This window comes from Miscanthus floridulus, chromosome 7, assembly GCF_019320115.1.
Source record: "Miscanthus floridulus cultivar M001 chromosome 7, ASM1932011v1, whole genome shotgun sequence".
Lineage (NCBI taxonomy): Eukaryota > Viridiplantae > Streptophyta > Magnoliopsida > Poales > Poaceae > Miscanthus > Miscanthus floridulus.
The window spans coordinates 56,499,167-56,571,255 of record NC_089586.1 but is presented as its reverse complement, the minus strand read 5'-3'; the positions used below and the strand labels follow the sequence as shown (position 1 = coordinate 56,571,255).

Sequence of the window (72,089 nt, the reverse complement as noted above, 5' to 3'; positions counted from 1 at the left end):
TTCACTCACAAGGATTCCAAAACATGTACATTTGCTATTTTACGATTTTTTTGCAATTTACTACGAATTTCCAAAGTTTTAGGTGATTAAATGCAATAAAGGAAAAGAAAGAGAAAAACACATTTGCATCAGGAACCCTGGACTTTCCTCTAATTAACTAAGCCCAGATCTGAAAAATATACTCTCTGGTGCTTTTGCATCTGGACCCAGAGAAGAGTTTCTATCTACACTTTACTCCCTTTTCTTCTTCCTCGATGGGAAACAGAGTAGGGGATGGCTCTGGAACGGCGATTTCGGTCAACACAGGTGGCGCCGGTGGCGAGCTATAGGGCCGCGGCAAGCCCTGGCCTGTTCGCACCTGCACAGGGCTTCAACTCGGATTAGGGCGGCCTATGGTGGCTCGACCATGAGCAGCAGCGGCTCCAAGCCACCGGGTCCGACGACGGTGGAGAAAACGGCGGCGGTGGCTGGAGACGGTGAGGTTGGCTAGGAAGGTGCAGCGCGATAACCAACTCAACCTAAGGAGGGAGGAGGAAGGACCAGTGGTGGAGGAGGGGCTCTGCTCGGTCTTCTATGGAGGACGAGTGGAGGAGACAGTGACACGAGCGAGAAAGAAGAGACCTAGAGGGAGAGAGTGAGAGCAAAGGGCGTCAGGTTCTCCAAATCATGAGCCTGAGTGATTGAGGGCAGCAAGGTGTCGAGCGAAGCGCAAACGGAAGGGCTACGCGGCACACGACATCTACGGTTAGTCGGTCACGACATGTTTCAGCCAGTTCAAAATTGCCATGAAACCGACTGAAACTCACATCTTCAACCTTCCTTAACTTCTAAACCGAGTAATGAAAAACTAAACCAAAAGCAAGGTATTGGAGAGCTACATGAGTACTATAATATTGCTTACTGGTGCTTGGTCAAATTCCAAATGGTTTGCGACATATAAATCCCCAAAGTATAGTACTTGCAAACTGCAAACTGAAAAAGTTCAGTCCCAGACTTAGCCGATTTTTGGACCCTGAAAATAGCACTGGATTCGATCTTGTGGTCCCTAATTGGTTAGGATAGAGGCTGAACTAAGTCTTGGTACTTAAACAAAAGTTGTTCTACTTAAACTAAACTACAAATTTGCTTAAAGGATCTAGGATTGATTCGGCTTGGTTTGAAAGATACAAAGCTCCAAAGTGGGGGTACACGAAACTGAAATTCAGGTCCAAAAAGTTCAGTCAAGCGTAGAGCAGAATCAGTGTTGTTGCTATTTTTTAAACTAATTTTAAAGGTCCAAACGTACTCCGAAAGTGATGAGACTTCTTTTGTTGTTTCCTTCACAAAGGGTACTTCAACTCATATTAAGGAATTAAATTGAGTTACCATACAATTTTGCAAGAGAAAATGTCGCAAACATGTCAACTCACTGCTGTTGATCGGGGACAATTATTTCATGTCCTGAAAAACAGCGGTTGATTCAAACTTGTGACCTCTGTTTGACTCATTTACAAGCTGATCTAGGGTATGATCCAATACCAAACTTTGTAGCACTCCACTTAGACTTTGAGTTTGCTTAAAGGTCAAACTTCATAACTTATTTCCAAACTGTTATTTAACCTTGGTCAAAGCGGTATCACGATAAACCTTGGAATTAGGGTTTTCGACCGATTGAGGCATTTTCTTGATGTTTGCTCAACATGAACCTTTCATGACTTTTGTTGTAGAGTTCAATTAGAGTTATTTGGACAAGGTAGCAAGGTTTGGTCGACATCCCATGTTTCTGTTCACTTAATAAAGCGATTCAAGCAAGGATATAATTCATCATTTCATGTGACTTCTTGATTCCAAACTTCATGAAACTTTTCCAAAGTTCACTATGGATCTATGTTGATGTAATGTACATGAAATAAGCATGTTTAACATTACTCATGCCTAATCTTAACAAGGGTCCACATGTAAGCAAAGGGGTGTTGTCCAAGTTCGAGTTGGGACTCAATTTCATAGATTTGACCTCAACACTTCCATCACCACTTTCAAGATTATGAACTAGAGATCATGATCATTGCTTGACATATCCTATTTGAGTCCAAACTCGCTGCTTAACTCATGACTAACACCTGGGTCATTACAGCCCTCCCCCTATGAGAATCTCGTACCGAGATTTGGTGCGAAAGACTTTTAAGGGAAGAGAAGCATGTCATCTATTTTCCAACATCAGTGGTAGCATTAAGATACTTAACTTCAGAGCATCTGAGAGGCTAATTTGTTCAAGATAACTTTCTGATACTTGCTCTTTATAGTAAATTTTGTCTAAAGAATTTCCTTCATGACTTCCATGAAGCATTATTACTTTGGGAGGAATCCAAGATAGCACAGTACTTCATTCTCGGTATGCGGAGAGTGCTATGGAGCATAAACTAACTACTCATAATTATTTGTTTCTCTAGTGGATATAGCATGTATATGAACAATCATGTTCCACAAAACCCTTCTTGTCAGGAAAAAAGCCTACCAGTGGAAGGTGTTTGCACCGCTGGTGACTGTCCAACTACTCAAATACCAACTGATGGAAAACTACATAATGTTCCATATGTGTAGTTCTCTTTCTCTGATAACAACACTATATTATCTTAGTCTGTTGAGTGAGCAGTGAATGTGATAGCTGACTCTATCAGCTTAGCATTTTTAACAATCATTATTTAAGAGGATCCTCGTATCCAAGCAGCAACAGTTATCTGGGTTGTTGTAGATGCCACCTCTTGGGTAAAAACACACAGAAAGTATCAAAGGACAAGCTGATGTTAAATATTGCTACTGAAAAGGAGAATAGTGATGCTCGGAGGATAGCAGTGGTTGAAGATTTATTCACAAAATTCAAAAAGCAGTCCTCTACCAAAGTAGCTTGAGTACAACTTTCCTTTGCGATACAATTTCAATCCAACAAAGCTTACTTGTTGAACTATGTTTGACATTTAAGCTTCCTTTCTAATGTCAATCAACAACTCAAAATCATAATCTGAAATCTGTTGTTTGACACTTTTCAAATTGTTTTCGATTCGCAATGGCACAAATCGACTTGTAGAACACCTTGACTGCTCAAATATTGTTGATATGAGAGGGCAAAAGCAAGGCACAAAGGGGTGCAAGGAGTCTTCTCTAGGGCATCTAAAGGATTATCTAACAGCAAAACATTGACCATGTTGCTAATCATGGCATCAATTACAAACACAACCTTCTAATATGAGGGTTGATGGCAGTCAATAGAGAAATCATAGATTCTGTACACTTTGATTTTCAGTTCATATCTCACAAACTACTAGTTCATTCTACACAAATTTTGGTAGGCATGTATACCCACTAGTCCTCTATGAACTAACCAAAATTCAGCTCAAACGGACACTGTTTGACTATCCAAACAAATCATCTACCAAAACTGCTCTATTCTGAATTTTTAGTGACCCGAACTGACAAAACATCTCTCAAATCCGATGCTTTACTCAACCAATCCTCAAACCAACTTTAGATATCAAAGTACCCTAAGTGAGTAATGAGCTCACCAAGTTCGGTGCGAATTCAACCATGTTTGAGCCACTAATCACCAGCTTAAAGGTAATTGGTTTAGTGCCATGAAATCTGAACAGATTTCCCGTTCTTCTTTTTTTTTGCTTCACACATTGTGGAGTGTGTTCTGCACTCTCTAACTCTCTTATAGAAGCAGCAGTAGCTTTCTCACTGAGGATGGAGGCTAAGGTTTTTTTCCTTACATGCCTATTAGGAAACAACCTCAACCGTTGATTTAGACACCAACTCGCCGATGCACAAGCAATAGACTTGTGGGCTATTTTTGCGAGGCACAATGCATACTCCACGTGGAGGGGAAGTCCAACAAAGATAAGGGACCATTTCTAACAACCCTTCTGTGCTTCATCCAATAGAGTCCTGAACAAATCCTTTGATAGCACCATATACATAATGATGCTAACCAAAACTAGGGACGTGCTTTCTCTAGCTCTTTACTTAGCTGATACAGCATCTTACACTATCTATGTGATTATCCAAGATGGAATTGACTTGATGGTATAGGGTCTAGAGAAGAAAGCAATACTTGCATCGCTGACTAGCTTTGCTATTTCTTTGCTTAACATGTTCGATGAGACATAGCCTTTGGGGCTACCAAAGAGTCATTACCTAGCTAGAGATTAACTTTCCTACTGGTAACTAATTAGTTGTCTCAACACTTAAAAGTTCCAAATCTTCACTCTTAATAACAATAATTGTGGTCGATGCATAAACAGATGGTCACCATCAAAGTCAGTAGACAAGGGGTCACACCAGAGATGGTTGATTTTGATTGTATGATCATCATGCCCATAAAGGTTGAGAACTTTGGGCAGAAAGAGCATAAGCATGGGTGACCAAATTGAGGAACATATCACATCCATCAATCCTTGCCTCATTGATATCTTGTTCAACGTTAAGTGTTGTGTATCTTTCTGATCCAATGGGGATGACATAAGTTGCTCACTAGATGACCAACATCAATACAAGGACAGTCAAGCAGAGTCACTTGTCTACCACCTCTTGCTGTCTGTTAATGTTTATGTTGATGATCTTTTCTTCAAAGGTTATCCTCTTGACAACTTTAGAAGGAAGTCCTACTACATCCGGTTTGATATAGGGATCTTTTGATTGGATATGGAGAGATAACCAAGGAAAAATCCCACAAGAAATATCACATCGATGTGGTTCCATAATGGATCATGACTAGAAACCTCAATACCAGAGCGTGCCGAGCAGCACAACCTTGTGTGCGCACCCACAGGAGGCTCTCGATTTTGTCGCGGCACCATAGAATGCTAATTGTAACACCATTACTGAACATACACCTAATGTGAAATTTCAAGTGGCATAGATTGGGTTGTAAGATCAAACACTATGTGAAGGAGGGATAGCAAACAAAGATAGCCACAAGGTTAGGAGTCAACAAGGGGTGGTCCAAGGTAAAGACATGGTACAAGAGAAACATAAATTAACTAACGAAGACAACTGAGCATGAGACTCTTGCTTAAATTTCCACGCACGCCTTGTTTTTACCAAGGAGATTGTGACAGAACTGCCCAATTCATACAAGCTCAAGTATGGTTGTCCCTGTTTAACATGTTGACACGCACATACTTTCACTTGTATAAACCCGGTAGTCTGTTGAGTGTCACGAAGGACCTCGGTAAATCAACATCACAACCAAGATCGCACGATTAAGCAAATACACATCATATAGATAGAGTTGTAGCAGAATAATGTTTACAATGAGTTCATAAATAATAATATAAGTTTGGGTTTCAAAACTGATTAGTGAAAATAGCATAGATTTCAAATGATTACAATAATATAAGTTCCAAATACATTGCTAGCATAAGTGACATCCTCCAACAATAGTATATAGATGAGGAATAAATATAGAGTCGCCGAGCCCACTGGCGGTTAGCCACCATCTTCAGCAGGCTGAGAACTTCACCTGCAATATGGTGGGATAAACCCTGAGTACTCAAATGTACTCAGCTAGACTTGCCCATCATAAACCACAATAAAGTGACACCAAGGATCATGCAAGGCTTTATAAGTGGAGTTAGCTTGACAACATTTTGTATAAAAGCCACTAGTTGAGATATACCTTTTATAATTCAGTCCTCAAGTTAATTATAGCTATTCATATATAGATTAGCAACTATCATGTGCCAAACATGTGATATATAATTAGGTAGCATAACAATATTAACCATAGCCATTATTACATCATCCTCAGAACCATTCCACTTGCATTTACTCACTACGATAGAAGGAAGCTCAGTCAAGTTTCTCATTATCTAGGAGAGATGGCGATTTGAATCGATCAAAACCAGCTGGGCAGTTATTCCTAACATAAACCTATACATACCGGTGCCAAGGAAGTCTTAGGTCACCTTTGGTACAACTTAGGTACACATTTTGTGGGTTTGATCAACGTCGCACAATCAGGGACAACTAGCTGCTAGGACGTTCAGGCCCGGCCTGCCCTTAGGCTCACGTCTGGCTCCCCACACATCCTTACTACCATCCAAAGTACGCACTCAAATAGAATGAGGACTGGCCTAAGTTGAGCTACTCGGCTTCATGGTCGGAATAAGTTATCTGGCCAGCTAAGTGAGAGGCATGCGTTCAAAATGACCGAGGACCAACAACGATGCAGTCCTTAATTGGTGCAGACAAAATCACATGAGTCAACCTACACATAGACTTCGTTCGGCCTCGAATTACAACATCCCATGGTTCTTTTACACGATAGCAAATATAGCCAACCGTGGTTTAGTGTCCACCTATCTCTCGCAGGTGACAGGAAATCACTCGACCTCTACCGAGCTAAGCATGGCTAAGCATATATTCGATCCTGGACCTACACAGGGTTCAAGGTATATATCTGGACAAGGAAATTATATGCATCAAGAGTTTTCAATCAACTCCTATAACCTAATGCATCAAACATAAAAGGACTCAAGTGATATTTATAAAACATAGGAGGCTTAGAATGCTCCAGGGCTTGCCTGGGATCCAACACAAGTCAGCTCAGTTAGCTCGCACCATCTTGGTGACATCTCCGGTCCTAGCACTTGCTTAGTCCTTCCATCTTTGGGATAGGTCCACCATACACCATCTTCAGGTTAGGCTCCAACATCACATGCTTCACGTCCACGCATGGTGCATCTAGCATACTAAAATGAGATGCAATATGCAAGTGCATAAAGGCGAAGAATGGTAACATGTGATGCATCACATATAAGCATTTTAAGACAAGCACAAGGTTACACCATATGACATGATCACCTAGAGAGCAAGTTATTTACATCAAGTCTAACATAGGATGGCAAGCACATCTAGCATGGCATGCTAGTCAACTCAAGTTCAGTTACATCAAACATTTATTAATCAAGAACTAACTAAACATGTTTAGCCAAACAAGAGTAAGCTAAAGCAATTAACTTAGCACATGCCTAGAATCTAGATAGCAGCACAGAAGTCAGTTGTTTCAACCATAACTAGAGTTATAGGCATCAAAAAAGGTGATCCTAGACTTTCTGCAAAGCTTAGGAAATTATCTACAACTTTTTTATTGACACTTAGAGCTGATTTAAAGGTTAACAAGGATGAAAATACTAACAAGTATATCTACACAAACTAGGACAGAAATCTGACAGTAACTTCATAAATGTATATCTAAAGTTCTAGACGTCCAGTAAACATGATTCTTAACTTTTTGGAAAGCTTACTATGTTCTCTATAATTTTCTTATTATCATCTTAAGATGGTTCTACAGCTATCAAGGGCAATCAACACCAAGAAGGCATCTCTGTCTAGATTAGGATAGAACCTGTCATTCCACTTTGAATAGCTATAACCGGAGTTCTAGGCCAGCAAAAGTAGTGCTCTTAGACATTTTGGAAAGATTAACAAAAACACTACACTATTATATTATCATCAAGATGTGATTCCATGTGTACATAAGCCAAATAATACAATCATTCAAATCTGTCTAGAGGACATGCAAAACTTGACAACAAACTTCTAAACTCTATCACTCTTAAACTATCAGGCTTAAAATCATGACATTTTAACACAAGCAAGATAAAGAAGTTACCTACAAATTTTGTATTCACCACATTCATAGAAAACAACGTTTGATACATGAAGTTATCATCACAACAGAAACTGCACATGCAGCCATTTTAGAATATAACAATTTGATGTTTCACTTGTTTTGCTAACAAAGAGCATACACACATGATATATTCAAAGAACTTCAACCACCACTAATATACTTAACAACACTTAATTGAAACACCAAGCACTCAAAGCATCACCAAATACATTTACAAGCTTTATCTACAAATATGCTTCTATTAACCCATTCTCCTAATAAACATATATATTATTTTAGTGATATATAAGAACAATTAGTTTGGGGCTGAGAATTTTATGAGTGGTAGATGTTATCAAAATATGGCTACTGCACAAATTTCACATACTCAGGTTTTATAATTTAATTACTATAAAAAAGACAAATCTTAATTATCAATAAACATGCAAGAACAAGATAGATCTAAAGATCCATATTTTCTATAAAGACATGGCCATATTAAGTGTTCTTAGGTCACAACATCCTCATACAAAGGCAAAGGAGCCACATTTCACATTTGTGCATATATATTTTTTTTATAAACCATTTAAAACCATTTATTAAGCATTAAGCAAGTTAAATCAATAACTCCGTCATATTCAATCCAAAATTTATGGAATTTTGACCAGAGCTCACACACGCCATAAGTATACTAGCATAAAATTTTTAGGTCATTTGGAGCAGTATAACAGTAGATATGATGATAGCAAGCAGAGCAAGCTAGAATTAACCATTAATCATGATTAAATCATAACATCATAAAAACAGTGTACAAACAACATGTTTAATATTTTTCTTAGCCAGCACATGCTAAAATAAGACTCCCAAAACTAGAATCACATTTTTAGGACATTCCTACCTCGAGATATACATCTGACAAACTTAAAAGGATTTCTAAAAGCACTTTAAAAGAATAAATAAAAACAGAAAAAACTTCTACTAACACATATCATATTATGATTCTACTACGTAGATCTACTCATAATGATTCCAAAACATCTTCATTTGATATTTTATGATTTTTCTATGATTTACTATGAATTTTCAAAGTTTCAGTCGATTAAATGCAATAAACAGAAAAGATAAAAGAAAAACACATTTGCATCGGGAACCCTGGACTTTCCACTAATTAACAAAGCCCAGATCTGAAAATCCTTCTCTCTGCCGCTTTTGCATCAGGACCTAGAGAAGAGTTTCTATTTATGTTTTACTCCCTCTCCTTCTTCTCGACAGCAACAACGCAGGGGACGGCGGATGGAGGGGTCGATCGGCTAGGGAAAAGCCAACGACAATGAGATCAGGGCCGCGCGTCCATCAAGGGGCCCACAGGTGCTAGTGGGTGATTGAGGACAGCTAGGAGGTGGGGTGTGGTGTCCTGGCCATGAGCACAGGAGCCCACGGTGGATGTGGCTCTACTCCGGCGGAGAGGAGCAGCGGCGGTGAATGGAGCTGACGGGGAGGGGCGGCGGCACAAACTGGGGAAGGCAAAGGTATTGTCGTCCTGAGCAAAGGAAGGATGGAGGCAAGGGAATAGTGGCAGTAGGAGCTCGAGCTGCCGGCATCCATGGCGGTAGCTGCTGCACGAGCACAGAGCAAGGAAGGGGCGAGGAAGGGAACTGAGAGGAGCGCACGGTCAAGAAGAATGGAGAGCAGGTGATCGCTCTAGCGCTTCACTACACCGACGCGAGCAAGTAGGTAGGGGCATATGTCCATCCAAGGTGGGGCATGCTCTCGCACATGGATGACGCGTTGGCATTTCATCGAGCACGTGGTGGGCGACGGTGTGGATACGGTGGGCGCCGATTTTGGGCCATTTATGGGCCGATTTGGTGAACGGGACTTGAACAAAGTTTATTGTACCTATGATGCTCTACAACTTTGCTTAAGGGGCCATAATCATTGGGGCTCCAGATCAGTGGGTAATTAGCCTCCAAAATGATAGTGTTAGTGGCTTATCAAGAATTGATTTTTTCTCGGTTTGGACTCCAATTAGTGGGTCAAAATGTGGTCAAATTGGATCCAACTTCTTCCTAGACCTTATCCATGGAACTAGCTTAAACTTTTATTTTTGGACCAACTCAAGTTACTTAACAAAAACACAAGAACACGACATGCCAATCATCCTTGCAACTAAAATTCTAGACTTTAGTCGATTTTTGGAACCCAAAAAACAGCACTGGATTCAATCTTGGGTCCCTGTTTGGCTAGGTTAGAAGCTAAACTAGATCTTGGGGCTTAAACAAAAGTTGTTTTAATTAAACTAATATACAACTCTTATTTAAGGTCCAACATCAAAACAGACAGAGAACCTACAATTCTACTTTGGTCAAAGCAGCATCATGATAAATCTTAAATTATCCTTTTTGGGTCCATTGAAGCATTTTCTCCTCACTTGCTCAACATGAACCCTTCACAACTTTTGTTCATGAGTTTAGTTAGACTTGTTTGAGCAAGGTTGCAAGGTTTGGTTGATGACATATGTTCTCATTCACTTAATGGAGCAATTCAAGAAATAACTTATCATTTCACGTGACTTCTTGGATCCAAACTTCATGAAACTTTTCCAATGGCGAAGATAGCTAGATGTTAAGGTGATGCACATGAAAGAGCCATGGTTAACACTACTCAAGAATACATTTGAAAAGGGTCAACATATAAGCAAAGGTGTGTTGTCCAAGTTTAAGTTGGGGCTCATTTCATAGACTTGACCTTGACACCTTCGTCACCATTTCCAAGATAAGGAACTAAAGCTCCTGGTTACCACTTAACATGTCATGTTTGAGCTCAAACCCACTGCTTAGCAAGTGGCTAACACCTGAGGTGTTACAAAGATTACCAGGCAAAAGAGTAATATGAGATTTGGTCTTGTTGGGCAGCAACATGAGATTAAGACTGATAAACATTCAGAGACCTGAGATATTTGGAGATAAAATAAGCGAGATTCGAGGGATAGAGCTGATACACTTCTTAGGGATTTAGTTGATAAGGCAATGACATGATCGGCAAGGAAAAGATTCCAAGGTCCAGGTAGCGAGAGATTAGCGTTGCACCGGATCATCTGTAGGATAAAAGGGCTAAGAGGTCCGGCAAGGATTTTTTTTGGGTAGGAGCAAGACATCCACGACATATGCAAGTATTTAAGGGAACTAAGCATGGGCTCATGATTCAAGCAAAGGCATGGATACACAAACATTCAAGGGCTAATAATCACACACACAAGCTCAAGCTCCTAAGTAAGGGAATCTACTTGGAGACAACCATGAGATTAACATAACTTGAGTGTTGTTCCTTGATAAGGATGTTCACACTCATATGCTTACCGAGGACTAAAAGGGTGACAACTATGGTACCACCTAGATCACAACACATTCACACATACATCATGGTCTTAAGCAAGCATTTGAGAAACTCAATCAAATTAGCTTAAGCAACTATTACTAAGCACAAGCTCACACATAACAAGTAGTCTTCTATAGCGACACCACTACACATAATCATGCAAAACATGGTGGCAAGGTATTGTTATCTTTTATTTCCTTTTACTGAGTAGGCATATATCTCTTCAAAACAAGTTTTACTTATATTTAGCAAACTAGTTTTCAGTCATGCACAACATGACAAAGCTAACAAAACTAAAACCATAATTTTTGGACATTCCTAGCTCCAAGTTCACATTTTTCAAGTTTAAAGAGCACATATCAAGGATAAAAGATATTGCATACAAAACATCACCAAACAACAAGTTTTATTATTTCACTCGGTAGAGCACTTTAAAACAACACTATCAAAATTGGTTTCACTCAATTTGGATGTTCTTAGCTCATGTTATGCATTTTACAAATCTAACACCATTTCTTCACACAAGCACGGTGACATCTCATAGCATATCCTAACAAGGCTATTCAAACAACATAGGTCAAGACATATCTCTCTAGTTTCCTACAAGGAAGCTAGCACATCAGCCTGATCACAAGTTGCAACAAGTTACTTATTATTAGAACAAAGGTGAGGGGAGCATATTTATGCACAAGCACAATCATGATGCATGACCATCCTATTCATCCTCACAAAATTGCTAGCCTAAGGTGGCAATCACATTCTATTTTAGTGGCATAACACATACTCTCTTGACATATATCTAGTCGTCAGTTGCATTCAATCTATGCATTCGTGGTTAGCGTACCTATAGAAGAATTTCATTTCAGCCCAACCCCACAATTATATATATACAGAAATGAAAGTCTAGTCTCTAGGTTTCATTTAAATACTTCCATATATATATAGCACGCCGTATGGACGACGAAATAAAAATTGCAACAAAGTAAATCCCCATAATTAGTATCAGTTCACTTAGCCACCTAGTAGTCCTTAATTGGGCTTGACTGGATGTTGTTGCTAGCATAGTTTTGCAAATTAGTTTAGACAAATTTTGCTGTAGCTAAAGTTTTAGTCCAAATCGGCTTTTAAAAACAAAACTTTGTTTTTAAAACTATGTACATGACAGTATTATGCTTAATCTTGCTCTGATGTCAGCTGCAACAGAACTACCCAAGTTATACAAGCTCAAGCACGACTGCCCCCGCTTAACATGTTGGCATGCACACACTTGCACTTATATAAACCCGGTAATCTAGTAAGTGTCACGAAGGACCTTGGTAAATCAACATCACAACCAAGATCGCACGATTAAACAAATACACATCACATACATGGAGTTGCAGCGGAATAATATTACAATTGAGTTCATAAATAATAATATGTTGCCAAGTTTACAAATACGATGGCGAAAACAACATAGCTTTAAAATGATTACAATAACATAAGTTTCAAATACACTGCTAGCATAAGTAATAGCCTCCAACAATAGCATACAGATGAGAAATAAATATAGAGTCGCCGAGCCCACCGGTGGTTAGCCACTATCTTCAGTAGGCCAAGAACTTCACCTACAATATGGTGGGATAAACCCTGAGTACTCGAATATACTCAGTTAGACTTACCCGATAGGAGAGAAATAAAAAAAGACTCTCAAGGATATGCAAGGCTTATTTAGTGGAGCTGGTTGGATAGCATAACTTTGCAAAAAGTGCATTACTATCATAAGTCCTTACTTTCAATATTTTAGTCAATATTTTAGCATCAAGTTTAGTGAAGCTTAGTATGGCTAACTTTGCACCTACTCTATAGCAATCACTTGATTAATAAGCATCACAATAGTAACCATATCCAATTATCATATAATCATCATAACCATCATGTTCCATCCAGAGTTACTATGATGAGGGGGCTCAGTCAAGTTTCTCACTATCTGGGAGAGATGGCGATTCGAATCGATTGCAACCAGCTGGGCAAAAATCCTAACACAAACCCAGACATACCTACGATAAGGTAGTCTTAGGTCACCTTTGGTACAACTCAGGTACACATGTCGTAGGTTCGATCAGCGCCGCACAATCAGGGACAACCAGCTACCAGGACGATCAGGCCTAGCCTACCCTTGGGCTCACGTCTGGCTCCCCACACATCCTTACTACCTCTAGTGTGCGCACTTGGATAGAACGACTCTCGGCCTAAGTTGAGCTACTCGGCTTCGTAGTCAGAATGAGTCAGAGGCTGCGTTCAAAATGACATGAGGGCTCACAACGATGCGGTCCTTAACCGACATAGACGGCACAAAACATGCACACAAGACTTCCATGTCATGCTGCCTCTCCATCACCAGATCCTATCTAGTCTCCATTTATTCATCATCACATGGTTATTTTCCACGATAGCAAAGCCAACCATGACCATGTATCCACCTATATTGCAGGTGCTAGGAAATCACCCACTTCTACCGGTCTAAGCACGGCCAAGCATAGAATGTCCTACTCATACTAGTAAGCGTTCAGGTATTTATATATAGTGGAAAGGTAGGAATTATACACCAACAGTTTCATTCAACTCCTATCACCTAATGCAGCATACAAAAGTTATACTTATGTGCATTTGTAAAAAGAGAGGGTAGGAGACTTAGAATGCTCTGGGGCTTGCTTGGGATCCAACACAAAGTCAGTTTAGTTAGCTTGCACCATCTTGGTGGCATCTCCGACCCCTAGCACTTGCTTAGCTCTTCCATCTTCGGGATAGGTTCACCAACACTGTCTTCAGGTTTGGCTCCAACATCACGTCCTTCCGTCCTTTGCATGGTTCATCTAGCGTACCTAGATGAGATGCATAATGTAGATGTACGAATGCATAGAAAACAACTCACGATGCATTGCAATAGGCATGCAAGGCAAGGACAAGGTAACATCTATTGACTTAAGCACTAGAGAGCAAGTCATTTAACTAATTATTGCACAAACCTATCATAGTAAGGTAGCCAGAAAATAACATCAAGCATTCATGAATGAGGCAATCAAGTTAAGCTACTTTAAGCAATCATCTAGCACAAGCTAATCCTAGCAATCATACAAACAAGATCAAGCATAAGCAATCAATCTTCAAGTACATGCACAAAATCTGGACATCAACATAGCAGTCACTCAATTTAACCATAACTAGAGTTATAAGCATCCAACAAACATGATTCTTAACTTTATGGAAATATTATTAAGTTACCTATAACTTTCTTATTATCATCTTAAGATGATTCTATAGCTATCAAGGTCAAACCATACCAAGAAGGCATCTCTGTCCAGATTTGCACAGAACCTGCCATTCCACTTTGAGCAGCTATAACCGGAGTTCTAAGCCAGCAAAAGTAGTGCCCTTAGATATTTTGGAAAGCTTAACAAAAGCACTACAATTCTTATATTATCACCAATACATGGTTCATGGTTTAAATATGCCAAACAATATAATCATTCAGATCTGTTCAAGCACATGCAAAAGCTGATAGCAAACTTGTAAAATCTATAACTCCTAAACCATCAGGCCTAAAATCATGAAATTTTAGGACAAGCAATATAAGGAAGTTATCTACAACTTTTGTATTGACCACATTCATAGAAAACATCATTTGTATCATGGAAACACCCACTTAACAGAAACTGCACATGCAGCCAGTTCAGCACATATGCGTCAAGGTTCTTCATTTAGTTCTTTAACAAGGTAACATATGCATAAGTTAAACACATAGCTCACAACTACTATGAACATAGTTAATTAGCATTGGTTCTAGGGTAACATGAAACACCCTAAATACTTGAAGCAAGAATTAAAGCTAGGATGAAGAACTTGTATAAGCAACATAATCATTAGTTGTTTTATTAACATGAGAGCATACATATGAGTTATATTCAAAGCTTAACCACTACTTATCATAACTTAGCTTCATATATACCACTCAACAACTACTATTAAAAACATCACATGACTTAATTGCATGCATCTACTAGCAACTTTTCATTATCCAATTATATAATAAAACATATATGTTAATTATCTATGGCAGAACCGACCAATTTGTAAGAGCACAAGTACAATGACAACCACCGCAGCGATCGCATTGTCATGCCTGAGCCCATATAAACCCGGTAGTCCATTGAGTATCATGAAGGATCTCAAATAATCCAACATACAACCAAGATCGTACATGATTCGACATACAAGCCACATATTACATAAGTTCACCATCATTCAACATATATCGGAGTACAAAAAGAGTTATTACAATACCAAGTTCAAATATAGTAGCGGAAGCAAATATAGTTTTAAAACTAACATTACACACCCTTGTTCAAATACATGCCAGTTCATGATCCATTCTGTAACACCTGGAAATTTGCATCCTTTTGAAATAGCTTAAATTGATTTAAATATGCAATTGTGTGTGCATTCAAATGTAGGGAAAATAATAATCTTGTCAAATTAAAATCTAACATAAAGCTAGACACATGATGTTGCATACATGCTGCTGCACTTTATTAATTTGTAATGTGTGGTTTTTGTCTCATCTCTCTGTATTCAAAATTCTTTTGAAAGGCCTTGGAAAGTTCAGCTTTCAGAAATTGTCAAGGGAAAATGACTATGCTTCTCTCTGTTCTCTGGCCTGAAGGCTTGCTTCCCGCTCTGCTGTCGTGGCCTAACCTCCATCATCTTTCTTGTGATGGAAAGGAAGATGTAGCTTTCCTTTGTTAAGGGCGTCCAAATCCTTTTCGATCTCCATCCTTTCCATCTCTAGAACGACCATGACTATAAAAGTGATGCATTGTACACTGCCCTTTCCTGACCCCTTCGCAGCAGTCACAGCGCCCGGAGCTCTCGCGCCGTCGCCATCCTCGCTGCTGCAGCCGCACATTAACCCGCTCGTGCGCAGCTTCGCCGTCGTTCTTGACCCTGTGCTGAGCTTTGTGCCGAGGTGATGAAGCCATCCTAGCCCTTCTTCCTCGCTCGTTTGCTTTCTATCGCTCTCACGCCTTCGCCGAACGTGCAGGAACACGTTCATCCACCCCATCAAGCTGCACATCGTCTACATCTTGTTTCTGTCCGCGTAACAGCCCTAGGTGAGTTCGCGGTCGTCCACTCTATCTCCCGGTATTTTTGCTTTGGTTTACGTCGCTTGGAATCGTCGTATCCATGAGCGTCGGCGAGCTCCTCGCCGCCATCAATGGAGACCACCGTGCTGGAGTACAGTGTAGCGTCCAGCCATCTCTCTCTCTTATACTCTTTCATTTATTTTTAGCCGTCCAGATTGAGATCAACGCTCCAGATTAGAACATACCCTTTCGCTGGTAGTTTTTCTAAAGAGACCCTTACTTTTTAGATAATCAAACCTGCAGTCCCTGCACAGTAATGAAAACCAAATTTTATTTCTTTTAATTTGAAAATAAGTTCGCAGTAATTATAGGATTGCCATCCGTAGCTTATAATTAACATATCTTCTCCGTTTTAAATCCGATTTCGGTGATTCTCGCGTCTGTGTGTTTGTAGTGACGTGTAGAATATTTTTATAGGCTTTTAAACATGTTTTTCCTCTGTTGGTGTATTGTTCTAACCATAGCCCTTGTTTGCTTGTGCATGATTGCATGGATGTATGTGTGTTGCTTTGATGCCGATTATCGAGTATAGACGGTGAGTTTTACTACGTTCATCAAGGCCAATACTTCGACGATCAGCAGGACCAGCCAGAGTTCGTTGATCAAGGCAATTATAGCATGGGATAATCCTTGACACCCACTCACTGTTAATCATCTAAATTCATACTGCATGTGTCTACCTTGATTACCACTAAGGATTTTCTAGCTTTGTGCCTATACCTTGTCACCTATGGGTTTTTGCATTGGGTAGTGATGCTAGTGCTCAATTAAAGACCATGATCTTGTAACTTGACTAATGGTATATGCAATAAACACTAAAAGATGCTTTTTAGCAACAAGGAACAAGGGGGTTAGAGCATAGTTTTTGTGATGCTCTAGATTCCTCTCCTTAAGGACTTATCTATAAGCGAAAATCTAGGACTTACAGTACAACCATGAGTGCTACATGGCTCTGGCTTTAGTCAAGTATGAGGACCTTTTCTAGCTCGTTAGAGGTTATCGAAAGGCATAAAAGGGGCTTGCCACATTGGGTATAGGACAATCTCTGTTCTTATGTGTATAGCCATGAAGGAATTTTGCCATTCGAAAGAGGGGTTCCTACATCTACCTGCCGAGGAATCCTATCGGCCCTAACTTGTTAGACGAACCTTTGAAAGACTTCATAGTGAACCCTGCCGATCTTCCTTGGTAGTGGGTCAAGTGGCTGATCTCCTCGGGCAAAAGGTTAAAGCATGGCTCATAGTGAAAGTATACAAACTCTATAGAGTGTTAAAAACTATTATAACAGCCGTGCTTATGGACACGAGCGGCCTTGGACCCTTATGGAATAGATGATCATTAATGATAAGTATGTTTATGCTATTCATTATTCATGTCTACTTGAGCATGTGTTTGTTTGGGTTATGTTAAACTTGTTGCTACTCTATTGCATAAAACTATGATTCAATAAAAGCTAAATGCAGTTAAACCAGTGTCTACCTTTTGAGCCTCATGAACCCCGTGTTATTCTTGTTGAGTATGAGATCTACTTACGCTTGTTTATATTTACTACTTGGATAAAAATCTTGGATGGGTAACAGGTGGCAATGGTAATGAGGATTTCTAGACTTGTGATCAATCAGTCGACCGTCCCTGTGGCTATGGAGGCGCCATGAAGTTATCTTTAATTATTCCATTGCTAGACTTTGATATCCTTCTGTAATGGATTAAATATTCATGATGTAATAAAGCACTGTGCTTGGTATTCTCCTTTAATTTGTCTCTATATGTGTGTAATTGATTCCTAGGCACACATATGGTTTTATATCCAATTTTGTCTTTAAAATTGGGTATGACAAATTGGTACCAAAGCCTATGTTGACTGTAGGATGCAAGCCTAGTTAGTAATGGTTGTTTTAGCATCTTTTACTTCACTTGTTTCATGCTTCTACCTCAGTCTTGTTATTTGCTAAAACTTTATGCTTCTTTTGTTTTACTCTATTATAAATTAATTGTCTCTAATTCTAACTTTATCTTGGTTCATTCCTGTAGATGGTTCGTAGTACTACCCGCATGAGCATGGGAGGAGCTTTCCCCCATAGGCAGCTTGCACCGCATTAAGAGATCAACATCATGCTTGTGAACAACGATGGAACGGTGCACGTCCAGGAAGTGCATGCCGAGGGGGTGCATCTTGATGAGGAAGTTTCAGAAGACCTAGTGGAGGCCTCAGAAGAACCAGAAGAGGATCCAAAAGAACCAAAAGAAGATCAATCCATGCAAGGATCCAATGTGCCACCATTATCGATGCCGCTTGCAGTTGTTCCACCCCCAGCCATTCCACCACAAGATGTGCCACCCCAAGTTGTCCAGGAGAAGACGGTCGATCCTTCTCGTGTTGGGTGGAAGAAGAGGACCTGCTTCAGGAATGTGGGCGATGACTACTACCACCACCAGCTCCTAGAACAGTTGCGTCGCATCTATCCCAAAAGTTAGATGAAGACATACTACCGCTGCACTGAGCGTGTGCATCCTCGGGTTGGATCCGAATGGGAGATAGAGTTGTCTGTCACCTTCTTCGATCCGATCGTGGGAGGTCAGAAAATCGATGCTACTTTCACCTCAATTGCAAGGCGTCAATCTCTGGGATATGCTTTGGCGGATGTGGCTCAACAAGCTTACCTAGAGTACAAAGGCCGTGACCCGGATCCTCTCTATGTGAATGACTCGTTTGTGCTACGCGCACAAGTGGGAACCCTCCTGGTGGAATTGAAGGAGAAGAATAAGACTCTCAAGCGCGTTTACACCCAACGTGATGATCTCGCAGAGGAACTTGGCAAGCCTAGAATTTTTTACAAGATCCATGATCCCCGCAAGAAGTGAAGAACCAAGATGTTATCCAAGCTTATAAGAGTTTAGGAGTCCCTCTGGTGTAATAAAGATGCTAGTAGCGCGAGTCATGTTGAGTCGAGTCAAGTTTGTGTCCCGTGTGAACTTTAATGCTTAGTTGATTGTGCTTATGGTTATGTGTGATTTGGAATTTTGTAATGAGTGCTGAGATTACGTGGGTATGTCCATTGATCTCCTAGTTAAAGATTTTAAAGTTTAAGGATATTGAATATTATAGTGGGGTTACTTTATTCTGTCTCTGTTGTTCTGATTTCTGGAGCAGTCTGTGCTCTTTATCATATATCTCAAAATTCGTACATCCAAAAATTATGAAAATTATATGGAGATAACTAGACTTCTGTATCTTTCAAATCCCACTAGAATCATGTTATTATCAGTTATGGTTTCGGAGATATAACTGTTGCAAGTTGAGGTTGCTGCACTGTCTGGAATCCAGAACAGTTTGGTTGGTGCTCTGTTTTTTATTAAATTAATGACAGAATCTGAAAAGGTGTTCTACACGAACGATGTAGGGAATATCTTAGGCTTTCCAACCATGTAAATAACGTCTCAAAATGATGTCTGTAGCTCGAGATATGACTGTTTTACTGAACTGCAGCAGTTGGAACTCGCTCAGAAATTTTAGATTGCATTCTTTATCTTTTATAAGTGATGTATTATTGGACGTCTCTAAAATTTGAACATTTGTTTTGGAAAACAGATGGCCACCAGAGGAGGAGGCAGAGGCAGAGGTAGGGGTTGAGGTGTTCCCCATAATCCACCACCTCCGCCGCCGCCGATGACTATGGAGCAACTCATGGCAATGCAGGCATAATTGATGCAGACTATGATGCAGCATATTCAGAATCAGCCTGTAGGAGGACCGCTGCCTGTCCAAGTTAGAGACAAGCAAGGGGAGTTTATGAAGGGACGCCCTCCGATATTCACTCGTGCTGCTAATCCTTTGGAAGCAGATGACTGGCTACGCGCTGTGGAGAAACAACTGAACATGGCGCAATGTAATGATCTGGAGAAAGTGCTCTATGCTTCTGGCCAGCTTCAGGAAGCCGCTCAAGATTGGTGGGAGTCATAGCTGTATGGACGTCCTGCCAATGCTCCTGCTGTCACCTGGTAGGAATTCAAGAATGAGTTCAGGGGATATCACATTCCAGAAGGACTAATAGCAGCTCAAGCAGGAGGAGTTTCAGGCTCTCAAGCAGGGATCCATGACTGTGAGCGAGTATCAGTGACAAGTTTGCTCAGTTGTCACATTATGCTCCTAATGAGGTGGCTGATGATGCTGATAAGCAGCATCATTTTCTCAAGGGTCTGTATGATGGTCTCCAGCTTCAGCTTATGTCCAACACCTACCCCAACTTTAAGCTCTTGTGAATCGCGCTATTGTAATTGACAATAAGCGCAAGGAGATGGATGCCAAAAGGAACAAAGCTTCAGGGACAGACCTCTGGAAGCAACACCCACCAGCGTTCCAACCCGCAACAAGGCTCTCAGCAGAGGTACCAGGGACCATCTTATCAGTGGAATCACAACCCAAACCAACAACAGCCTCAGTACCAGCAACAGAATGGCAACCAACGCTCTCAGCAGCAGATTGACGGCTAGACTCCATGCCAAGGGAATCCCAACAACACTCCTGTGAAGAATAGTCCATCTAGCAACCCCAATGTGTGCTATCGCTGTGGAGAAGTTGGGCATTATGCTAATCATTGTCCTAGGAAGCAAAATCAGTTGGCTCCACAGAATCAGAACAGCAACCAGAAGGCAACTCCACGACCACCTAACATTGGAAAGGTGAACCATGTGTTTGCTAAGACTGCATAGGAAGCGCCCAAGGTTATGCTGGGTACGTTCAGTGTCAACTCTACCTCAGCTACTGTTCTTTTTGATTCAGGTGCATCACATTCTTTATCTCACAAGCTTTTGTTAGAGTGCATAGCATACCTTTGCGAGCCATGAAAAAACCCATATTAGTAAATTCACCAGGAGGTACCATAGCAGCTTCTTATTGCTGTCCCTCAGCTAGTATTACTCTAAGGGGGGTAGATTTCAACGCGAGCCTTATTGTGTTGAGAACTGCTGGTATTGATGTTATTCTAGGTATGGACTAGATGAAGCAACACCGGGCAGTGATTCAGTGTTAGGAGCAGGCAGTAGTTCTGACAACGCCAAAGGGAGACAAGATCAGTGTTGATGTTGCAGTGCAAAAGCAACAGACAGCTATAGTGAACTAGCTAAATGATAATGTCAACCAACATGATCGCGTTGTGGATGAGTTTCTGGATGTTTTCTCTGACGATTTGCTAGGTATGCCACCTGACCGCGACATTGAGTTTATTATTGAATTATTACCTAGAACTACACCCTATAAGCTAAGCGTCCATATAGAATGGGGGTTAATGAACTAGAAGAACTTAAGAAACAATTGAAGGAGTTATAGAAGAAAGGTTTTATCCATCCTAGCTCTTCTCCTTGGGGAGCACTAGTTATCTTTGTGGACAAGAAGGATGGTACTCAAAGAATGTGTGTTGATTATCGGTCACTTAATGAAGTTACTATTAAGAACACGTACCCATTGCCTAGGATTGATGACTTATTTGACCAGTTGAGAGGTGCTTGTGTGTTCTCAAAGATTGATCTACGTTCTGAATATCCAGCCTGTTCAGGAGGCCATAAACGATCATGGATTATTTACTGCTGGCTGGTTTGGTGTGAGAGAAAAACACTGTTCCCGGCTAGAAATTTACGATCGTTTACGAGCAAGTGAACAGGCTGATCATCAATTGAAGATTCATGCAACTGACATTCCCAAGACAACTTTTACTACGAGGTATGGGTTGTATGAGTACACAGTTATGTCTTTTGGTTTGACCAATGCACCTGCATACTTTATGTACTTGATGAATAAGGTGTTCATGGAATTTCTTGACAAGTTTGTGGTGATATTTATTGATGATATATTGGTATTCTCCAAAAATAAAGAAGAACATGCTGAACATCTAAGGTTAGTCTTGCAGAAGCTTAGAGAACATAAGTTGTATGCTAAGCGGAGCAAATGTGAGTTTTGGTTGAGGGAAGTCTCTTTTCTAGGTCATGTTGTCTCCAATGGAGGAATAGCAGTAGATCCTAGCAAGGTGAAGGATGTGTTGAACTGGAAACCACCAACTGATGTGAGTGAAATCCGTAGTTTTCTTGGATTAGCTGGTTACTATCGAAGATTCATTGAAGGATTTTCCCAGCTTGCAAAGCCTATGACTGCATTATTAGAGAAGAACACCAAGTTTGTGTGGTCTAAAAAGTGTCAAGCTAGCTTTGATGAATTAAAGAAGAGGTTGACTACAGCTCCAGTGTTGATATTGCCAGACTTGAGCAAGAAATTCTCCATCTATTGTGATGCGTCTCGCCAAGGTCTTGGTTGTGTTCTCATGCAAGAAGGAAGAGTGGTGGCATATGCATCTAGGTAGTTGAGGAAGCATGAGCTAAATTATCCTACACATGATTTGGAATTAGCAGCAATGGTTCATGCTTTGAAGATCTAGAGACACTATTTAATTGGACATAAGAGTGACATCTACACAGATCATAAGAGCTTGAAGTATATCTTCACTCAGTCGGATCTAAACTTGAGACAGTAGTCGATGGTTGGAGTTGATCAAGGACTATGATTTGGAAGTGCATTATCATCCTAGGAAGGCAAATGTTGTGGCCGATGTGCTTAGCAGGAAGAGCTATGCCAATGAGGTGCAAGTGGTGCCTATGTCAAGGGAGTTGTGTGCTGAAATTGAGCGTCTCAACTTAGGTTTTGTCACTAATGCAGTAGAGTTGGTGATAGAGCCTATCTTAGAGCAAGAGATACGCAAAGGCCTAGTTGAAGGATGAGAAATTAAAGGAGATAGCTGAGAATGTAGTCATTGGTAAGGCGTCCAGGCTTCGTATGGATGACAATGGTACTTTATGGTTTGGTAAGAGATTATGCGTGCCAGAGAGCAAGACTATTAGAGATGCAATCTTGTGTGAAGCTCATGAGTCCAGCCTATTCTATACATCCTAGGTGTACTAAGATGTATTTGGATCTTAAAGAGAAGTATTGGTGGTATGGATTAAAGAGAGACAGTGGCAGAGTATGTGGCTTTGTGTGACACTTGCCAAAGGGTGAAAGCTGAGCATCAAAGACCTACAGGATTGCTACAACCAATGAAGATTCCTGAGTGGAAGTGGGATGAGGTTGGTATGGATTTCATAGTTGGTCTGCCCCGCACTTGGAGAGGATATGATTCTATATAGGGTAATAGTGGATCGCTTAACCAAGGTTGCTCATTTTTTGTCGGTCAAGACCTATTTATACCAGTGCAAAGTTGGCTGAATTGTATATGGAGAGGATAGTGAGTCTACATGGAGTTCCTAAGAAGATCGTGTCTGATCGAGGTACTCAATTCACATCCCACTATTGGCAGAAAGTACATGAATCCTTAGGGACGAAGTTGAATTTTAGCACAGCATATCATCCACAGACCGACATACAAACTAAATGGACGAACCAAATATTAGAAGATATGTTGAGAGCTTCTACATTACAATATGGTACCAGTTGGGATAAGAGTTTGCCTTACGCTGAATTTTCATACAACAACAGTTACTAGAAGAGTCTCAAGATGGCACCTTTTGAAGCATTATATGGACGAAAGTGTAGAACACCATTATTTTGGAATCAGATAGGTGAGAGTCAAGTGTTTGGTCCAGATGTGCTTAGAGATGCCGAAGAACAAGTGTAGATGATTAGAGATAATCTAAAAGTGGCACAGTCTCTCCAGAAAAGCTATGCAGATACTAGGAGAAGGGATTTGGTTTTTCAAGTAGGAGATTATGTGTATCTCAAAGTATCACCGATGAAAGGCATAAAGAGGTTTAGCATGAAAGGTAAATTAGCACCAAGGTATATTGGTCCATTTAAGGTTCTTGAGAGAAGAGGCGAAGTTGCTTATCAATTGGAACTACCAGAAAGCTTGTTAAGTGTGCACAATGTTTTTCATGTGTCTCAACTCAAGAAGTGTCTGTGTGTGCCTGAGGAGCAATTACCTTTGGAAGAGCTCAGTGTGAAAGAGAACCTCACATATCTAGAGTATCCCATTAAGATATTAGAGACAGTGGAAAAGGTCACTAGAAGCCAGGTCATACGGATGTGCAAGGTACAATGGAATCGGTACTCAAAGACTGAGGCAACATGGGAGCAAGAGGAGGATTTGAGATCAGAATATCCACGACTTTTTGAGCCACCAGTGGAATCTCGGGGACAAGATTCATCTTAAGGGGGATAGGTTTGTAACACCTAGAAATTTGCATCCTTTCGAAATAGCTTAAATTGATTTAAATATGCAATTGTGTGTGCATTCAAATGTAGGGAAAATAATAATCTTGTCAAATTAAAATCTAACATAAAGCTAGACACATGATGTTGCATACATGCTGCTGCACTTTATTAATTTGTAATGTATGGTTTTTGTCTCATCTCTCTGTATTCAAAATTCTTTTGAAAGGCTTTGGAAAGTTCAGCTTTCAGAAATTGTCAAGGGAAAATGACTATGCTTCTCTCTATTCTCTAGCCTAATGGCTTGCTTCCCGCTCTGCTGTCGTGGCCCAACCTCCATCATCTTTCTTGTGATGGAAAGGAAGTCGTAGCTTTCCTTTGTTAAGGGCGTCCAAATCCTTTTCGATCTCCATCCTTTCCATCTCTAGGAATGACCATGACTATAAAAGTGATGCGTTGTACACTGCCATTTCCTGACCCCTTCGCAGCAGTCACATCGCCCGGAGCTCTCACGCCGTCGCCATCCTCGCTGCTGCTGCTGCACATCAACCCGCTCGTGCGCAGCTTCGCCGTCGTTCTTGACCCTGTGCCGAGCTTTGTGCCGAGTTGAAGAAGCCGTCATAGCCCTTCTTCCTCGCTCGTTTGCTTTCTATCGCTCTCACGCCTTCGCCGAACATGTAGGAACACGTTCATCCACCCCATCAAGCTGCACATCGTCTACATCTTGTTTCTGTCCGCGTAATAGCCCTAGGTGAGTTCGCGGTCGTCCACTCTATCTCCTAGTATTTTTGCTTTGGTTTACGTCGCTTGGAATCGTCGTATCCATGAGCGTCGGCGAGCTCCTCGCCGCCATCAATGGAGACCACCGTGCTGAAGTACAGCATAGCAGTGCAGCCATCTCTCTCTCTTATACTCTTTCATTGATTTTCAGCCGTCCAGATTGAGATCGACGCTCCTAGATTAGGAACATACCCTTTCGCTGGTAGTTTTTCTAAAGAGACCCTTACTTTTTAGATAATCAAACCTGCAGTCCCTGCACAGTAATGAAAACCGAATTTTATTTCTTTTAATTCGAAAATAAGTTCACAGTAATTACTAGGATTGCCATCCGTAGCTTATAATTAACCTATCTTCTCCGTTTTAAATCCGATTTCGGTGATTCTCGCGTCTGTGTGTTTGTAGTGACGTGTAGAATATTTTTATAGGCTTTTAAACATGTTTTTCCTCTGTTGGTGTACTGTTCTAACCATAGCTCTTGTTTGCTTGTGCATGATTGCGTGGATGTATGTGTGTTGCTTTGATGATGATTATCGAGTATAGACGGTGAGTTTTACTACGTTCATCAAGGCCAATACTTCGAATGATCAGCTAGGACCAGCAGGAGTTCATTGATCAAGGCAAGTATAGCATGGGATCATCCTTGACACCCACTCACTGTTAATTATTTAAATTCAGTACTGCATGTGTCTACCTTGATTACCACTAAGGATTTCCTAGCTTTGTGCCTATACCTTGTTACCTATGGGTTTTTGCATTGGGTAGTGATGCTAGTGCTCAATTAAAGACCATGATCTTGTAACTTGACTAATGGTATATGCAATAAACACTAAAAGATGTTTTTAGCAACAAGGAACAAGGGGGTTAGAGCATAGTTTTTGTGATGCTCTAGATTTCTCTCCTTAAGGACTTATCTATAAGCGAAAATCTAGGACTTATAGTACAACCATGAGTGCTACATGGCTCTGGCTTTAGTCAAGTATGAGGACATTTTCTAGCTCGTTAGAGGTTATCAAAAGGCGTAAAAGGGGCTTGCCACATTGGGTATAGGACAACCTCTGTTCTTATGTGTATAGCCATGAAGGAATTTTGCCATTCGAAAGAGGGGTTCCTACATCTACCTACCGAGGAATCCTAGCGGCCCTAACTTGTTAGACAAACCTTTGAAAGACTTATAGTGAACCCTGCCGATCTTCCTTGGTAGTGGGTCAAGAGGCAGATCACCTTGGGCAAAAGGGTAAATCACGACTCATGGTGAAAGTATACAAACTCTGCAGAGTGTTAAAAACTGTTATAACAGCCGTGCTCACGGACACGAGCAGCCTTGGACCCTTATGGAATAGATAATCATTAATGATAAGTATGTTTATGCTATTCATTATTCATGTCTACTTGATCATGTGTTTGTTTTGGTTATGTTAAACTTGTTGCTACTCTATTGCATAAAACTATGATTCAATAAAAGCTAAATGCAGTTAAACCATTGTCTACCTTTTGAGCCTCATGAACCCCTGTGTTATTCTTGTTGAGTACGAGATGTACTTACGCTTGTTTATATTTACTACTTGGATAAAAATTCCTGGATGGGTAATAGGTGGCAATGGTTATGAGGATTTCTAGACTTGTGATCAATCAGTCGACCGTCCCTATGTCTATGGAGGCGCCATAAGTTATCTTTAATTATTCTGTCGCTAGACTTTGATATCCTTATGTAATGGATTAAATATTTGTGATGTAATAAAGCACTGTGCTTGGTATTCTCCTTTAATTTGTCTCTATATGTGTGTAATTGATTCCTAGGCACACATATGGTTTTATATACAATTTTGTCTTTAAAATTGGGTATGACACATTCCAACAAAAGCATGGGAGATAAGACAACTTAGAAGAGCCTTGCCCATGGCCTTACTCCTCGTTCATGGCAGGGAGAGAAGTAATTCTTACAATACCCATGATATATCGTGCCATCTACAACAAGTGGAAATAAATCTTGAGTATGAGAAGGTAGTCAGCTTAGACTTACCCGTCATAAACCAAAAATAAAGTGACTCCAAGGATTATGCAAGGCTTTATAAGTGGAGCTATCTTGACAATATTTTGCATAAAAGCCACTAATTGAATAATACATTTTTTTAATTCGAATCCAAGTTAATTATAGCTATTCATCTCTATATTAGCATGTAACCTATGCCAAACATGTGATGTATGATTAGGAAGCAAAACAATAACAACCATAGCCAGTGTAACATTCCCATGTTCATCATAACCATCAAATTTTATAGTTCAATTACTACGATGCTGGAGCTAGTCGAGTTTCTCGCTATCCAGGAGAGATAGTGATTCGAATCGGTTGCAATCAGCTGGACAGTTATTCCTAACACAAACCTAGACTATACCTGCACCAAGGTAGTCTTAGATCACCTTTGGTACAACTCAGGTACACATTTCGTTGGTTCGATCAGCGCCACACTCTTAGGGACACTACCGAATGCCAGGTCGATCAGGACTTCTAACCTACCCTTGGCCTCACACCTGGCTCCCCGTATATCCTTACTACCTCTATTATGCGCACTCTAATAGAACGAGGCCTAGCCTAAGTTGAGCTACTTGACTTCACGGATCGGAATAAGTTATCTGGCCAGCTAAGTGAGAGGCATGCGTTCAATCTCAGCATAAGTGCCAGCAACGGCACTGATCCTTAATCGGCACAGATGGAATCACATGAGTCAACCTACACATAGACTCTACCCAGCCTCCAGTGATAATATCCCATGGTTCTTTTCTACGATAGCAAATATAGCCAACCGGGGTCCGGTATCCACCTATATCTCGCAGGTGACAGGAAATCACCCGACTTCTACCGGTCTAAGCATGGCTAAGCATATATTCGATCCTAGACCTACATAGGGTTCAAGGTATATGTCTGGACAAGGAAATTATATGCATCAAGAGTTTCCAATCAACTCCTATAACCTAATGCATTAAACATAAAAAGACTCAAGTTGATATTTGAAAAACATAGGAGGCTTAGAATGCTCCGGGGCTTGCCTTTCAAAAAAGATGTAGACCTATGATCAGGGCACTCTGGTAGTTCTTCTAGGAGCCTGCTCCTCACTTTTAGGAGCTACCTGCTATTTTGCCTCCTGATTCTCCTCTTCGGCCTCGAACTCCAAGAGGGTGATTCCTTCGGACGATCCTATATGCATGAGCATAAATAAGATACCATGGATGCGTAGGTAATGACATAGATGATATGATATGATATATAATGAAATGCATAATCATAAATATCTTTAACAGCAAGGCATTAGGGTGATATTCAAGGTTAACTTTCTTTTACTGAGTAGGTATGTATCTCTTCTCTAGTACTTAATCAAACACTCACTTAGGTATTTACTAGACTGCAACAGCAGTCACTTGTTTTGACCATAACTAGAGTTTTACACATCCAATTAACCTGATCTAAGACTTTCTAGAAAGCTTATAAAATTATCTACAACTTTCTTATTAACAAGTTTCACAGAAGAGATCATTATCATCACAAAATTGTCACCACAACAGAAACTACACATGCAGCCATCCAGTTGAATTATAAAGCAATAATTAACTAGCTGTCTATAACCAATTAATTTTGAGCACAACTACTCATATAAACAGATCATATGCATCACAAGCACCATAGAAAATATCATGGTTAAGCCCAATTAATTTACTTATACCCCTTTATTAATTTCCTTATATAATAGAGTGATTTAAAGGATAATTATTTTTAGTTCACAATAAATCCTGAGAAAACTATAGTAGCCTACATATAACTCCAATAGTCTACTGTACAAATTTCATACAATTTGGATAAGTATAGCCACCCTTACAAAAATGACAAGTTTCATAGGCTTATTTTAGCAAAAATAGTCTAGCCTAGTGAAAAGCTATCAAACAACATATTTCATATTTTTCTTACTTTCATCCTAGCATAAGAATATTGTGTAAAAAAATTTTATGATCATAAGTTATGTATTTTTACCTCAATTAATTTCACCAGAAACTAGCAATTAATCAATGTTAAATAGTAAAACCAAATTTCAAGTATGCCTAATGTAGGTTTAGTATTTTTCCTAGCTAGAGCATGTCAACACAAGACCAACAAAATTGGAAGCTAGAGCCTGAAAACAACATACTATGGCCACCGTCCGTTTAACCGCTACCGCCGCATCTGGTCTTCGTCGTAGGTCCTAGAAGCTAGAGCCACCGTTCGTTTAACCACTACCGCCTTGTTGGTGACGGAATGCACATCCACGCCGTGCGGACCCGCCATGGCCACGAGCACAAGCTCGCCGCGACCAACCCCAACTAGTCACCCTTAGTTCCCTCTGGTGCCCATTACCAAGTCGCCTTGAGCTCTAGATCCGTAGCCCATGATGGAGGCAGGTTACCAATAACCCCCTCACCGGAATAGCAAGTGCTGCCGTCGTGCACTGGGCGCCGCCCAGCTCCGCGCACATGGCCGGACACCACCGCCGCTCCGCCGTGACTTCGACCTAACCCTAGAGCTCCATTAGGACTCCCTGATGTTGTAGCATTGCTCGCATAGCTGTGTCGTTGCCGAAGACGATGAGTCTACCACTAAGCACCTTCGCTGTGCCACCATGGTCGCCGGCAAGGTAGCTCCGGTGATTCGCCGAGCCAACCAAGCGTACCAATCAATGCGCAAGGGTGTGGGGAGCACGACGTCGGTGACCTCGCCGTCATCGAGCTCTGGCCGGTCAGCGCCATCCTCTGCTCCTGTCTCGCTGACGCATGGGCCCATTGACCCGTGGGGCCCCGCTGTCAGTCGCAATGGGTGCACTGGACTGGGTGCATGTAGTGTATTTTGGGTGTTTGAATTTTTCTTTATTTATATTCACAGATTTTGTAGCAAACTTGCAAAATCATATCTAGAGCTAGGAATGTCCCAATTGAGTGAACCAAATTTTATTGGATTCATCATTAAGTGTACTATTTGATAAAAATATGAAACCTACTGTTTGGGGTAGTTTTCTAGGGGAATTAAATTAAGCTAGTAAAGTGCTTTTAAATTAGTTTTTATCTTGTAAAAATACACTATGGAGGACTAATCTTCTCTTGATAGCTGACTCTAATCTTGATGAGGAGGATATGAATTAGGGATTTTAGGATGGCTCTGCTGGAGAGGGGTACAAGGCTATATATAGGGGGGTAGCGTCAATTCTAGACCCTCAGGATCAAACCGACTTAAAAGGACGACGTAGATGCAATCTAGGAGGTGGTGGAGAACCGACATTCGAAGCGGAGACTGAACGGTGGGGCACTGGGCCGGCCAGCCTACAGGTGGGGTCGACCGGCCCCACATGTCATCCACTTGTGGTCTTCTTCGGTGGAGTCTTTTGGTGTCTTCTAGAGTCTTCCCAAGTAGGTATCCGTCGCAGAAAAAAAACATGATTTACTTTGAGAAATAGGTCCTCCTTGATGATTTTCTAAATAAACCTTGCTGAAAATACATAATCACCAAAACTCATGAAATTTATCAATTTAGAACCCCTATACCTATGTTTGGTGATGGAATTAAGTATATATGCAGGATATGTTGACGGTTTATAATGATGTTAGTAACCGTCAACACCTATCGGTGGGAAGGGAAGGCCTGCACACCACGTCTAGGGTGTACGCTAGACCATTGTTCTAGATGTCTCCCTTACCCAAGCTTGCTGGCTACCGAAGTTTCCCACCAGGTAGGCTTGTGACAGCTATCGACGATGTGTTTCAAGTGTTTCAGGTATTTCAGACTTATGTTTCAAGTGTTTCATCCGAATGCTGCAAATAGATCTAGGATGTTGCATATATTGTAAGCCTATGTTTCAAGGTGTTTCAGACGTATGTTTCAAGTGTTTCATTTAGATGTTGCATATGTTACAATGGCTCTATACGCATATTTCAAGTGTTTCACATGTTTCAGACTCATGTTGCAAGTGTTTCATCTAGATATTGTAAAAGTAGATCTCGATGTTGCATATGTTGTTATGACTATACACGCTTGTTTCAAGCGTATGTTTCAAGTGTTTCATCTATTTCAGACGTATGTTACAAATTTTTTATCTGGATATTTCAAAAGTAGATCTGGGAGAGCATATGCTTCATCTGTCGTAGCCACCCTACTACTGCTGTTGGGGGTGCCACCGTGGGCCACCATGCGGGCTTTTGAGGCCGGCAGACACCTTCGCAGCACGCATTCGCAAGCAGGGTAGGTGACTGAGACCCACGTGGGGCCTAGGGATGGGCGTGGGGCGCGGGATGGGCTGCTGGAGTGCATGATGGGTGCGGGTGCGGCATCCGGACGTGGGGGCACTGACGCTGGATGGGATGTGAACTCGAGTCGTGGGATGCGGTGCGGGATAACGCGCGGGAGCTGCGTCCAGACGCGTCGTCTATTCCGGACGTCCGGGTGCTAGCCCTTCCGTTATAAAAAGGTTACGCAATTTATTTGACACATTTTATCACAATATTGTACAACAATTAAATGCTGCAGATAACCTATGATACTGTATGATGAAATCGTGTAGATAATTTCATTCATCAATCTAAACATGTAAAGCTATTTCATTCATCAATCTAAGCATGTAAAGCTGATGTGACACTCAAGAAATTATAGGGGTCTATTTGGATCCCTTGAATTGAAACAGATATCTAGAAAGTGTTTCTCAATTCATTATTAGATTACTTTCTAATTTCTCCCAATTTCTCATAACCAAACAGTTCCTAAGATGAAACTATACATAGAGACTGGCCTTTCCCCGCCAGAGCACTTAGCATGCTCAAATATCACTGTATTCAATGTCTGTATTGAAGTTGTTAGCTATTGGATGGTCTGCTAAAACTAAGGAATTGTAAGAATTGCTACGGCGAAGAAAACGACCCTAATATACAAGGCACCATTGTGCACGCCAGGCAGCAAGAGTTTGTGTTACGGTTCATCTTCCATCAAAGTTATTGCAATTTGTGCAGCAAAACACGAGTACAACACAAGATAGAGCGCGACTATTAAATTGTAATCTTACGAGGGCTTTACGAGTAGCAGTTGGAAATATGACAAGAATTCAAGAGCATAGAGAATAGTACTGGATACATGTGGATGGACGACGTCAAGCAAATCGGGATCCAAAAAAGATACAAGACGGAATGCATGGCAACAGTTGAAAGAGAGCTGTACCTCGAAACCGCACACACACGAGGTCTAATATTATATAGATATAAGACGCATTTGTTTACTTAACACGGCACTACGCCACTTTCAAAGATACATCCCTGGAACCTGCAACCACCCATGCAAGAATTGCAAGGAAGATGTTTTCTGTAGTTCACTGCGGTTCACAGATACAAGAACATAGCATAAAAAATCATAAAGACAGACACTGGCACCAGATGTAGAAGCTGTTTTTTAACCCTTAAAACAACTTATCGTTACTGTTGTTGGATCCCATGATGGGCCAGTGAACACTTCATTAGAAGAATGTCCCTTCTGGAGGCTGCACTAACTTTCGATTCTGCGAGGCAGCCATCTCTTTCTTGAGCTGGGCTAGGATGTTCTCCATTGTGTAGTCTCGCTGCCAGTTTGCTAGCAAACCAAACTTCTTTGGATCAACCTACATGGATGTACCAATAGGAAATTAGTTGCGTGAATGCATGCTCAGTTGCTCACACAGGAATGACAAAGACAGAGAAGAGCGAGGCAGTAATTACCACTCCCGTCTCGTGATTAACACATGTCATGTTGATTCTTGAGTGGAACCTGACAGATGGTGGCTTCTCAGGATAGTCCTTGTCACAAAACAACTTAAGCTGGTAGATGCGACCCTCATGTACAGTCTTACAAGAGAGACATTGCAGAAAGTGGAAATAAATTAGATAGCCAAGAGAAGTAACTCTATGGAAAAGACTCTGCGCTGTTAGAGAAGAGCGCCAGATGGTTGAATATTCAATGATTTGCTACATGCCCCAAGCAGTTTTCTTGCTATGTGATGTCAAAAATGGGATATCCACAAATTTATTTATTCATATTTCAGGAGGAAGAATCATCATGGTTAATCATATATATACATTAATCTACAACCACTGTTGTCACCATCCTTTTCTCCATGCTATTAAAGGTTGAACAGCCATGTTTGGTTGAAACGATTTAATTAGACATGGTATAGATAAAATTTAAGGTTGCATGCAGGTGTTGCAGCAAAGTACTAGTAGTTGACAGTTGAGCATGTCTATATTATTAAAAGAAAGGCACAGCAAAGCTCAAGAGGATGAGATTGTGCTCTCACATTGTGAGGGCCGATGATGGTACCAGTCCATGACCGCATATAGATGTCATCTGCATCATCCATTCCATAGCTCACTGTCCCATCACCAATGCCCTTCTCTCCACGCTCAAGCTCTTCTAATAGCCTGAAGTTCCGAGGAACTGCATTTTTTATCATTTGTCAGTTATGCAAGCAGGTAATGCAATGAATTATACTAGTAATCTACTAAATCAATCTTATATGTTACAAAAACAGGAACTTAGCCTAGCTCAGTTGGTGAGAGATATGGGCATACACCCCCCACTACCCAAGCTCAAAGTCTTCTTTTTGCACAAATTTGGGTGTCTATATCTTAATATTTGCAATGCACCTAGTTCCTCCTATGTTGGTTTAGTTTACTGTAAGGACCTTTTGATATACAGCAGCAAACAACACTATAGAAAAGCATTGAACTAAAGTAGAACAAAGACATGGGCAAACATAAGGAAGAACAAGATGACTGACACTCAACCTATATGCAGACAAAAAAAAAGGAACAGAACACAAAAGTAGCCAAACAGGGGTTTAGTAGTCTTAGAATAGATAACATGTCGATATCTTGCACGCATCATTCTTTGTGCAAATCAGTCTGCATAGTTCATTTGAATAAGTGGCCTAAAAAATGAAACAAAAAAGAAATATCACAGCTCATTTTTGGATTGTATGGAAACATTTTATTCCTCAAAAGAAAATACAGAGGCCAGGCAAAATCATCTTCTGGTATGTATTGCATAAATAAAGATGGAAAGCAGAACCACCCACCTCTTCTACAAGGAAAAAAAGGAACAAAAGAAGTATAGGTTGCACTAGTTATCTCCTATTCATCCGTTGCTCTCGTTTTACATGTGCATGTGCTTTAAGAAAAGTGAGCTCCATTTTGAATAAAACAACCCTGTAGTAAACAGAAAATAATACCAGGCTGATGAAAGCACCATGGCAGCACAAGGATGACAAATAGATCCACTGTCAACCTTCATGCAAAAACTCAACCAAGCAAAAATTCTATCAGTACTGCCATTTTCATGATCAAGAGAATGCATTGCTTCTTTATTTTCTCACAAACTAAAACGGTCCAATTGCGATGCTACCACAATACCTAACCCCCAATCTCCACCCCTAATCATTTATTCATGCGATATGAACTTTAATTCATTAATTAAAGTATATCAGGTACGGACTTGCACAACTGAGAAAAGAATCAGGAAACCAGAGCATTGGATGCAAAAGGAAACACAATCAGGAAACCAGAGCATTGGATGCAAAAAGGAAACCCTTAGTAGTGCCAATGCACCCGCTTGATTACCCCTCGAAATGCTTAAAGAAATAATTGAATCGAATCAATCCGATGTTCCTAGCAAAATTAACACACAGTTCTGAACCAGTACAAAACATTCATAGGGCTGTTAATCTTTCATGCAAGTAGGACCGGCCGATTCTCTAAAGCATTCATAGGGCTGTTAATCTTTCATGCAAGTAGGACCGGCCGATTCTCTAACAATTAGTCCAACCCAGCACGAATAATAACACATCTAGGTTATCCGCGATGCAGTATCCAATAGAACAATCCGTCCAATCCAACCCAACAATAGCACCACACATGCATTCCTCTCCAGCCATAGTCGAATCGTATCACCCAGGGGGCAGATCGGGGCACGCGGGCCCCGCGCAAGGTAGACCAAAGACCGGATCGGATCGGGAGATCCACGGCAGAAAAAAAAGGTGGGGTAGGTTACTTTACCGACGACGCTCGACCCGGCGCCGGAGCTTCCCAGCGTCATCGCCGGTGGATGGATCCGCCGGGGTACGGGAGGGAGGGAGAGGGTTTGGGGGTTTCGCCCTCGGGCAGGATGAAGAGGAAGGAAAAAGCAGCGGCTGCGCACAAGCAAGGCTGGAGGGAGAGACCGAGAAGGCGACAGGGTTGTTCGCTCTTATTCCTCTTGTTGGGCTTCACGGCACGACTAAATCTTTTATCTTAAAAATATAGTCATGGTAGGGTAAGATAATAATACTATTAAATTAAATATTAATATTAAAGTGATATTTAATTTAAAAAGTAAAGTTCGTGAAATTAATATAGTCACGGAAAGCACGGCGTCGTAGGCTCACAAACTCTACTATATAGACTTTTTCGTGATATGGCTAAGATAATATTTTATATCGGCAGAAAGAATTGTCCGATATCCATTTCTTTCATGCGCCAATAAATCCATAAATAAGTTCTGCTACATCTTCATATAATCCTGTACACACAGGTTCGAGTATAGATGTAAATATTAGTGCCTGTCACATGGATAATACTGCGTGTCTTAAAAAATCTCTCATAAAATTTTAAAACAAAGTATGTTATACTCACCGTATAAATATATGTGGCTTTAGGACTATTCCACACAGACATATATTGTAGAATAAGGTATCCACTTGAGTGTCTGTTTTAATATGTTGAATTATGTGTTGTAATTCTTAATTTCGACACATTTTTCAGGTCAAGACAACCAATGATGATACTTTTCTTAGTGGTGCATAATTTTATGGTGCACCTCTTGACTATCTGAGTAAGGACAAGTTAGCACTGCAAAGGCTCAGAAAAGCTGCTGAGAAGGTCAAGGTTGAGTTTTCCTCCACTATGCATATTAAAACATATGTCTCCGTTTATCATTGACAATGCTTTTTATGCAAAGCAATTCAATATTACCATAATCAGATATAAGTTTGAGTCTCTTGTGAGCAATCTCATAGATGGACTTTTATCTTTTATGTGATCTGTATCAAGGATATTGGCAGGACGATGGACCCATATTGGAATGTCGCACCAAAAAGTGTCTACGTTTTGTCCACGATTTATTTCCCATGAATACATACGGGTACTATGATAACACTAACTACACCAAATGAAATATTAGAGAGAATTTGCATTGCCTCCAGAAGAATTTATTTATTAAGTTCTTTGGACTCTACAGATAGTTTTGAAATATCTGTTGGCATGTCTAACTTCGTATCCTAATTCAAAATTTTGTATTTTAATTAGAATATGGAGAAAGGATTCAAAATAAACAGACTCAATGGCAATTTCAGCAAGAAACAACAAGCGAGGGCGATGGAACATGTGAGCGTGAAACCAAATGAAAGGAGAAAAAAGTTGTCCCTTTTGTAAATGCAAAGAGGAGAAATAATTAAATATAGGCAGATTTGACAAGGTTCTCAGAAAATGCAAAGAGATTACTTTTGTCTTAATTCTCTTTCCTTCTGTATTAATTCTCTTTACTTTTGCTCGTTGTCATGTATGCTGGTGCATGCAAACATGCAATATGTATATGGATAGCACAATAATTTTCTACTTCCTATTTTATCGTGATTCCTCTATCACATGACAAGCAATATTCAATCAAGAATCACACCAAAGGATGCAGCATGCGGGAGATATCATGGGATCGCAGACGTGGGCAGACGAACGAACCAAAACAAATATCGCACCAAAAAATATCCACACTTTATTCTTTTTAGTTGCAGGAGATTAATCAAAATCACGGACGGTCAGCGGCTGATGTTGTCATTACATTTTTTTATATTATTTATATATTCTTTTCTCACTCAAAGAATATATGCCATTTCAGCAATGAATAATTCGCCCCAAGTGAAAAGCAGCGGCTGATCAAATTCATGATCTTCATCTCTTAGCTCTGTGTGTTTATCCCTCGTATATGCTAAACATCTATATCCTCTGTGTTGATCGGCAAATATGACCAGGGAGTAGAAACAAGAAAAACACACAAAAGATCAAAAGCGGCTCATCTCACAATTTTTTGCAGAAATAGAAGCCGGCTAAGATGTTTTTTCACACTTTTGTTAAAATGCAGAATTAACTCCACCATGGTGTTCCTCTTATCGACGTTCAAAAAGATATATGAATCATCCAATTTGCGGTTCAGATGAAGGAAATATGAATTTGGGGTTGAATCATTAGGTTTTCTAAGCTAGATTTTTTTACTTTTCCCAATTGAAGAATGGACTATACCGTTGTATTCGACTCGTCGAGCCAATAAAAAAAACATATACAAATTGTCTAATTTGGAGTTCGGATAGAGAAATTATAGTTTTCGAAAGAGTTTTTTTGCTTTGGACTCGCAAAAAATTGGCTTAACTTCGTGATTTCTTGTTGGAAACTTCTCCGATCTCATCGGAAACTTATAAATTACCTGTGGAATAAAATTTTGACTGGACTAAGATCACTCTCTCTATTTATCTGAGAGGATCGCGACCAATTATCATTAAAAACACATATCTACCTTACATTTTTTATCTCCAAACCCTAGCTTTTCCAACCACTTGTTGTACAACATGTCTCTCAACGAGATTTGCCGATGTTCTAGGTGGTCTTGCTGATTCTAAGACAACCCCGTTGTGTGCCTGCCCAATGGGTCTTCCTGAGAGGCATTTGTGGGTTTTTTGAGCGAATTACGAGCATCAACCAACCTTGCCTTTCGAACCTCTTTCCCCTGCGTATTTAGGCCATGTGTGGCCTTAGGTGATCTAACCCCTACCGGTGTATGACTCGAATTAGCGTCAACACACTTTCTGGCGACTCCATTGGAGACGAAGCAAAACAGATCTACTAAGATATGGCCGACGAAGAGCCTTTAGTCGATCAACTTCCATAGGAGGTTCACAAAGATGCTAGAGGAGAGGGCGAAGGCATGAGTTGCTGCCGATTTGGAGTATGCCCTGACATGCTTTGAGATGGACGTGCAGGGAACTGTCAAGAAGATCAGAGATGTCAACTTCGATCCTCTTCCAAATACGTCTACATCTGATGTAAAAATAGATCAATCTTCCTCTAGATCTAGTATTACGCACGATGAGTTTGCTAAGATGATTCATGTGTTTTTTTTCTCTGTAATTGATAAATTTAACAAACTCATGGATAGCTATACGAAAAGGGAGGAAAAGAAGTCTGAATTTTTTGTTTTTTTTTCGTGATGCTTTTGTTAGTAGATCGGTCTTGGTTGCTAGTCAATCTCAATATGGGATGTCGTTTAGCTTTTGTGAGAGACAACCGCTATGCATTGGCTAAGCAACTCAAATTGGTCTATTTGGCGTCTAGAACCGATGGGGCCAATTTAGGGGGTTTGGTGTAACTTTACCAATGGCTACCTTTGCGCAACCGCCAGTTTCTACCACACGAGCCAGTAGGTACATATATAGTTTATACTAACCAATATGTGATATTAATAATAATAGAAACAAATCAAACCTGTCGTCAGCACATTGGCTGTTTAGAGCATCTCTACTAGTTTTCCAATAATATATTCCCAATATGTATGTAGTGGGGGTAATCCAATATTTTTTCTATGAATATTTGGAGAGTTATTGCAATAATAGCCCAATATATCTCCTCCGATACTCATATAGATGGTGGGTTATAAGAGTGTAGGAGAGAAGATGGCTAAAAAGTGGTAGTTAGAAAGGTCTCTATGCTGTTTGGAGGATATACAACTTTCCTTTTATTTAAGGGAAGAGGAGAGAAATATTTATATCTAAAAAAAAGTACTAGGGAGTTATTAATAAGTGAGAGCCGCTGAAAATGCTCTTAGCACGTAACTCCACCTCCACCTAGCCCATTAGGCGGCCCAACCAGCCAAGCCTTGTTCTAGCCCGCGCCTCCCCATCAGGGACCCCTACGGACGGCTCAACTCTCATCCGCACTAGGCAGCGGGCAAACCGCACAAGCTCCCGCCGCAGCACGCACAGTCTCGTCCCCTTCCACTCGGCTGCTCCCATTCAAAACCCTAGGCGCAAGACGCGACGGCGGCGGCGGCCGGTGGGCAAGCACGACAGCGAGTGGCTTGCGCAGCGCAGGCGCGCGGGCGTGGCGTTGGCGTTTCGCGGCGACTCAGCGTCGCGGAGGGCCGCGGGGCACGGGCACCGCGGGCGCCGGTCGTCGGTTCGTCGTTCCCTTCCGTATCTCCTACCCTCGCACAATCATACAAGCAAAAAGGGGCCAAGGGCAGAGCTCAACACTGAACCGAGCCCTCTAATCGTCCTGTCCTCGATTCCAGGTCGTTCAGGGAAGGTGAGGTTCTATTTTCCCCCGTTTAGTTCGGTGATTGACGAGCGCGTTATGAGGAGCTGATGCGGAGCTCTTGATATGTTCTTGCAGCTAAGGTGTCGCAGCTGCCACCGCGGCCCCGACGGAAGCCCGTTCAAGTGTCATAACACCGACGAAACCGATTGCCCAGGGCTAGAGATAGGAGAGGGTCAGAGAGATGGGGCGGCCTTACGGGTTGAAGGGACGGAAGAAGAAGCGCAAGCTCGAGGAGGCGGCAGCCTCTGATGCTGCCCCGCCCGCTGAAGAGGTGGAGGAGCTGCCACCCCCAGAGGAGGCCGGTGGCGAGGAGAAGGGCAACGAGGAGGAGGAGGAGGAGGAGGCAGCGGCTGGGGGGGAGGGGCATGCTGCGGTGGACGGGCTCCCTATCCTACCCAGGATGGTTGATGGGAAGCGGCAGCCTGGGGCCATCTTCGTGCTGGAGAGGGCCTGCCTCGAGGTCGGCAAAGTTGGCAAGGTACAGTGGTTCGGCTGCAGCAAGAAATTCCCCTTTTTTTCTTGTGCTATTCCTGTTCCAGAACAAATTCAACTCTGGCTCCGTTGGATGCTCATGTCCAGTTCAATCCTGCTCTTAGCTTAGTCGATTTCAATTGGTTTATTGAGATGGTTCTACTGTTATTAGTATAGGAAAAAGGGCAAAGGCATAGTAACTTTCACCTTATTATGAAAGTAAAATGTGCACCTTGCTGTGACAACTCCGCAGAAATGTGGAAATTGATGAAAGGAATCAAGAATGCCTTGTACCAGGAATGTTCAGTATCTTTGTGATTATGCAACAGTAGATAATTTTATCATTGGCTTTGAGTGGATTCTGTAGAGATATTGGTGACATCTTGTGCGTGCATGGCACATATGAGGCTTGTCATTTTCCTTCAGTTTATGGCTATAGCCTATGCAGATCTTTTCCCAGCAAAAGGTTGTTGCTTACACATCTTGAATTCCAGTGTTAAGTAGATGTTCTTTTATATTATAAAAAAGTGTCAACTAGACATCACTATTCATTTGAGAGTAGACTTGGTGTGGTCTATTGTTTAGAGATTCTTCTATCTATCTTGTAATAAGGCATATTTGTACTTTGCTATCCTTGACCTTGACCATTGCTAGTATTTCCATTTTAATCATTTAAAATGTTCAATTTTATTTGCAGAAACAAAAAATCAAGCATAACATCTGCGATGCTATCTTTCTAAACAAATGGTTATCACTCCATGGGTATTAGTTTGACAGTTTCTTTTACCATTCTGTGCAGACTATGCAAATCTTGAACTCAGATGATCACGCAAATTATTTGAGGAAGCAGAATCGCAATCCTGCAGATTATAGGCCTGATATAATTCATCAGGTAATGTAAATTTCTGGTTGCCTGAAAATATTGAAAATACTGGAAGATGAATAAAAAACACTCCTCTTTTTATTTGAATTTGATTCTCAATTATTTGCTTCAAGTAAATGGGAATCGGACATTTATTCTATACCAATTGTCAAGTGCTTTCTTTTTGTATTTCCATTTTCCAATTGATCACCCCTGCATCCTGTGCTATTTCTTAAATAAAACATCAGTGACCTAGTAAAAAGTAGTTGACTGGGCATGCCAACAATAACTTAGCTCATTCCTTTCTCACAGGCATCCTTTCCAACTTGTCATTGATGAGTTTGTTTTCAAAAATGTTTTGCAGGCTCTACTAGCAATATTTGATAGCCCTCTGACTAAGGCTGGAAGGTTACTGGCTGTTTATGTGAGGACTGAAAAGGGAGTATTGTTTGAAATCAAACCTCATGTCCGCATGCCTAGAACGTTTAAACGTTTCTGTGGTTTAATGTGTAAGTTATTACTAAAACTCTTGTACCTTCTGTATCTTATGTGTTTCTGTTATTTTGATAATTGTGCTGATTGCAAGTAACTACATAATATGGCAGCACAATTGTTACAAAAACTGAGCATTACGGCAGTTGGGAAGCGTGAGAAGCTTCTTAATGTTGTTAAAAATCCTGTTACCCGCTATCTACCTGTTGGTGCACGAAAGATTGGTGAGAATCTATATTGTTTAATATGATTTTATATCAGGTAGATATGCTAATTGGTACATTTTTTTTAATACTTAGGCCTTTCATTTAGTGCTGAGAAGTCAGTCAACTTGTTTGACTATGTTGCCAAATCCAGTGATGATGAACCCCTTGTGTTTGTGGTGAGTTACTGTGCTTGTAAGCTGGGCTATTTTGATCCCTTAATGCTTGTACGTAATCCCATACTGTCTGCACATTATCCCCAGGTTGGTGCTATGGCTCATGGAAAGATCGACAAGGAATACACAGATGATTACATACAAAGTAAGTAGCATTTATTTGAAATAATAAAAAAATTATGCTGAAAAATTAGATCAGGGTGACATTTTATTTTCTTGCATTCACCGTGGTTTGGTTGTTACATGTAGCAAATGGCCTTAACTTGGTAGCAACTTGGCCATGATCAGTTTGGATCAAATTATCATCCTGCTTTTGACTAGATTGAGTTGCTGGTATCGACATCCTACTTAGAGAATGAGAAACTAGCAAAATAAATGTCCAAAATTATTTTCCTTTCTTTATTCTGTTTGTTTTCACTTTTCCTTGGTGAACAGATTTTGTGAAGACTACAATGTCTGCATATTATTTGTTTATCTGTTTTCCTTTCAATTCAACCATAGTGACGCTTCCCTGTTTGTGCAGTTTACAACTACCCTCTCAGTGCCGCCTGCTGTTTAAATCGGATATGCAGTGCCCTGGAGCAAAAGTGGAACATCCAATGAGGATCTTTTTGAAACAAGCATGGGAATCATGTTTTTTGTTACATATAATTAGCTAGTAGCATTGCATGATTCTCCATCTTACATATACAGCCTTTTTTTTTTATCTACAACACCTCGAGCTTTGACAGTATTTAAATTTTAAACCAAATGTTTCAGTGTAGCATAGGGATGAAAACGGATCGGATACGAACGGATATCACTCATATTATATTTGTTTTCATATTTCTGTTCGGATTCGGATTCGGACACGGATAGCGTTCGGATACATATACGAATACGGATTGACTCGGTTACGGATACGAATAATGAGTATCGAATACGGTATGAATCGGATTCGGAGAAGGTCGGATACAAATATCTATTCGGATATTGAGTAAAAGCAGCATATATATATCATACGTGCGCAAACCATTACACCACTCTATGAGTCCATAATCCATCTAGATTAAGCCAAAAGACTAAAGAGTAAAGCAACAAATAAGATAAAGATACAGATACATCATACATCAAACATCATACAAGCACCAATCTTCGCGGCATGAGTAGAAATAGCCAAGCTCATGGCTTTATGGGTCTCATGGAGTCATGGTCATGGATTCAAGATCTACAATCCTTATATAGGCCATTTTTCATTTAAGAAAGTTTGAACAAAATGTAGTTCAAATTTGTGACTAGTGTTTGATAAAACTTTCTCAAATGGGAAAATGAGCTATGTAACAATTGTAGATCTTGCTGAGATGATCAAACTTGGTATTCAGAGTTTTTTCATCTGATGTCATTTAGTGTCTCATTTGAGCAAGTTTACCAAGTCAAATTTGGTCAAATGAAAAAACAACACTTTGACTCTAGTATTATGAACTCTAACTGACTTCAAATTGAAAAGTTTTGAATACCAAGTTTGTTCAACTCATCAAGATCTACAATTGTTGTTTTGGTCAACTTTCCATTTGAGATAGTTTGGACGGTTCAAATTTGTGATTTTTAAATTTTGATGTCTACAAACTAGTTTTCGGAACCCTAGATTGTCTCAAATTGAAAAGTTTTGAATACCAAGTTTGTTCATCTCATCAAGATCTACAATCCTTATATAGGCCATTTTTTAATTTGAGAAAGTTTGTATAAAATGTAGTTCAAATTTCACAAGTGTGTGACATAGTTTTAGAAAGTCTATATGAGATTCAAGAATTTGTGACTAGTGTTTGATAAAAATTTCTCAAATGGGAAAATGAGCTATGTAACAGTTGTAGATCTTGCTGAGATGATCAAACTTGGTATTCAGAGTTTTTTCATCTGAGGTCATTTAGTGTCTCATTTGAGCAAGTTTGACCAAGTTAAGTTTGGTCAAACGAAAAAACAACACTTTGACTCTAGTATTATGAACTCTAAATGACTTCAAATTGAAAAGTTTTGAATACCAAGTTTGTTCAACTCATCAAGATCTACAATTATTGTTTTGGTCAACTTTCCATTTGAGATAGTTTGGACGGTTCAAATTTGTGATTTTTAAATTTCGATGCCTACAAACTAGTTTTCGGAACCCTAGATTGTCTCAAATTGAAAAGTTTTGAATACCAAGTTTGTTCAGCTCATCAAGATATACAATCCTTATATAGACCATTTTTTCATTTGAGAAAGTTTGAACAAAATGTAGTTCAAATTTCACAAGTGTGTGACATAGTTTTAGAAAGTCTATATGAGATTCAAGAATTCGTGACTAGTGTTCGATAAAACTTTCTCAAATGGGAAAATGAGCTATGTAACAATTGTAGATCTTGCTAAGATGATCAAACTTGGCATTCAGAGTTTTTTCATCTGAGGTCATTTAGTGTCTCATTTGAGCAAGTTTGACCAAGTCAAATTTGGTCAAATAAAAAAACAACACTTTGACTCTAGTATTATGAACTCTAAATGACTTCAAATTGAAAAGTTTTGAATACCAAGTTTGTTCAACTCATCAAGATCTACAATTGTTGTTTTGGTCAACTTTCCATTTGAGATAGTTTGGATGGTTCAAATTTGTGATTTTTAAATTTCGACGCCTACAAACTAGTTTTCGGAACCCTAGATTGTCTCAAATTGAAAAGTTTTGAATACCAAGTTTGTTCAGCTCATCAAGATCTACAATCCTTATATAGGCCATTTTTTCATTTGAGAAAGTTTGAATAAAATGTAGTTCAAAATTCACAAGTGTGTGACATAATTTTAGAAAGTCTATATGAGATTCAAGAATTTGCGACTAGTGTTTGATAAAAATTTCTCAAATGGGAAAATGAGCTATGTAAAAGTTGTAGATCTTGCTGAGATGATCAAACTTGGTATTCAGAGTTTTTTCATCTGAGGTCATTTAGTGTCTCATTTGAGCAAGTTTGACCAAGTCAAATTTGGTCAAACGAAAAAACAACACTTTGACTCTAGTATTATGAACTCTAAATGACTTCAAATTGAAAAATTTTGAATACCAAGTTTGTTAAACTCATCAATATCTACAATTGTTGTTTTGGTCAACTTTCCATTTGAGATAGTTTGGACGGTTCAAATTTGTGATTTTTAAATTTTGATGCCTACAAACAGTTTTCGGAACCCTAGATTGTCTCAAATTGAAAAGTTTTGAATACCAAGTTTGTTCAGCTCATCAAGATCTACAATCCTTATATAGACCATTTTTCATTTGAGAAAGTTTGAACAAAATGTAGTTCAAATTTCACAAGTGTGTGACATAGTTTTAGAAAGTCTATGAGATTCAAGAATTCGTGACTAGTGTTCGATAAAACTTTCTTAAATGGGAAAATGAGCTATGTAACAATTGTAGATCTTGCTGAGATGATCAAACTTGGTATTCTGAGTTTTTTCATCTGAGGTCATTTAGTGTCTCATTTGAGCAAGTTTGACCAAGTCAAATTTGGTCAAATGAAAAAACAACACTTTGACTCTAGTATTATGAACTCTAAATGACTTCAAATTGAAAAGTTTTGAATACCAAGTTTGTTCAACTCATCAAGATCTACAATTATTGTTTTGGTCAACTTTCCATTTGAGATAGTTTGGACGGTTCAAATTTATGATTTTTAAATTTTGACGCCTACAAACTAGTTTTCGGAACCCTAGATTGTCTCAAATTGAAAAGTTTTGAATACCAAGTTTGTTCAGCTCATCAAGATCTACAATCCTTATATAGGCCATTTTTTCATTTGAGAAAGTTTGAATAATATCCGGATAATATCCGTTTTAATATCCGGATAATATCCGTTTTAATATCCGGATTATCTGATATCCGCCGGATATCGATGATATTACATCCGTATTTGATATCCGCCTAAGATATCCGTTTTATTATCCGTATCCGAAAAAAAATCCGGATATCCGAGTAACTATCCAGATAAGTGTTCATATTTGTTCGGTCGAACGGACGGTCGAATAAATATCCGTACCGTTTTCATCCATAGTGTAGCATTGTGTGCTGTTTTAGACATCAACGCCGGCGCTTATGATTCATGGCCCTAAATGGTTGTTCCTTGAAGTCATTTTGGCGCGTGTTTTGTGTGAAGAGTAGGGATGAAAACGGATTGGATACGGACGGATATCATCGATATTATATTTGTTTTCATATTTCTGTCCGGATTCGGATTCGAATACGGATAGTGTCAACTATGTCAGATATGATACGATTGGATATCGACATCATAAATATGTGATTTGAGTATTCGGATACGGTATCGGATGTTGGATATCCGAACTCGGATACGGACAGATCTTAACCCCTTTAAACGGATTCGATTTCGAATACGGTCGGAAAATATCCGTACCGATTTCATCCCTAGTGAAGAGACCAAACTTGGGTTAACACACGTCGCTGTCAGATCTTATATCTGGTCATGTAGTTTACCGCAACGATGTTAATAAGCAGGTCTGTTCATTTCATTTTTCTTTGTGCCTCCCTACCATTGGCTGTTTGTAATTATGGTTTCTCCGCTGTGCACAGCAAAAAACCGCGGTTTTGTGGATCACGAGTAGTTGTATTTTTGTGGGCCATGGAAAAATTTGTGATTTTCGTTAACCGTGCTACACAGAATTGACCTGCAGGGGGAAAATTGATTTCAGCGAAAGGTTTGCTTTTTCTGTCTCCCTTATTCATTGGAAACAAGATCACTGCAAAAGGGATCATTTGAAATTTCATGTCCTCAATCAAACATTGCTGAATTGGATATGCGATGCAAGATACAATGTGAAAAACAAACAATGAACTTCGTTTGGACCTTCATAACTGCTCCGTTCATCCTAAATTATAAGGTATGATTTAATTTGGTGTGGTTTTCAAAATCATGCTTTAATCGCTAATTCTTATAATATATCATTTGTGGCAACAAAAAATTAATCATTAGAGAGTATGCATGTCTAAATACAAATTTAATGCAACTACCATGCTGTTTGGTTCAGAAAATGTAACGCAAACGCTAACATAATAAAAAAACACAGCTAACGTTAATAAAGAAACAGATCACTTGATTTGTTTGTTTTCTCAGGTAACGGAAATAGAAAGGGAAGATCTCGAGCGGGGCCCACGTTCGGGAAGATCCGGAGCAGAGAAGACATGCAGCCAGCCTACGTCCATTCTATTCCATTCATGAATGCATGCGCACGGCATCCGCTTGCTTGAATGCGCCTCGTCAAGATGCGGAGATGCGGAGCGGAGCGGACGCTCCGCAGGTATCGATTCACACTCTTATAGCAGGGGTGATTACGGCGTGATTGGATTACGGTTGGACCGAAACAAACTCGATCACATGTTATCTATTACCGACGTAATTGGATGACGTTACAAATCCGTGAACCAAACAGCTCGTACTTTGTAGCACAAGCTCTTTACATGATTAGACTAGTTATTGTTCAAAAATTACAATGTTTGAATTTTAAAATACATGCACGCTTTATATTTTGAGACTGAGAGCCACGGTTTGCATCCTACTTTCCAACTTCAACGTTCAGACAATAAATATACGCAAATATTTAAATGTCTCATGATTTCCTCAATTATATTTTAAATGAAAATTGTAATACACCATGTTCATCGAGGTCAACCAAAGCGTGTTCGACAATTTAAAAGGTCCCATCCCCACTTCAACTTGAAACTTTATACAAATTATAAATCGTTGAGAATCAACTGCGAACAGAAACGAAATATGCACACCGGAACAACTACCTGCACCTCTCTCAAGGAATACACACAAAATACAACTGAGATTTAGCTGGACTGGGATCTTCGTTGTCATATTCACAAAATATTCATGGGGACTGCTAAACGTGTTTACAACTGGATGAAACCTTACAATTACATCCATTACCGTAACTAACCTGGCAGCACCTTGTCAAGGTAACCGTCCATGATCTCCGATACTGTCTCCAAGAACGTTTCCTCGCTCGTGTCTGGAAGAACATAGTCCTCTGCTTCCTCCATCAAAAACTCGATTTCAGATTTTCTCGTCACCACTTCTCTGCACATGATGCTACCAATGTCGTACGCAGTGAGGGCCCTCTCCGCACCCTTCTTCAGGAGCATGGTGCTGACCTGAAGAACTCGAGCGCACTGAGACAGCTCCCACCCATGGAACTTGAGGAGGGCAATGTCTTCAACAGCATCTAGCGACTTGATGTATGCTAGGGTTTCAGTGCTGAAGGGCTCGCGAGCTTGTGGCCAGTAGAGCCACTCAAATGTACAATCTTCAAACTGCATTAGAAAAAGGGCAACAGAACTTTCATTAATTAATCTATTAAAAAGGTAGATCTTCAAATAAACCAACTTAACATGGCAATCCGACACTGCTAAGTTAACAACTTCTCAATCAGATGTTGATGTTTGGAACAACTAACAGAATTAAAGTTATAAGAGGCATAAAGCAGTATTCAGATGTGTAAGGCTACATATATAGCACATAGACTGGATATCAAATAAAGAAATGCAGACTTTATAGTTTGTGCTGAAAAACAAACCATATGGTTGGTAACTTAGTGACTAATATCGAATAAAGAAACACAGACTTTATAGTATGTGCTGAAAAACAAACCATATGGTTGGTAACTTTGTGACTATATAAACAAGTAAAACACATAATATCAGCAATCACTTAATTACCTTCTCTGGGAAGCAGTATCCATGATCAATTGGAACCAACTGCAAGCGATCACCGTCTTGGTACACCAGTATGTTCCCTGCATGACGATCAGCATTCGCGAACCTAATATCTAAAATGGCAATTTTCTGAACCTCCTTGACAGGAAAAGCTTGAGAGCCCATATCCTCACAACTTCCACGATTCTGCACAAACATTTGCAAAGATCCAATTTTAATCCCCTTCCCCTTATGCAAAGAACGAACCAATGCAGTGGGAGGTACACCAGAAAATCCAGCAGCACCATCTGATTTGCATCCATCAATTGGGTGGTCCAGAAGATATGCTGCAACCTCCCTTAATGCGCCTTCCCCAACTAGTGTGCCCCTTTTCAACCCCTCACCATCAACTGACAAAGGAAGGCTCCTGGGGTTATTTTCCACCATTGGTTCCTCATCTATAGGCTTGAACACGGCAACATTGCTTTCGCCTGAATTATCCTTCATAAAATAGACACCCCCAGATCCTTCTGCTGACATGACAGGAAGGTATCCATTTTCCAGACCAGCAATTGTTGTGTAAATCATTTCCATAATGGCAGGAGAAAGCTTGACCTTTTGATTAACAACAATCGGCTCAATGGTAGGATGCCTGCAACTATCTGTGTCTATATGGTTCATGGCATAGATCTGAAGGTTTCCGTTTTCTTTGGGAGTAACAACCTTTACCACAGTTTCCTTATCAATATGTTTCGTCTGGATCTTTGCTGCCTGGTTGATGAACAAGTGAATCACCGCATCACCTTTTTTGGCAATATCAGTGATCAACTGGTGATCCTCGAGCTCCTTGTCGCCAAGCACAAGCTTTTGATCCTTCAGGCTCTCTAATTGCTCCCCGGTCTCAGCAGCAATCATGTTCTTGAGATACCCAACTTTGTGGGCATTCTCCACCTGGAATCGAAACTTCTTCCCATGGGCAGTCTCGATTACTATCTCATGGAGTTCAGCTAACCGGACAACAAGGTGAAGAACATTGCCATCGGCAAGCCCATAGTCTCTGACACGGAAGTTGTTGTGCGAAAGCTTGTGCCCGCCAAACAGCAGCCTCTGTTTTGTAATGACAAACCCCTTGAACCGCTGGATCCGAAGCTAGACAGAGGCGACAGACTCTGAATCCAGGACCCGGATCAGCACCGGTGGCATCCCAGGCATGGCAAGACAAATGAGAATCGAGTGGCTGGAGTCCACCAAGCAGGCATTGTGGCACAAGAGCAAGATGGTCCTGCAGGGGGCTGGGAGTTGCAACGCCGGCTTCCATCTTCTCTGCTTATTACCAACCGGTGCCACCACGCCAGGGAGGTGAAAAGTCAAGCACTAGTAGAACCTAAGGCCGGGCTATTTACTGATTATTACTGTATGTCGTTGTAGTGTAACCCATTCAGATCACGAGCCCTAGGGTTTCCTCCTGTCGGCAAGGAAACCCTAGGGGGACACCGCTACACACCTATACCCGCGCCTATAATCCCATCTGGCCCTCAATTTTGCTCCCTTTATTTGATCCTGCAGAGAACCGCAAATCCTAGATCAGAAATTTGGCGAATTATATTATTATTAATATTTGTAAAAATGGGACTCGAAATATCGGTCGTTTGCAGATTTGACACTGTACCCACATTCATAGACACAGATGGACCCACTTGTCATCTACCCGAGTGTCATCGTAATCAAGGAGTCAATCTTTCGAGTGTCATCTTTACAATTTTTTTCGACGAAATTAAGCAAGAACATGAGCAATCCATACCAAAACCGATGGGATTGGATGGAGGAGGAGCCGTGGATCCTTCCGCTGGCACTGCCGCTCCGACCTAACAACGCATCTGCAAATCCTCGCAAGAGAGGAATTTTTTTTTGAAAATGTAATTCGAACTTAACACAAATATAAAACCAAAAAAAAGGAGAAAGAAGACGACCGCATTGGAGCGATTCATTACCAGGGGCTGATGATATATCCGAGAGATCGATCCGAAGTAGCAAACCCTACGGCCGCGCGCCCCCAATCCTAACACCACCACGGGACTCGGCTTCCGAATTTCCGATTGGGATCGGACCTGCAAGCGCCCACCAATAGCAGTCACCAATCCACGGATCCTACGCTACGCTAACAAGTAACACTACACCAGCGCACTACGGCAATCGATCGATTCGAAGGAAAGAAAGCGGCACAAAGGAAAGAGGAGCCGGAACAATATATTATATAGAATCGACGCACGGAGGAGTATGAAATCGGTCTTAACCTATACCGCTATACGGTGTCGGCGCGTCGCGGTGGTTCCGGGACGAAGAAACCGCCCGGGCGTGGCGGATTGCCAGATTCCAAGGGAGGTTATTTTTGCTTTTGCAGTTAATATATATACTCAGGTGCCTACGTTCGGACTTCGTAGAGCACCCGCCACGTTTGGTTAATTACTCCACGCATGGACGATTTATTTTGTGCCTTGGTGCTGTAACAGATAGGGGAGGCGGTACCATGACGTTGGAGCCGTAGCAGCCATGCTGAATTTTTGGCTTCAAATATGCAAGCTGTGCTTCCAACTAATGAATTAATTGTTTGTCTAGAGTTGGGTCTGAGGACATATAAGGCGTGCTTGTGAAGTATGCGTACGGGGCCAAGCTCAAGCTAACTGGTCGGCATCTTGGCGATAGCAAAGGCTCGTAGCGAAGGCTTGAACGCCAATTTTTTTTTTAATTTTAATCCTTTTTTTTAATATAATTTTAAATCTAACACTGACGATTTTTTTTAAAACTAACACTTTTGGTCGCGCCTATTGCTCTGGCGCGGCCAAATGCCTGTGCCGCGCCATGTATGGTGGCGTGGCACAGGGCTGACGTGGCGTGGGGCGGCCGGGGGGCGCTGACGTGGTCGGTCCTGCCGCGCCACCGACCCTGGCGCGGCAGTGTCACGCCGTGTTGCGTGGCGCGGCTGGACCAAACATACCGCACGAGCACCCACACCTGCAGCTGCGCCCGCCGCCGGCCCGGGCTACCTGGATGGTAGAATCGAAATGCGTCGCGCCAGTATATTGTTGAGTTTTTTCACGGACGAATAGAGAATTTGATAAGCCAATGATTAGTTTTTCATCTTTCATAATACGGTTATGCACCATTTTAACTAATCAATTACGAAAAATTACCATCGGTGTCCAGATACGCCGGGACTGTCAGTTCCCGAACGCAAGGTACTTAATCTTGTCGGCAGTGCTGCCGCGACTCAACGAAACGAATAAGAAGCAAGTTGACAAGCTGCCACATAACATATTCATTGTTTTGACATAAGTTTGACATAACATGACCAAATAACCCCGCAAGTTTTGGATACCAATATTCGTTTGACCTAAACAAACTAAGACCTAGGAGTGTAAGGATCCCTCGGACGCCTCTGTCTCTTCTGATTTGTTGGCAACACATTAGGAGTGTAGCCAACGTCGGTATGGTCGCGTCGACAGTGTGTACGGCTCATACCCTGCAGGTATATGATACGCACGATTACTTATAATTCTTTATGATCGTTAGTTCATGGAGCCTACGTACTCAAACAAACTATCTTTGTTAGTACCTGTGAGGCTCCTTGGGTGTCAAACGGGGCACCACCTAGCTGAGACATGCCGATCTCGTCCTGCGGCCATTCGTCCCACTGACCGTGTTGTCCGCGGAAGCCTGGGGGTTCGTCGTCGTCGTCATCGTCGTCCTCCTCGTCCTCGGCTGCAGGGTCCTTCCCAGCGCTAAGATGTGGTGGTGTACGCACCGTGGAAGTGGCACCCTGCGTCATCGCCTGAGAAGAGCCGGTTGGTGTCCTCAAAGAGGCTGAAGACGTGCCACCCGACCGTGTGGGGAGTGACGGTTCCTCATAAGGGGTGTCCATGCAGCTCAACTTCTGAGCTAGCTTCCTGCAGCTCTTCTTCACCTTCTGCATAAATAGACGTTAAAGTTAGTTCATTAGCCAAATGCATATACAATAAAGAAATATTTTCAAAACGGACAAGTTTATGTTTACCTCTACAAAAGCCGCGAGAACGCCTGGCCCCTGCCCTCTAGACTCGTGAAGCCAGAACGCTGCTTCGTTGGACAGCCTTGACAATTGTGTCGCCTGGGTACAGAAACGCGGTTGGACAGTTTTAGTACACATACTTAATACCAAAAGGATAACAAATTGTACCATTCAAGTATCTTACCACGTATCTTTGAAGCGGGGCTCTCTGTAGCTGTGTGTCCTCTCTAGTGGTGACGTCGTACACATCTTCGATGACATCTTCCTCCGAGCCCTCGTCAATCGCCACGTTAGTGTACGGGGGCTTGATATGTGTCCTCGTAGACCTGTGAAGCCACCGCAGGTACTCATCGATGGTGTGCTGGTCGTGTGGAGAACCCTCAAGGACCGCATGTGGTACCCTGGTCTGCCACAAATGGATGTACGAGCTGTGTGTCACGCACCAATCCTTGGTCTTGTACCTCTTCCTGCGGTCAAACCTACAACAAAACGATGTTAGTTGTACCAAACACACCTCTAAATTGTAGCATTGTTATTAATTGATAACGCATCTGTGCAATTCTTGATTGGTGGAGTAAAACGGTGGTGGGCACCATGTCATTCTTCCAAACTGTCTATAGACCCGGATGAGCAAGTGAATCTCGACCACATGAAAGAAAATAAGAGGAACGTCGCAGCGATACTCGTGTGACTCGTCCCTAGTAATAGGACTCAGATAGTCCTGGAGCTCCGGAGAATCCCAAGGACACCAAAACACCTAAAATTTTGTAATTATGTTAGGTTGTGATATAGTGTACATCGAAGAAGACATTGCTATGATAGTATAGAGAGCGTAACCTAGTGTTGTGTCAGGACGTCGAGATCGTCCGTATACTCCTTGTACTTGCGCCACGCATTCCCTCTAACTAACTGTGCTTCCGTCTAGATATACAGAGCTATAGGGAGTGTATCATGCCTGTTCCATTGCTGCATTGAATACGATAACGAATTAGCAACAAATAATCTCATCATATCTAACTGCCTAGAAGAATATAATGAACCGAAGTACTTACCGATAAACCATTATTAAGGGGCCTCCCAACGGGCAATCGTTCCCAACACCAAACCTGGAGTAGGTAGGAGCAACCCCCAAGGTTTGCATGTCCTGAGGTACGACGGCAAGCAACGCATAGCTGTCGATACGTCCATGTAAGGACTGCGCTGCCCCAGCTGTACCCCGCTATGTTCTCCCACGGCTGGCGAAGTATGTCAAGGAAGATCTAGCTGATGGTGTTGCCCGAGGCGTCTGGGAAGAGGAAAGCACCAAGAAAGTGCCAGAGCCACACTCGAGCGAACCTATCGATCTGTGCCTCCTCAGCTTGTGGGTCCAAATACTCAAAGCGCTTTGTGATCCAGGACGACGAAACACCGGAACTTTTCCTGTAATTGATCAAAGAAAATGAGACTCGATTGCTGCAGGAAAGCAATGCAAGTATTAAATAGGTTTGAATTTCTCACTTATTTTTCTTGGAAGCCTCGTCGTCCGGTGGAAGAAAACCAGTAAACTGAGCCACCAGCTCCTTCCAGTGATCGTTGTCAACTATCTCTGTCACTGGAAGTCCCCCCAACCGAAGGCCTAAAATAGCCTTCACGTCCTGCAACATCAAGGTCATCTCACCACAAGGTAGGTGGAACGTGTGGGTCTCAGGCCTCCACCTGTTATAAGAATAGAATGACTGTTAGTTGCCTCCAATTTGTTACAAAAAAGTTTACATACAAAGAATGCACTCGCACCTGTCTACAGCTACAGTAGTAGTAGTGCTAGGTCAAGGGGCGAAAGACCGTGGTTGACAACACGGATAAGCTCGAGGAAGCCGGCACGCCGTATGTACGGCGTATAACGCTCGTCCCACTGATGTGCCCTGGTGTGAGTGCGGGGCCTCAAAGGAGGCAAGGACACCTCTGCATTGTTGTCACTCAAGATGTGTGCTCGGTGCTGATCGTCGTACTCCACCTCTAGAATGGGGTACAACGGGTACTGCATGGGAGGAACCATCCTGTTACAAATTGATAAACAAAGCGTTAGAGTATTCAAATTAACAAAATTTAAATTGACATTATGTAGCATTGTAAAATTTGAACTACTTGTAATGCAATATGAAAGCACATGTATATATCGGCACAAGGCTAGGATAAACAAGCGAGCAAAAGAGGTAAAGCCCGATGGTCATGTGCTATGGACGTGGATAGGGCTAGAGATCGTAAAATAAACACCATCCAAGAAGCGAGGGAGCGAGTTACGCTCAGCGTTATGGCCACGGTAGGATTAACCCACGATCGAAACGTTCGAATGAATTACGATCCATCGACCAGCTTGCTACAATCCCTAACTAAATAACTAACTACAAACTAAATAATAAATACCTAATCAATCACAAACTAAATATCCTAAAACAATAATAATCACAAACTAAATAATAAATACCTAAAATATAAAAACTACCTACGTAAATCACAAACTAATTATCCCAATACAATAATAATCAAAATAACTTTAAATCAAGAGAGAGGTACCTTAGGAGCGGGCGGCCTTGATGCGCCAGACGTTCGTGGTGCGGCCAGCAAGGGCACTACGAGGCGCGGGCGGCCACGGCTGGCGGGAGTGGCCGGTGAGGGCATGGGCGGGCGTGGCGTGGGCGGGCACGGCCGCGTGCGATGGGCGGCGGCGGGGTGCGGTGGCTGGCTGGTAGCGTGCGCGGGTGGGCAGGGGTGCGTGCGGGCGAGGGGCTCGCGTGCTATATTTATTTGGCCCTACCGCACTATGGATTAGGACACGGTAGTGCCACGCCATGATGGGTGGCGCGGCAGGACCGGCCACGTCAGCGGCCCCCTGGCTGCCCCACGCCACGTCAGCCCTGTGCCGCGCCACCATGCATGGCGCGGCATAGGCAGTTGGCCGCGCCAGAGCAATAGGCGCGGCCAAAAGTGTTAGTTTTAAAAAAAATCATCAGTGTTAGATTTAAAATTATATTAAAAAAGGGTTAAAATTAAAAAAAATCGCCAAACGCTGCCGCTCCTCTCTCATCCAATGGAGAATTGCTCCCACTCCCACCACTCGATAGTCATCTGCATTGCAGGTGGGGAACAAAAAAACCTGCTGCTTCGCCTCCTCCGCCTTTCTCCTCTCGTTGCCTCCCGTATTGTCTCCTTCACCTCCCTTGCCTCCTATGACGCTTCCCCACCTCCGTTAACATCCTACTCTGTTCATCTGTTATGCTTGCTATCACCGCTTCCCCATCCTTGTTGAGACCGAGCCCACCATCATCGAGCTTGCCGAGATCCATCCCACTATCATGGGGATCGAGGCCACCGTCGCCGAGGTCTAGCTAGTCATCGTCGAGACTGAGACCATTGAGCTTGCCGAGATCGAGCCTGCTGTCGGCGAGGTCACCGAGACCGAGCATGTGTCTCCTCATCGTGCCTTCATGGCTTGCCCTCCTCTTTCTGTAATCTGTTGGGAGTGGGAGCTGTTAGGTGAGCTCCACTAAACGACGTTAGGAGCAATAGGGACCTTGAGCGAGAGTGGGTTGGGAGCTCTGCTAAACTGACCCTAAAAGGAGTAGCATGCTACAATGAACCCTGAGATGGCTTACTGCTCTCCTACGGCCATGTTAAAGGATCATGAATGACCTCAATGAATGTGATATTTAAACTCTAAACATTCAAAACTAAAAATCTTATCCTATGCAATTCTATTCATTTCATGCACGGTCAAACTCTGCTAAAAAACTCTAGGACTAGGACTAAAAAGATCACAATAAAGTTTTACTTAGGGCCAACACACCAACACACCGACTAACCCTCTAGTCGGCCTTCCTAGCCACCCTCTGGTGTTAGGATGCTCGGCTAGGGTTGTTAACCAGTCAGATACAGACATATATCAGTGATCCTGCATTCTATACCATATCATGTATTATATCCCATATTTTTTTCTCGGGCCTTAGAACTAGTTATGAATCATGTCGGATATTGATATTTATCTCATTTACATATTAGAAATCCGATTTTGAATATTCTGATTCGGATACGGTACATATATTAAATGTTCCAATTGAGATATGGACTATCTATATATGGTTTTGACCATTTTGGGATTCTATTTTCATCCCTACCCGCAAGGGCACCATACATCCAAAATCAAAATTTGTGAAAGTGCTCAAAATTTGTCATCCTCATGGAGTGAGCCCTAGGCTAGCTTGACCCCACACTTAGTGGTCACCTAGTGTCGATAGAATATCATCGACAGTCCTCCGAGGGGTATCTCACGAAGGTAGATTAATCGGTAGAGGAGCGTGAGATCAAGAACAAGAAGGCAACAGAGACACATGAGTTAGACAGATTCAGGCTGTCAGTATAACATAATACCCTACTCCTGTGGTTTGTTGGTTTGTATTAGCTATCGTATGATATTGCGTGAGTTTGGAGGGGGTCCCTACCCGCCTTATATAGTCTGGGGAGTAGGGTTACAAGTCGGTTAGATCAGAGAGATAACCGGAAAGTAATAACCGATTACAGGAATCTTGGAATCATACATATCCTAACAAATCTTGTAGTATCTTCAGGATATCTTCGAGATGTCTTGCGAGAGGCGCTGAGCAGAGTCGTGCCCCGTAAGGCTTCATCTTGCGGGCTAGGCTGCCCCTGGGGGCACAGCCCATATGGTCTGTCGTGGGTATCCGGGGTAGTACCCCCCACAGCTAGTCCCCAAGCACCTTGTACCTGTTGTGTAATGTCATCTTGAGCTTGTCCAAGCAGGTGCGAACACCGTGATGAGTTGCCGAGCAGCGTGAACTGTAGCCGAGCAGCATAACCCAAGTACGACTTGCCATAAGGGTGTAAGGAGCTCAAGTTCAGAATCAAAGATTTCTTCGCAGTGGACCAAGTGTGCCCACTTAGAGTCCGACCATGAGAAAAGGAGATAGTCTTCTTCAGTTTCAAGAGGCGCAAAGTTTTCCAGATTCAAGCAAACACTCACCGCTAGGTGAAGTGTGCCCACTTAGTCTCCGAGCCTGACAGTAGATGACATAGTCATGTTGTAACACCCTAGGTGTTAGCCTTGCATAATTTAACTTGCATAGCATGAGCATGATCATCAAGCATTCATAAACAAGCATTTACAATTGAAACATTGGATTAAAACATATGCAACATTTGCTTGTTATTGCATGTTTCCTTGTAGATATGCAAATGACCATGAGTGTAAACATGTACTTGGTTGATATGGGTCACAAAAACATGTAGCAACACTTAGGTTAGCAAATAGGACATTGTTCATGAAGGTCACCTTTCATGACCAAACACTTAAGATTTCATGTGTTAACCTAGATATCACTATGAGTGACTAATACATGAAATGATTGTATGACCTTGCAATTAGCTTAAACATGTTTAGAGTATCATTATGAACAACTTTGATATTCATGGTTAGGGGTGAATAGATCATTAAGCCCTAGTTTGAAGTGTACCACCCTTTAAATGTGACATGTTTGACCAAGTTTGAACTAGGTGTTAGAGACCTTGCATGGAGGTGGTCACTAAAGCAAAGTTGTAGTATTTGATATAGTGAACAACTTTTATGTTTGGGTCATTGACTGGTTTAGCTCCTAACATGCTTGAATTTGGATCACAAAAATCAACAAACTCACCTTTTCAACACTTATCGAAATTTTGCTAAGTCCTATTAACTGACAGCGCTGACAACCCTACTTTGGGAAGATATAACTTGGTTTTGGTTGCAAATTAGAGCATGATTCCTTAACAAGAATTGGAGCTGGTACTTGGGCTACAAAAGTCATGTAGATCGTTTACGCTTTGGAGCCACGGATTTTTAGTAAATTCGATTGCAAAACTCGCTGTCAGGCACTACATGGCTTCACTAAATCGAATAGCTCGATGGCCAACCGACTTCAGGCATCACGCGCTGTGTGGAGGTCCGTAGCGGCCGCGCGTCGCCGGCGTCCTGCCCCACGTGGCAAAGCCATGCCCAGGCCGACTTTAACACTCCCGCTATCGCCCGCACTCAGCCGCACACCCATTTTTTGTTTTTCTACCTCCTCCCTCGTCGGCCGAAGCACCACAGCGACAGCCGAGTTTTTCCCTGCCTCCACCATCGCCATAGCTAGCGCGAGCTCGCGTCTGGTCACCCAACTGCCACCGCAATAGCTTCTCCATGATCCCGCCGTCACGCCGCACCCGCAATCTCTTCCTTAGCCACGTCGGTAAGCTCCAGCACCGTGCACAAGCTTGCCAGAGCCCTGCTGCCAAGTCTGTCGTCGTGGCCACGCCGCCACAGTCCACCATTCTTAATGCTATCGTGTGCGCTAGGTTCCCTATAGTTCATAGATGCTCGTCCGAGCTCTAGGTTGAGCTGCCGTGGCCTCCACCAGCGTACCACCGTTGTCCCGCCCCGTCGAGCCACCATAGCCGATGCCGTCATCGCTAGCGCCAACGAGAGGGCCAGCCAAGTGGTGCAATCAATGCGCTAGGTCTAGAGGGTCGTTCCGTGAAGATGTCACCACTGGCAAACTCACCGTCGGCGAGCTTTGGCCGCGCCAGCAGCGCGCAGCGCCGCTGCTCTGCTTTCGGTCACTGGCTGGTGGGGCCAACTGTCCAGTGGGTCCTAGTCGTCAATGACAGCAGTACAAAGATAGTTCATTTGAATTCCAGATTTCATGTGTTTTGTAAATTTTAGATCTCCAGTTGTATAGCTTCAAAAATTGTGAAATAAATTTGCTAGTATTCCTTAGGAAGTGAAGTATTTAAAAAAATATGATCTTGACACTTACAGTAGAAATTTTGGAGGATTTAAATGGAAATTTGAAATGTGTTTTTGAATGCATGCAAACTTGTTTATTTTATATCTAGAGTTCCTGTGCACAAAAAATTATGAAATTTTTGTGGTAAGCTATTCTTGACATGTATGAGCTCTGGTAAAAATTTGAGGATCAGTGCATGTATAGATTTGTAGTTATAGATTTTTCTTTTATAAATAGGTAATCCTTGTATGAATTTTTATAAATTATTTAGGAATCCAATATGCATGAAATTTGTTGGAAGTCATCCTAGTACCAAAAGGATGCTAAGAAAATTATAAAATCTGTTGCTTGACACTTTTCACTAGAGTTTTCTATTTTTGCTATTGTAAGCCTTTCTGCCTTGTCATTCTTATATAGAATGTTTTACTTGGTAAAATGGCATGAAACTTTTACAGTAGTCTTTTGGTAGCATTAGTAAGGCATTGTAAATTTTTAAGAATTTATGATGCACATTTGGTATATATTTATTATTTAACCTATGTATCTAAGTAAAATAATAAAGGCATTTAAATAAATAAGTTTTGGCTTTACCATTAAGTGTTCTTGAATGTTTTTGGTATGCTTGAACTGTTGGTAGGCTTTGTGTTGTAAAAATTTGAATACTTATATGAAGTAGAAGTATTGTTGCTTCATAATGCGAATTGGAATAGTTTCCGGACAGATTCTATAGTTTGATGAGTTGCATGATAAAAATGATGTTTTCTGTAAAAATGGTTAATAACAAAGTTGTAGATAACTTCATAATATGTCTTGTGTTAAAATTTCAGGACCATAGGTCAAACGGTTTAGGAGTTACAGCTGTTTAAAGTTAGCATTTCCGAATTGCTTGCTCTCTGGAATTTCTGGACATCACTGATATGATTGTCTGTTTTGGCTAAGATAAGTTGTGAATTAGCTTTTGTGAGTTAAATAAGAGTTGTAGATAATTTTGTAAGCTTTCTAGAAAGTCCAGGATCACCGCATTTGGATAATTATAACTCCAGTTATGAGTAAAACAAGTAGCTGCTGTTTGTGAAATAGTAGACGCATTGTTGAAGTAATTAATTACATAATCAAGAAGAGATATGCACCTACTCAGTAAACGCGATGCACTTGTTGTTATTTAAACCACATGCTATTAAGAATATTTGCAAGAATGCATCTTCATGTATCATCATACCACACTTGTTAACATATATGCATTCGCATTATCTTATGCCATATTCATGCATCTAGGATCGGAGGAAGAAATAACGTTGCTGGAATTCAACGAAGTCGAGGAAGGGGACCAGCAGGAGAATCCTCAAGTCGCAGCTCCTGAAGGCGAGGAGCAAAATCCTAAAGAGCTTCCGGAGTGCCCTGACCACCGCCCCACTTCCTTTTTGCGAGGCAAGCCTCGGAGTATTTTAAGTCTCCCAGTATTTTACAAATGATTACTTCAGTACTTATGATTGATGCATTAGGTTATAAGAGTTGAATGGAACCACTTGATGCATATAAATTCCTTGTCCAGATATTACACCTTTAACCGGTATAGGTCTAGGATCGAATATATGCTTAGCCATGCTTAGACCAGTAGAAGTCGGGTGATGTCCTGTCACCTGCGAGATATAGGTGGATATCGGAGCACGGTTGGCTATATTTGCTATCGTGGAACAGAACCATGGAGTAAAAGAAAATTGAGGCCAGGCAGAGTCTACGCATAGGATGACTCATATGATTCTGTCTAAGCTGATTAAGGACCGTACCGTTGTTGGCGCTTCTGACAAGATTGAACACATGCCTATCACTTAGCTGGCCGGATAACTCGTTCCGACCGTGAAGCCGAGTAGCTCAACTCAGGCCGGGCCTCGTTCTGTTGTGCGCTCCTTGCGGGGGACGATCAGACTAAGCCCAAGGGCAGGCTAGGCCTGAACGTCCTAGCATCTGGTGTCCCAGATTGTGCGGCGTGGTACGGACCCACAAAATGTGTACCTGAGTTGTACCAAATGTGACTGTTGATCTGGTCTGCCTGGGTTTGTGTTAGGAATAAATTCCCAGCTGGTTGAAATCGATTCGAATCGCCGTCTCTCCCGGATAGTGAGAAACTTGGCTAGTCCCAACATCGTAGTAACTGTGTTATGGAACACGATGGTTCGAATGAGTATGGAATTACAATACCTGCTATGGTTACTATTGTATGCTTTTAAATTGATATACCACATGTTTGGCACAAGATAGTTGCTAATCTAGAGATGGATAGTTATAATTAACTTGATAAAGGAATCATAATTGTACAACTAAGTCAATTGCTTTTATGCAAAATGTTGTCAAGCTATCTCCACTTATACAACCTTGCATAATCCTTGGAGTCGATTTTTTTTGGTTTATGACGGGTAAGTCTAGCTGAGTACCTTCTCGTACTCAGGGTTTTATTTCCCATTGTTGTAGATCGCACTATGTATCATGGTTATTGCAAGAGTTGCTTCTATCCCGCCGTGGATGAGGAGTAAGCCTTGGATAGGCTTCTTTATTAATCCCTATCTTTGCTTTTGTGGACCGTGATCCTACTTGGCACTGTACTAAACTATGTTGGCAACTTTACTTTCAAACTTAATTTGCTTCCGCTTTTATCTATCAAACTTGGTTTGTAAAAACTTGGTTTCATACTCTGATGATGAAAATGTATCTGTGAACTTTATGTAATATGTGATATGTATGTTGAATCATGTATGATCTTGGTTGTTGTAAAGCGTTTATTGAGACCCGTCGTGGTACTCGACGGACCACCGGGTTTATATGGGTTCAAGTATGACAGTGCGACCACTTGCGGGCTGCCATTGTACTTGTACTCTTATAAATTGGTCAGTTCTGCGACACATGTGGTGCCAGGGTCCAAAGTAGAAGAACAGTAAAAGACTAGCCGAGCAGGCAGCCAGTCCCCGGGCGTAGCCCCAAAATGAGAAAGAGCACATTCACCGCAAGGTGAAGTGTGCCTACTTAGTCCCCGAGCCTGATAGTAGGTGGCGCAGTCATGTGGTGCCAGAGTCAGAAATAGAAAAATAGTAAAAAGACTAGCCGAGCAGGCAGCTAATCCCCGAGCCATTTACAGAGGTATCTGAAAAATCCAACCGTGGAGAAAAAAACCGGAGTAATGGCTGTACAGTAACTGTTACTGAGCCTCAATAAATGGCGGAAAAGTTGGTGATTATTCGGTGAGTGATAACCAACGACGGCGATAAATGAGCGACATGGGCTTCGGTTGCGTGAAAGCCCAGGTTACGGCCCATTAAGCCACGTCGAAGAATTCGGAGAGGCACAAATCATGGGAACGGTTTCCCAAAAACCCTCGAATGCGAAAGGGTGGGGAAAGTGCTTTATAACTGCACCGCCGCATCCCGCGTTCCCACCTTTGCCACTTTGCCATTTCGTCTTCATCCTCAGCCCTCGTGTTTCTAGAGTCACATCCACATTTGCTTTCGCTACCAAACCCCAATCACATCTGAGAGATGGCGCCAAAGAAGGGAGCTACCAAATTGAAGAAGACAAGCCCAAGAAGGCGAGCACCGGCGCGCAGCGTGACCAAGAGTGGTTGCCGTCGTGAACGGGAGAGGCAGAGCTTAACAGATTGGTGGAGGCTGGCGTTCTTCCTGACCGTGCTACCATCGGATGGCGGCTGACCCTCGGTGAGTCCTTCCCAACACCTCATACCAATGAAGTAGCGGTATTCGAGGATTATTTCTAACGCGGGTTGGGATTTCCTGTTCATCCGTTCCTGAGGGATCTGTTGGAGCTCTGGGTGGTTAGTCTGTGCAACCTCCATCCCAATACCATTCTACATATCTCAATCTTCATCCATTTCTATGAGACATATCTTGGAATCCTCCCCCACTTCAACCTCTTCCGTCACCTGTTCTAGCCAAAGAAGAGAGGCGGCAGCGGTTCCAAGGTGGTCGGCGGGGTGTACCTTCAGCTGTGTGATGGGATGGCGGGCAAGTACCTTACTATGCCGCTGAACACATTAGTGAAGGGGTGGAACGCCAGGTGGTTCTACATGAAATAGAGCCACCCAGCCATCCACTGTGACACCGACCACATCATGGAGAGCCAGAGGAGCTGGTCGGAGACGCTGAGCAGCGCTGATATGGAGCAAGTGAGGGAGCTCCTTGCCTTAATAAGGGGCATGAGGACCAACGGCGGATTGGTAGTGGCGAACTTTATAGTACGCCGCATGCAGCCCTATAAGGAGAGGGTGCACCTAGCCTTCAAGTTCAACGGGGAGACCAACGGTACCCGGGAGAGACCGAAGATGCTGTCGAGGGACGTTGTTGAAGAGCGGGCTGCAGAGCTATTTGCTCCGTTTGCCTCATTCAACATGTTAGGGTATATGAAGCCCTTTAACTGCAAAAATCTGTCTCCTTAGGTAAATATGTCAGTTGTGTATTCCTGATGCTTTTTATCCTTTGTCATTGCCGAGTAGTGGACTGATTTGCTTATGCGAAGATCCACTCACAGGATAGGACAGTGTACTTTTCAGGTGTGCCGAGGGGCGATTGGCCACCAGCGGCGGATGCACGACCACTGGCTCAACCTGAAGAAAGTGCCATCGGCGTCTCTTCAGAGTCCGGAGGTATGGATGCTGGTCGGATAGAGAGTCTTCTCCTAGTGTTAGAGAAAGCCTGGGGGAAGAGGGCAGCGTCATACGAGCTAGCCTAGAAGAAGAGGAAAATGGTGGCTGCTGCTCCCCTCAAACTAGGCGACATCTCGCTTGGTGATGATCAGATCACTCAAATGCGAAGGACCACAATGTTTGATTGGTCTGATGACGATGAAGTTTTGACAACTCCTCTACCGAGCACAAAGGAGCCTACATGCAACAAGCGTGTGGATGATCAATCAAGGGGAAATGATGATCAATCAAGGGGAAATGAAGAAGTCCCCAAGCAGCAGACGAGGGAAGTCCCCGCACAGCAGATGATGAGAGTCCCTGTGGGGGAAGCGACGGAAGTCCCTGAGCAACAGGCGGAGGTAAACCCAGAGCGATAGGTAGAGAGGGTCCTAGAGCGGTAGGCAGAACAGAGATCGACTATGGAGGAGGCGGGACCTCCCCCCTAGAGCATAGGAGTCGACCCCACGGCTACGCCTAAGGGCTCGGGCAGGCACCGCCGATTCAAGAAATTGAACTGGCAGACCAAACTGTAAGTACCCTTGTCTTGGAGTTACTTTGCTATAGTCTATTAACTTTTTTGGTGACTAACAAGTCGATCTGATGTAGTGCAAAGCGTATGGAGGATCTGACCCCGCCAGTCTGGACTATCGAACAGTCGAGGGCTAAACCTAGGGTGGAGGCAACGCTGGCGTCTCCCATCCCGAAGTCCTCAAGTGCCCAACAGTCGAAGGAGGAGTCAACCACCGCCACTATCAGACTTGGTGGCAACAAACAATTGGCGCCAGCAGTAGACAAGTCAGCAATGATACCCAAGGCAACAGCGGGAACTGTCGGGTCTTCGGGAGCAGAAGCTGGAGTTGTCGGCGATGCGCCAGAGTCTAGGGCGGTGAAGCCGGTGGTAGCTAGGGAGCAAATGGCACCACCTGAGGCATCGCCAGGGATGGTCGGACCCGCTGTCTGACCACAGAGCCCCCTGATGGTGCCTCGAGCTATGACGGAAGAGGATGAGGTGGAAGAGATCGAGCATGCTGAACCTCAACTCTAATCCATCCAAATCCTCCGCAAGCATGATGACGTGGTGGTGGTTATCAAGGAGGAAGGCACCACTAGGGAGATGAGGAGACTAAAATCCGCCGTTGTTGGAGTAATGAAACAAATCGAGGTCAGTACTGCATATGGAATGTTCGTCTATGATGTTGGAGACCGGAGTTCATCATTAGCATTGTACATTTGTAGGGGATAACTCGGACTGTCGAGCAGCAACACCAGCTGATAAAGAGGATGGAGCCCCTCGCCGAGGAGACCGAGAAACTTAGGGAGGTGATGAACCTCTTGGAAAGAAACATCCAGAGGGCCTGACGTGAGTGAGACCTTGCAGAGTCCAACACGCAGGACCTAGAATATAAGAGGGGGGGGGGGTCCTATCGGTGTAGCTAGTGGCTGTGTCCAAGCTGCTATGGAGCAAGTCCAAATAGTTGGCCACTATCTCTGAACAACTGAGGGGTGCCTCCGAGCAGTTGGAATAGAAATCCAAACAACTCAGAAGTGTATCCGAGCAAAAAGCAGGTACGATATATTGGTGAATGTACTTTGTATTGCTGAACAACCGTATTTTTAGTGATAACTATCGTGCTTGTAGAGCAAGACGTGGAGCTCGGCCAACTATGGCAAGCCGTCGAACAACTCCGATAGGAGAAGGCGAAGGAGTCAGAGCGAGCAGACAAACTAGCCGAGGAGCTGAAAGGTGAATACCTCCTGGTCGGAGTTACCATTGAAGTAATTTCCTTATATGATGGAACATTGTAACGCTTGCAGGCTACCGTCATAAAGCCAAGGCATAGTTTGATGTGCTAGTGCAGGAGGCCAGGACCTAAAGGGATAACTTCAACGCTATAGTCGCCACAATTAAACTGGTGCTCGACTACGTCGACCTAGAACCGGCTCCTTAGCCCATCGGTAGGCGGCAATGTTCGGACACCATCATCTAGAGGTGCAAAGCGGCATGGGAGAACTTCAAGATCTTCAACCACGATGCCATTGTGACCATCGCCACTCATGCCCTTGTGGTGGTTCAGTCCTAATGGGAACGGGGATCCTGATCTTCCATCAGGTAGTGGTAACTATCGTTGTAGCGGAGAATGACACACTGATCTGGCTTCAGATCGAAAGATCAAACCATGCAATCTTAGCACCACAACTCCTCTAGTTATCAACCAAGACACGAATCTAGTTGACCTTGCCAAGAAGGTTAATCCCTGCCTGCACAACAAAGAACACAATCAAGAACAAGAAAGAAAGCAACCAAATTGCAGATGAATGATTAATCTCACGAAGTTGGGGTCTCACAAGCCGATGAACGGTGAAACTGTTCTTGACAGATTAATCTAAGCAAAACCCAAAACCTAATGACAACGATGGCATATGATTATAAAGGTCTTAGGGTCATCGCCTACCCTGGATGCGCCTCCTAATGGGCCCAAACATGATACATGGTCCAATGGACCAAAAGACAGTGTCGCAGCACCCTGGCAGATTCTGGACACTGACTTGTTTTGATGATTCCCGTTGATTCTGAAGGTCTTTTGATGTGAGACCACTTGGATTGGATTCCTTATCAAATTAGGTTTCCAACCATATGTGGATTGTCAAAAAAATAGAGTCTGTATGCATCCTAGGTGACCAGTTTAAGGCAGACTAGTCCTGGACACCGAGGTAGACTCGAACTTGAGTTGCTTTGGGCCTCCAACTCGAGGACTTGAACCAAATTAGCCTTGGGCCTCCTTCTTGACTTGGACACCCTTTCTGGCCTCCTACCCCTCCATACCATGTGCCAAACATGGTCATATGCATGGGTGTCATGTCCTCATCATCCTCCCCTTCTTGACGAAAAGCCGTCCTCAGCGTCGATTGTGCTTGAAACTAATCCTGCACAACATAAAGGAGAATGGGGTTGCGAAGACAAAGGGAACTAAAATAATTGTGAGAAGGAATGTGACCATGTTTCCAAGTTTCTAGCATGTCATCTCGCATAAAAAAATTCAGCAAGCATGTAGTCTCCATGATCTGAATGCACACGATGTATGTCAACACTATCCTGCAAAAGATTAGAACTAACCAAAGACAATGCAGGAATATATGGTCTAGCAGACATAGGTAGCAACAAACAATGCTCCCCTTCTTGGAAGTGATCTTGTTTCTTTGAGGAACATGATAAAATGTTTGTATTATTATGGCTGCCCTCTAAATGATCATAATCTTGTACAACAAAAGGAGAATTTATATTACTACGAATGTATACTCGATGTATCATATATTGTCCCTTGTTATATTTGCCAATAACATGATATGTGTGTTTAGAAAACCAAGGCAAATCAGCATATTTAAAAAGGCTCTCCTCTAAACAATCTAGGTTACACAAAACATCAAATTCAATGTAACTCAAACTATGTAAAGAAGACAACAGTTTGAACTCATCAGTTTTAGTAGCAATATGAATAACATGTTTATTTTCAGCACAAGTGACTAGTTCCAAAACATGTAAAACTAAAGCATCATCAACCAATTCATCTTTATCAAAGGAAGTTCAAGCAAATTATCATGGGACAGAGATAAATCAAGAGAGGGTTCCACTAACAATTGCTCTATGATAGCATGGTTTGTGAAAAAATTTAGTACATTAAAACAATTCTCACCATCCGTGAGTGTAGCACCATGGGCATTACCTATGTTCTCAGCAGGAGTAATAAGTGCATTGTGAAGTGATGGTTCTAAATTTGCATATGAGGTTGTGAGCTCCTCATTTTCTTCCATGTCATCCTCTCACTTATGGACATTATCCTGCAGAAGGTTAGTCATAGCAAGAGGAATAACAACAGACTCTTCCTCTAAAGGATGCACCTCATCACATGAAGTCAAAATAGGAGGTGGATTAACAAAGGTTTCTCGCATAAGGAGTTTTATATCATTCTAAGTTTGAGGTTTATCAGCAGGATCTAAAGACTCCCACCAAGATAAAGCAGAATGTCGCAAAACACTAGCTGCATTTTTACCTTCCTCCTTGGACACATAAAGCGAGTAGAAAATATGTTATCTATGGCAATTTCCCACTCCATGTACTCATCAACACCTATACCATCATAAGTCGGTGGATACGAACAACATGTCATTGTAAACACAAAAATAGAAACAAACGGTGAAAGTTATCCCTACCAAATGACTACGTGGTTGCAGTGGTGTCACTTTTCACAGCAAGTGGAAGCGTCTTACCAAGCTCTTACAAAGTTCTTACCAGCGCAAGCAGTGGGCGGTACAACCGACGGCTGGTTCGTGATACCTATGAGGCAGTGGCACCGAGATTGCAAGGACCTTTTTCTGTACTGAACTGAAGTATATATATGGAGCTTGGGAGGCTTAAAATATGGTAGCAAGGAATAGCAATAATTTAATTCAAAAATTGCAAGATTGAAAAGTAGTCCCAAGCTAGTCTATGTCGCCGGCCTAAACTCGTCCTGAACCTAACTCAAGCAAGCAACAATGCAACCAGGGACTCAAAAGATGCAAGCACTTCTGAATTTTTTTTACTTTCTTTCTTTCTTTCTTTCTTTTCTTGCTCTTTTTTTATTCTTTTACTTTTTTTGGTATGACTTTTACCTTCTTCTTTTTTTGCACCTTCTTGCCTTTTCCTTTCTTAATTTTTTTACTATCCCAGAAAGTGCCGCAACAGAATACAAAACAACTGGACGACACAGCTTGTACAACGACTATGTGGTCATGTGAATTTGTTCTGTTGTGATTTAGCTAGAACCTGAAGCAACACTTGAAGAAAAGAATATGGCTATGACTTCTTTGACTGAACAAAGGACAAAGGAAACCAAAATTGTGGCGCAGTACAAGATTATGCAAAGTTTCCTTCTCTATCCTATATGTCGGACTGCAGGACTCTTTCAACAATTTGACTAGGATACATCAAGTGGTGCCATGTGCAAACTGAAACTTACAGCTAAAAACTAGGATACCTCTCTATCTTTTTTTTGTGTAGCACAAAAGAGAAAAAAAATCTGCAGCACAGGAAACAAAAAGTGAACCGCTATCTCTCTATGCCCTTTGTTTGTTGCACATATAACAGCATGGAACTAAACTCAGCGGCGACCAAGAGCAAGACCTAGACACAGTAACATGATGACACGCAAGGGATGACCATTCAATAAAGCAAACTAAAATTAAAATATTGCAACGACACAACGGGTGATAGGATAGGGAGAAAACAAAGATTAACATAAATATTTTTGTGGGGCAAGTTTCGGGATATATAGGACAAAGACAAAACAAAACTAGGGTAATGATAAACCTGACGGTAATACCTGAAGCTCTGATTACCACTTAATGGGAACGGGGATCCCGATCTTCCATCAGGTAGTGGTAACTATCGTTGTGGCAAAGAATGACACACCGATCTGGCTTCAGATCAAAAGATCGAACCATGCAATCTTAGCACCACAACTCCTCTGGTTATCAACCGAGACACAAATCTGGTTGACCTCACCAAGAAGGTTAATCCCTGCTTGCACAATGAAGAACACAAGCAAGAACAAGAAAGAAAGCAACCAAATTGCAGATGAATGATTAATCTCACGAAGTTGGGGTCTCACAAGTTAATGAACGGTGAAACTGTTCTTGACAGATTAATCTAAGCAAAACCCAAAACCTAATGACGGCGATGGTGTATGATTATAAAGGTCTTAGGGTCATGGCCTACCCTGGACATGCCTCCTAATGGGCCCAAACACGATACACGGTCCAACGGACCAAAAGACAGTGTCGCTACACCCTGGCAGATTCTAGATGCTGACTTGTTTTGATGATTTCTGTTGATTCTAAAGGTCTTTTGATGTGAGATCACTTGGATTAGCTTCCTTATCAAATTAGGTTTCCAACCATATGTGGATCATCAAAAATAGAGTCCATATGCGTCCTGGGTGACCAGTTTAAGGTAGACTGGTCCTGGACGCTGAGACAGACTCGAACTTGAGTTGCTTTGGGCCTCCACCTCGGGGACTCGAACCGAATTAGCCTCGGGCCTCCTTCTTGACTTGGACACCCTTGCTGGCCTCCTATCCCTCCATACCATGTGCCAAACATGGTCATATGCATGGGTCATGTCCTCATTAGGTCCCACTACCCAGCCATCGACCTTTAGGTGATAGGGGGTGGGTTTGCCGAAGGGCTGAGCGAGGCGGAGACCCAGCAGCTGGAGGATGAGGTGGAGGACGTAGCAAAGAAGCTGGCCAGTGATATAGACTTGTTCAGCGAGACAGACGGTGATGGCGGAGCAGAATGATCTGCTCGGAGGGTATTGTCTGTAACATCTTTAGAGGGTAGTTAGGACGCGTGAGAGCGCAAAAACATTTATGTATGTGTATAAATGTTATAAAGTGCATGTGATGCAGCTTGATTGTATTTGTGTTGAAAAATCATTGTAGTAATAGCCCTAATGCAATTATACGTAATATAAGTAGCATCTGAGCAATTAGTTCGTTACTAAGCCCTATGGCCTCAGCTAGCCCGGAGTCCATAACGTCGAGCGCAGAGCCCGTGGATGTGTAGGAAGAATAGACGTGACCAAGGAACCTCTGCCGACCACCCATAACATAGAGCGCGGAGCCCGTAGCACGTGTAGGGAGAGATTAGAGACTGGGTCTTCCCCATAGAGCATAGAGCGGAACATGTGCTGCTCGGTGGCTGGCAAAATAACTTGGAAGATAAACGTAGTATAAGTGGGCTTTGAGCAGTTAGTTCTTTACTAAGCTCTCAGCCTGGCTAGCCCATAGTCCATAACGTCGAGCGCGGAGGCCCATGCACGTGTAGGAGGAACAGACGTGACCAAGGAACCACAACCGACCACCCATAACACAAAGCACGGAGCCTGTAGCACATGTAGGGAGAGATCGGAGACTGGGTCTTTTTGATAGAGAATAGAATAGAACTATGCTGCTCGCTGATCGGTGAAATATCTTGGAGATTTGGAGAAAAATCTACGGCGATTTGGAGAAACACGTGGTGAAATACATTGGCGATTCAGAGAAAACATAGTTTAGCAATTTGGAGAAAACATGTTCGGCGATTTGGAGAAAACGTGTTTGGCGATTTGGTGAAACATGTGGCGAAATACGTTGGCGATTAGAGAAAACATGCTTGGTGATTTGGAGAAAACATTTTCGGCGATTTGGAGAAAACATGTTTGGTGATTTGGAGAAAACGTGTTCGACAAATTGGAGAAAACGTGTTCGGTGATTTGGAGAAAATGTGTTCGACGATTTAGAGAAAACATGTTCGGTGATTTGGAGAAACTCGTTCGGTGAAAACATTGGAGATTTGGAGAAAAGTGGTCGTGCAGTTATGGCAATTTCATTTTGGAGTTCGTCTTGGAGTGGCGTAGAGCTCAGCGACTGTAAGTGGAGATTTAAACCGTAATTTAGAAAAAATGGAGACAAATTATGGAGACCAAAACTTTATATTTGGGGCGTTTCAAGGATAGAAACATATGAGGTGCTCGATGTGCCAGGAGTTGGGAACATCGATTCCATCTAAGTCACATAGGCGATAAGACCCTGGTCGGGTAACCTCTTTGACGATGTAAGGCCCTTCCCAGGGGGAGGAGAGCTTGTGCATCCCTTTAGTTTTTTGTTTCCTGCGAAGAACGAGGTCGCCGACAACAAATGAATGACCTTTGATGTTGCGGTTGTAGTACCTTCGCAAGCCTTCTAGATACTTGGTTGTGTGGACGCAAGTGATTAGGCGTTCTTCCTCAACCTTGTCGATGTCCTCTGTTCGAACAGCTGTGGCTTGCTCTTCATCATAATTCACCACCCTAGGTGCTCGGAAGGCAATATCTACTGGTAGTATGGCTTATGAGTCGTAGACCAAGAAGTATGGAGACACACCGGTGCTGCAACTAGCTTGAGTGCACAGTCCCCAGACTACAACTGGTAGCTCCTTGAGCCATCTGCCTGGGTGCTTTTATTCTTTCTGATATAGCCTCTTTTTGAGGGC

The 72,089-nt window shown here is 42.0% G+C and overlaps 2 protein-coding genes, 1 long non-coding RNA gene and 1 pseudogene across 4 annotated transcripts; 1 reads left to right on the top strand and 3 right to left on the bottom strand.

Annotated features, from left to right (window-relative positions):
* Nucleotides 1-32,397: 32,397 nt before the first annotated feature.
* Nucleotides 32,398-35,448, bottom strand: LOC136463283 (ubiquitin-conjugating enzyme E2 variant 1C-like). The gene is made up of 4 exons (XM_066462293.1): nucleotides 35,264-35,448; nucleotides 33,508-33,647; nucleotides 32,933-33,058; nucleotides 32,398-32,835 (listed from the first exon to the last, which is right to left on the bottom strand). Exons 1-4 carry the CDS (start codon nucleotides 35,301-35,303, stop codon nucleotides 32,695-32,697), a joined length of 447 nt encoding a protein of 148 aa, XP_066318390.1. The 5' UTR covers nucleotides 35,304-35,448; the 3' UTR covers nucleotides 32,398-32,694.
* A 3,741-nt stretch (nucleotides 35,449-39,189) lies between these two features.
* Nucleotides 39,190-42,925, top strand: LOC136463282 (uncharacterized). Of its 2 annotated transcripts, XM_066462291.1 has the most exons (8): nucleotides 39,190-39,592; nucleotides 39,680-40,082; nucleotides 40,875-40,967; nucleotides 41,302-41,446; nucleotides 41,543-41,653; nucleotides 41,729-41,811; nucleotides 41,896-41,953; nucleotides 42,332-42,919. In XM_066462291.1, exons 2-8 carry the CDS (start codon nucleotides 39,786-39,788, stop codon nucleotides 42,409-42,411), a joined length of 867 nt encoding a protein of 288 aa, XP_066318388.1. In that variant the 5' UTR covers nucleotides 39,190-39,592; nucleotides 39,680-39,785; the 3' UTR covers nucleotides 42,412-42,919. The 2 variants fall into 2 exon arrangements, with proteins under 2 accessions (XP_066318388.1, XP_066318389.1); XM_066462292.1 differs by lacking the exon at nucleotides 39,190-39,592 and having other exon boundaries at nucleotides 39,781-40,082; nucleotides 42,332-42,925.
* A 4,702-nt stretch (nucleotides 42,926-47,627) lies between these two features.
* Nucleotides 47,628-50,970, bottom strand: LOC136463281 (phosphatidylinositol 4-kinase gamma 4-like; annotated as a pseudogene).
* A 1,441-nt stretch (nucleotides 50,971-52,411) lies between these two features.
* LOC136463279 (uncharacterized) lies at nucleotides 52,412-53,005 on the bottom strand. Its single transcript, XR_010760966.1, has 3 exons — nucleotides 52,744-53,005; nucleotides 52,566-52,658; nucleotides 52,412-52,478 (listed from the first exon to the last, which is right to left on the bottom strand). It is a non-coding gene; the product is annotated as an uncharacterized lncRNA (long non-coding RNA).
* Nucleotides 53,006-72,089: the final 19,084 nt, after the last annotated feature.

Excerpts from the sequence above, each read along its gene's own strand:
- LOC136463283 (XM_066462293.1), bottom strand. The coding sequence starts at position 35,303 with ATGACGCTGGGAAGCTCCGGCGCCGGGTCGAGCGTCGTCG. Across the intron at positions 33,648-35,263 it reads CGCCGGGTCGAGCGTCGTCG|TTCCTCGGAACTTCAGGCTA; the intron begins GTAAAGTAACCT and ends TAAAAAATGCAG. Across the intron at positions 32,836-32,932 it reads TTAATCACGAGACGGGAGTG|GTTGATCCAAAGAAGTTTGG; the intron begins GTAATTACTGCC and ends ACATCCATGTAG.
- LOC136463282 (XM_066462292.1), top strand. The coding sequence starts at position 39,786 with ATGGGGCGGCCTTACGGGTTGAAGGGACGGAAGAAGAAGCGCAAGCTC. Across the intron at positions 40,968-41,301 it reads GGCCTGATATAATTCATCAG|GCTCTACTAGCAATATTTGA; the intron begins GTAATGTAAATT and ends AATGTTTTGCAG. Across the intron at positions 41,954-42,331 it reads CACAGATGATTACATACAAA|TTTACAACTACCCTCTCAGT; the intron begins GTAAGTAGCATT and ends CTGTTTGTGCAG.